The sequence below is a fragment of the Danio rerio genome, chromosome 14 (genome assembly GCF_049306965.1).
Source record: "Danio rerio strain Tuebingen ecotype United States chromosome 14, GRCz12tu, whole genome shotgun sequence".
Taxonomy (NCBI): domain Eukaryota; kingdom Metazoa; phylum Chordata; class Actinopteri; order Cypriniformes; family Danionidae; genus Danio; species Danio rerio.
The window spans coordinates 31,950,876-32,022,964 of NC_133189.1; the positions used below are offsets into that span (position 1 = coordinate 31,950,876).

Genomic DNA, 72,089 nt, shown 5'->3' on the forward strand with positions numbered 1-72,089 from the left:
TATGTATGTACATTAGAATTACACATAGATTCAAATATTTATAAAACTATAATTCCATATGTTCATGCATGGCCATATATCAGCTTTCTGTATTTGATTTAAAAAATCAAAGCTCATTGGAATTATGTTCCCAGGGATACATTTTTGATAACTGAGAAATATGTACCGGGGTCTACGTCTTGCAGTTTTTATTTTCACAAATCCACTAGAGCAGGGATTCTCAACCTGTGGGCTGCGGCCCACTAGTGGGCCTCAGCAATCCTGCAGGTGGGCTGCGAGATAGCTTAAAATTAACTTTATTATTGTACTATTATTATTTGATTTCATGACTAAATGTTTTATATACAAATGATTGATGTACTGACATTTCCTATTTTCTGTTATTGATTACTTCGGTTTCCAAAAGAGCCTAACTGTAAAATACAAACTTAACCGTGGCTGCACTTCCAACCACTGCACGTCACTACATGCTCAGCTGTATTAAACAAACCATCATGCAAATTTAAAGGTAACAGTGATTAGAGTTATAACCAGTTTGCGCATACCTAACGTCTGCGACTTGTATCAGAGTCGCACATCTCTGTTGATTCACGAACTATGCGTGCTCTCTTTGTGTAAACTTTTTAGAATTTCAGTATACTGTCGTTGTCCAATATATATGTTTTATAATGCAAGTGTGAGTGTTTTAGATGGTTTTAGATGCCTCATATGCAAACCCAAGTATATTTAGCATAAGCATAGCAATTAAGCATCTTAAACATGGACAAACAAAGATCCCATTTTGGTTGCTTATAAGGGTCAGCTTAAAGTTACATTTAAAGGCTTAACAAGGTTAATTAGGTTAATTAGGCAGGTTAGGGCAATTATTGTAGGCAAGTTATTGTATAATGTATATGTTGTCCAGAGGAAAAAATATTATCAGACATGCTGTGAAAATTTCCTTGCCCTGTTAAACATAATTTGAGAAAAATTTATAAAAGAAGAAAAAAATCAAATGGGGGCTTAAAATTCTGACTTTAACTGTATATATACATGCTAATAAACAAAGATTTCAAATAAGCATTTTGCCTAGACAGTTTGAAAAAAATGTCAGACGTGGGAATCCCTGCACTAGAGGCCACCATGTACAGTTTTGGCAATCTCAAATTAGTTACTGTAGCATGTTTTCTTATATGTGTCATTTCTTGTAAATCCACCAGAGGTCACTGTGTACATTTTTGCAAATCTTAACGTCCTTCTCGTATACGTCCACGATTGGCTTGACATTGTGCTTAATATATAAGCTTGATATAGACTGACCCACCCACCACCTTCCCTAAACCCACCCAATAGTGTGTTAAAGGGCTATAAAAACTTCCCTCTTTCGGTTCAAGTTTACCTCTGAATATTTTTTAAAAAATGCTCGGAGATGGGAGTGGAGCGCTACAGCAGACGGAGGAGCAGTGTAAAAAGAGGGGAGTGAAGAACTGTCATTTGGCTTACAAAATGAGATCCAAACCGTGAGAAATCCCATGATTTTATAGTTTATAAAGTTAAAATGCAAAAAAAAATAAAATAAACAGTAAGTGATTTAATGTCCTGCTACATTTGTTATTCATAATTTAATATACATGTAATCATAATTTGTTATATCATTATAAAGATAATTGTGTTTATATAAACACTATAAATAAGGAGGACTTCCCTCCTCCTCAATCCTGGGTCAGAATGCAGACACAGTGAAGCAGTGCAGCAGGTGTCTTGCCCTATCTATTCCAACCATTAACCATGCTAGTAATCTGGAGGATTTTAAACATGGCTGAACACGGCAGCACAGATATAGGTGATATGTCTGAATGGTTACAATCTCAACTGATAAAAGACAAAGTTCGCCATTCTCCAATTCTCGCACAGCTCTTCCGATAAAAATGCTTGCTGCAAAACAACAGCTTTGCTGTATCGACCCTGACAGAATTGTGTGGAAAACCATGCAACAAACCCAGTGGATCATGGAAACAAACACATACTATCCATGCCGTGCGCAGATGCGGTATCACCTAGTCATTGGGTTTCACAGGTTGACAGGTGTGCCTTGCCTTCTGAAAGCAATGGTCTCACAAATAATTAAGTAGAGTCTTCTCATAGAATAAGAAAACTCAGTTATGAATAAAAATGAGAAACTGATGCGTCATCACTCCACTTGCACATTGGCGCTATGTGACAAATTTTCATCCCACCCCAAAAATTATTTTAAACCTGGACGATGAAATTAGCTGACAGAAGCTCAAAATTATCCAGTTTCCCCACAATTAAAGTGGACAGGTGCTAACTTTGTCGTAAATGATGCTTAACATACACAAATCTGTTAAAAAATAAAAATAAAAAATAAAAAAATCCTGTGTGTTCAGTGTTTTGAACTTTGAAACTAGAAGAGAAAATGCTTTGTGGCTACATGCTTCTACCATGACATCATAGTTTTTAACTAAAATTCCAGTTTTCTTCGCTACGTGTCCCAAGGCTTACATCGTTTGTGATGAGCTACCAAGCAAACCACTGGAAAAGCAGTGTAAGGGGTAAGCACCACCCTGTAGTGTCCATTTTACACACATAATGCAGCCATATGTAACCACAAGCACATATTTCTCGGTTCTCAAAAATGTATCCCTGTGCACATTATTTCCAATGAGCCTGTGTTGGATTTGAAGCATTTGAAATATAATCTTATACAGTGTGATAATATTCTTCAAAACAATTACTGTCCATGTATTTAACACAACCCTTAGATTTGTCCATATTTTACTCATATTTGTGTTGAAACAACCCAGCATTCTCATTGAATTTCCTAAACTGTTGAAATTCGGAGAAAAAAAATAGATTAATTCAGAATCATCAGGCACAAATAGCATTTATCCACCCTGATTTTAGGAGGAAATGTTATTATTTTACATTTTGTCAGTTTAATGGCTAATTCATATGAGTTCAGTCAGTTTTAAAAAGGAGGTGTGGTGCTAAACCCAGCGGTAATTGGGGTATGACCAAATCACAGTAAATTGTACAAATACGATTGATGAACTCATAGGTATTAGCCTCTAAATAAAAAAAAGTTAGGAATTGCCTTGCATTTATCTTATTATTCTACACTTGTCCACTGAAATTATTGTATAATTGCTTGTATAAAATGCAGATCAGACAAGACATATAGGATAGAGAAATAAATAGCAATTGACCCAAACTGGAAATCAAATTTCAAGCTTAGTAAGATTATGAATAATTTTTGAACATGTAATCATAGCTATAAATATATATTTTACTTATCTTTTTTATTCAGCATGTTTAATCTATCATCTTTACAATGTTCTATATGGAAATACTCTTGTAAATTGAATCTCAAAATCAATCTCCATCTTAACAGCATATCTTCAAGTCATTAATCTACAGTTTAAGTGATTTGTAGCTCTTAATGAGTAAGCCATTTCCAATTATCCTTGAGGTGATACTTATGCAAAAGTTGCACACTTCATATCAGACAAGCCTCCAAGTTTTCTCTCTGAGGCAAAGCTAATGGCATGTTGCTGTTGTTTAGAAAGACAATTATCAGTGCTGTGAGACGATATAATAAAATAATGTGAATTATATTTCCTCCCTTGCTATTTTTTCTTACACATCTGCAATTCACAGTCCCTCCTCGAAAACAAAATTGCCATTTTATCTTTTTAGTAGCCTTTTAGAGTTGTGAATGATGTTATTGCTGGCTATCCAACGTTAGTTCTCAATTAATGAATTATTCACTGAGCTGAATTTGCTCTCTGTTGCATCATTAAAATATATTAATAAGAAATAAAATTCCCTGAAGTGGAAATAATGCACATAAATGTTTAAGAGAATTCAGCACTTGTTGAAGTGCCTTTTTTCATTCACAAAGGGTTTTGCTGTGTCTTACTCTGAGATTCATCTCTAAAATATTTAAATAATGGAAGGAATACAGCCTTTCTTTCAAATTGTCAAACCATGTTCCTGTCAAGAGCTTGAGAACTTTGGACAATGTGCTTACTGACAGGACTGACATTTTTATTCTCTGTTGGATGACAGAAACCTATTGTTACTGACTCTTTCAAATAGTTCATTTACATCACCCTTGTCAATGAGATGTGTCTAGGATTTCTCTTTGTCTGGGGAGGGTATCACTTTTGTTTGTGCAGCATGTAATCAACAGAGACCTTCGGGGACTGTCACGCTGACATGGTTCACATACATTAGTTTTGATACACAGACATTTTAATGAACCTCTTGTATGCCAAAATATTGGCCTACACAGCAGCACCGCAAACTTTTAATCCACGCTTGACTTCTGAATGTCTTGAAGTATACAGTTTTGAAAAGTATAATTTATTATCATGAAAGACAATAACCTTTCAGGCTAAACTCTGTTAGTGAAAAAATATGTTTTCTTGGTTTATAAATGACAAAACTGTTTATAGTGAGAAAAGTCACTCTGAGTTAGAACTGAAAAAGGCACCAAAATAGTTTTTTTTTTTGCAAATGCCTTGGTTTGGTCTTTATTAAATGCATTGAAATCCAATACTGTATATTATGAAGCAAAATCTCACAATGCATGGTTCATAGACAACTGAATTTCTGGTAACACTTTATTTTACCGTTCTGTTTGGTATTTAGTCTACTTATCATAGTCATTAAATATACTGGGAAATAACTATTACCTTGGTAATAACGATCTTGAAGACCAGGCCTGAGACTAAAATACAAAGCACACAGCATTGCAATAACATACATTCATTTATTTTCCTTCAGCTAAGTCCCTTATTTTTCAGAGATCGCCACAGCAAAATTAACCACCAACTATTCCAGCATATCTTTTACGTTGTGGATGCCCTGCCAGCTACAACCCAGTACTTGGAAACACCCATACACTCTTGCATTCACACACAAACTCACACACTACGACCAATTTAGTTGATCCATTTAACCTGCTGCATGTGTTTAGACTGTAAGGGAAACCAGAGTAGCCAGACGAAATGCACGCCAACACAGGAGAACATGCAAACTCAAACACAAAGAAATGCCAACTGGCCCAGCAGACTTGAACCAGCGACCTTCTTGCTGTGAGGTGACAGTGGTAACAACTCAGCCACAGTGCCGCCCCCATTGCAAAAACAATGAACTACTTAATGCAGTTATGTTAGAATACAGCTGTTACTAATTTATAAAGGTACACAATTTAACTACATTTGATAAATAGTTCCTTACAAAATCCATCATAAACAAACAAATCATGTAACTATATGTGCAACTCTAAACTGCAACATGGGCGTCATTCTTCAGAGCCTTCCCATAGTTACCGTAGCAATGTTAATTCTGCTTTTTGATCTTTCTTGATCCTGACATTTTGTGCCAGATGTTTTTGCTACGGGAGAATTATAAGCTGATGTTTCATTCCTGCTTGTTATTACCACGGCTTTATAAAATATAATTGTCTGCTTTATAAATGCATGAAAAACAATATTGTGCATGTTGAAATATGAATGAATTGGACTGAATACAATAATTTAATCAATACTGAATGAGTTTAAATCATTAGCCAGAATCAACAGAATGGAACACTGCAAACTCTTTTTTGGTATTTTAGTTTTGGTTTTTAGCCCTTCCCCTTGGTGTCCCAATTCTCTTTAGCTTGAAGACGTAGGGCTAAGGGCTAGATAGCCCTTGAAATTGAGATTTTTTTTCAGTACCACACTGGAAACCAAGGGGTATGAAAATTTCCTAGAATACACCATATACAACGACAGCATGGCTGAACAAGTCAGGAGATGCACAAATTAGTATTTGTCATTATTACCAATTTTTTCAACAAACAAGCATATGTTTTCATATATTTATGAACACATTTGTGTTTTACTATCATGCTTTAAATAAAGAAAAAGAAAAAAAGAAAAAAAAAACTAAATTTTGCTATCTATAATCCCTAATAATAACTCTTGTTAGTAGTCCCACAATATTCTGTCACTCGATGACACTCGAATGCCCTGTCAGAAAAGTATTGTGGCTGGGAATTACCTTTTTACAGTGTCTGGTATAATGTTAATGCTTTTTTGTGTGTTTGGTAGATGAACATGGCCACAGTGTAAATGCACAGTACAGTTACGATCTTATTGCAACATTAAGCAAGAGATTGCAATGACATATGATGACGTGTGCAGGTGCTGTAGTGTTGTCCCATTTCTTTCTTTCTTTCTTTCTTTCTTTCTTTCTTTCTTTCTTTCTTTCTTTCTTTCTTTCTTTCTTTCTTTCTTTCATTTATTCATTCATTCATTCCTTTTCTTTTCTTTTATTCCCTTTATTGATCCCGGGTTGCCACAGCGAAATCAACCGCTTACTCATCCAGCACGTTTTTACGCAGCGGATGCCCTTCCAGCCGCAACCCATCTCTGGAAAACATCCATCCACACAGTCATTCACACACACACTCATACACTACGGACAATTTAGCCTACCCAATTTACCTGTACCGCATGTCTTTGGACTGTGAGGGAAACCGGAGCACCCGGAGAAAACCCATGCGAACGCAGGTAGAAGATGCAGACTCCATACAGAAACGCCGAGGCTCGAACCAGTGACCTTCTTGCTGTGGGGCAACAGCACTACCTACTGCGCCACTGCGTCGCCCTGTCCCATTTCTTAGGGGTAAAATTTGAAGCCCCTCCCCTTCACACTCTGTTTCAAGGGGTACAAGAAATAGAATTGGGATTGGGCTAAAATCTACTATCAATATTTACTAAAGAACAGAAAAAAACAAATGTAATAAAAGACTTCTGCACAGGCATTTGTAGGAGTTTCCCCATCAGATGCACCGATTACAGAGCCTCATTATATTTGAACATTAGACATCTGACAGGCATGCATACCATGTTTATATTGTATCTGTCAGTGTAACCAATGCTATCTCACGGCATTTCGTAACTTTTTGATTTCGTACGATTTATTTGTACAATTTAGTATTTAGTACGATTTGCTCATCACCCAATGATGTTGAGGTCAGGAGTGGGGTTGGGTGCCATGCCTCCTTTTTAAAATCGTACATTTTCATACGACTGAAATGACAAATTCGTATGAATTAGCCTCTTAACTTACAAAACCTAAAATAATTACATTTCCTCGTGAGATCAGGCTGGTCTAACAGATGCTGTTAAGATGTCGTTTGGACGTGTCTTGTGCAGTGGAGTACAAATAATCTGGTTGTACCTTTATTGTTTAATTTGGGGATGTCATTTGTAATTTTGTGTGAACTTTCATTGCACTTTGATCGGATTGCATGTCTCATGTTAATTTGCCCGATTTAGTAAATCTGGCCTAATTCTAAAGCATTTTCACACTTTACTTGAAAAATCTCAAACCTAGTTTGGTCTGTCTAAAGTTCGCAAGAGTGGAAATAAGGTGAAAAAGATAGTTTGAGTAGGGGTAATGGAAAACCTTTTATTTAGCGCATACATTTTTAAAGTCATAGATTTCAACTGCACCCTTCGCCACAAGTCTGCTTGAAAGCTACTACCTCAATAATGCTTTTTTTTCCCCAGAGATTACTTATTTATTTGTGGAGAAGGTGCAAGAAGCAGTCTTAGAGAAGCCAGGTTACATTTACATGGCCATAGGTAAGATACAACAAAAAGTAATGGCTCTGTTAAGGAAAGTTTTCAAATGCATAAGGCAGAGGCTGTCTAAATAATGATTATATCTTAGGAATTCCACTCTCCGTCTCGCTAAAGATATATGACATTAGACATTATACTTTTATAACACCTAGGCTGTGCTGTTCACTTTAGTCCTGGGTTTCCCCTTGACTGTGCAATTAGAGAAAAGGGGAATTGTGTTCAAGCCATCAAGTGTCATGAAAGTAGCCATTACCAGACGCCACAACTGCTTTATTGAGCAAGATGCTTACCTTGGTGTTGCCTGTTATTAAATTTCAATCGCCCCCTATGGTGCATTAACATGCTCTCTAATGCTACTCAGCTTCCAGAATGCATCTGGAAACTCTGATCTATTTTCCAGTCCTTTTTGACATGTTAACTGTGCTGGTGCTTTTATACTGTTTGTGGTTTTATGCCAGAACACTTAATTTTGGCTATTTTATGTTCTGTATGTGATGGAACTAGATCAAAGTAGCTATTTTAAATAAATGATCCCATTAAAGGTGATGTCACTTTTAACAAAATGTAGTAAAAGCTTATGTCAATACAAGCTCAAAATACCCCACAGGTTATTTTGTATAGTATTCGCAAGTTAAAAAATAAAAATTATAAAAAAAATTATATAAATAAAAAAAATAAATAAAACTATAATTAAAGCTTTGTGTGTAGTTTTAATTGCAAATAATTTACTGCTTACTGGTATTTCAGAAGAAATGCCAAGTTAGGGAGTGTTTAATTTAAATTTGTTTTTATTTGAAAAACAAAACATTTTTGGCTGTAATTGTGAATGGAAATGCTTTTTTTTCAATGTAAACATGCGCTTGACAGATGTGTGTGACCTTTACGCTCACATCTCATGTCTTTTGAAGTGTCATGCTCATGTACAAGGTGTTTTAGGCCCTGTCTGCACTGTAATAATTGCTGGGTTTCACATAATTGATTTGTATTGAGATAATGAAGAAATTAAGTTAATTTATTACTTTTTACAAATTTAAGTGGATTGAACATAAAACAATTAAGTTACCCCCCACCACCCCCACCAAAAATCAATAATTGTGTTGTTTCAGCTTTTTTAAATAAGTAGTTCGAGCAAACGGCAAACATATATTTTTAGTGTACATGCATGGTTATTGGGCAACATCGTGGCGCAGTGGGTAGCACTTTCAACTCACAGCAAGAAGGTTGCTGGTTCGAGCCTCAGCTCTGTGTGCAGTTTGCATGTTCTCCCCGTGTTCACGTGGGTTTCCTTTGGGTCCTCCAGTTTCCCCCACAAGTGCAAAGACATGTGGTATAAGTGAACTGGATAAGCTAAATTATCCATAGTGTATGTGTGAGTGAGTGTGCATGGATGTTGCAGCTGGAAGGGCATCCACTGCATAAAACATATGCTGTATAAGTTGGTGGTTCATTCTGCTGTGGCGACTTCATAATTAAAAGGACTAAGCCAAAAAGAAAATTAATGGGTATTTTCGAAACTGCACTTTTTGTACAAGGTTTCACTGTTTGTTTACACAAAAACAAGTGTCAAGTGAGTAAAACCGAAACTTTCTGAAAACTCTGGGCAAGGTGAATTTTTTATTTTATTTTTTTCGAAAAACACTGGGTACAGTGTGGCAAATTATTCTGCCTCTGTTCTCATGTTTGAATTGAATTATATGCAATTTACTCAAAAAAAAAAAAAAAAACTTAATACATATGTATTTGTTATTTGAACGTGTGAATCTGAAACCTTGGGAAATATTGTTCTGTAATGGTTTGTGTCTTTTCTTTAAGAAAACGCTGAAATGAATGAATCCAAATTTAAAGTCTTCTCAACGGAATTCTTTACTTTAAAGGGCACCTAGGTTACCCCTTTTTTCAGATTTAATAAAAGTCTTTTGCGTCTCTAGAATGTGTATATAAAGTTTCAGATCAAAATACCCATCAGATTTTTCATTATACCTTTTACAAGATGCTGTTTTATACTGATTTCCAGCAGGGGGTGGTTTTGTCGTACTGTGCCTTTAAGCCGAGTTCTGCCCGCCCACTGTTTCTACATGCCTCCTCCCTCAGCTGCGTCAGACTTAAAGGAAGAAGGTCTCACGTAGCGTTTGTGAGATACTACAGTAAGAACTAACCTTTACTAATCAGTATTGTGAAATTGCATTGATGAGTCACACACAATATCGTTACAAAGTTAACGCGCGCGCGCTCACACACACACACACACACACACACACAGATACACACGCAGGCAGGCAGGCAGGCAGGCAGGCAGGCAGACAGACAGAGCGCGCTTAGCTTAGTTAAGGCTAACCTCAAGTACTGTGTGGATATCTGTTATGCTAATGTACAAAATAAACCTGATTTAACTTCCACAAACCGGGATTGAAGCGTCTTCTTTTATAATTGTTCTGACACGCGGCTGTGCTGATGAAGTAAAGCTGAAGTAAAACGCTGTAATTAATTACACACATACTCTGTTTTAAAACATTTTAAACATGTGAAACTTACTCCTAATCACATTTGATGATGATTGCTGATCCTAGCGAACAGAACAGAGCTTTTATTCCCGGTTGCTTTGCGTATGTCTGTCTGGTCTTGTTGACATATACACGTGACTACCGGAACATGTTAATGCGCGCAGCTGTCAATCAATTCGGTGGGCGGGGGGATCGTAATGGTATGATCGATTTGAAAACAGCTCCAATTGGCCGACCCTTTTTTTGTAGTTAAATTGAAAAAAAAGGACTGGGTGTGTTCATATCACCCCAGTATGACAGTCTATACACTATACCAACACACAGATCTGTCCAAACAGCTTGAAAAGTAGATTTTTTACCATAGGTGTCCTTTAATTGAACGAGCGCTTTTAAACATGCAGTTCAATAGTTATTATTAGTAAACTCAACACTGCGCTCGAAAATATGTCAACCTAGCATACAATTGTAAACTTAAAGTTACCAATTTGTAAGTTGGATTTTTTTACAGTGTATCCTAAGGTTCACATTATCTTATATGTATTATATCCTTATACTGCACCTGCAACTTCTCTACAATGGGTGCTTATTGTTCCCAAGCCTTCTGATACCTTTTGGATTGCATCTCTGCTGAGCTTGGTATCTCCCAAAGTTTGTTAACTAGAACTACCCTAGACCAGCATCCTTCCACAACAGTGCTCCCTGCTTGATATTCTGGACACAATCTCATATTCATATTCTATTCCTCATTCTAAAATATTTTTTTATTCTCTTTTAGATCTACATTAAGCTGCCTTGACACAATCTATAGTACATTGTAAAAGTGCTTTAGAAATAAAGACGACTTGAATTGACTTGATTACAATGTTGTACATGCTTTGGATGCAAAATGAGTGTAACTAGGGGTATCAACCGAAAGAAAACAGCATTTTATTTTCTCGGTGTGTGTGTGTGTGTGTGTGTGTGTGTGTGTGTGTGTGTGTGTGTGTGTGTGTGTGTGTGTGTGTGTGTATGTGTGTGTGTGCACTTTATCGCTCACATTAGAGATTAAGACCTCAGAGGTAATTTGCTGTGATATATTCACCAATGCTTTCAAGACAAGAAATTGATTCAGCCTCTGAAAATGTATCACCTTGCAAATTACACGACTCTTTGGGCCATATTTATCAAATCAATTCTGTATACAACATCCCAAGCTCCCGTGGAATGTGTCACTTTGGTTCAAATCCATCCTGACACCATCTGGCCAAATGATCCTAATGTTAGGCAGGCATGAAACCGGACGTTGTTGGTTCCCTTCTCCATATTAATAATCCACTACAAGAAGCTTTTATTATCAAATCCACCAGAAAACAAATACAGTAAGCTTGATCAATTACCATCACTCTAAAACAACGTGCTACAGGGCAGCTAATAACCTCTTAAATTAGCAGAAGAAAATCATTTTAAACGTCTTGCTGCGATTTCAATATCGCTGCTCTAATTTTAAAAGGGAGGCAGTCCAATCAAGGTTAATATTTAATTATGATGAGTAAATATTAATGTCTGTGGGATGACAGCGTGGTAGAGGGGAAATAAGGAAAGAGTGATGGCCATTCTCTGTTGCACAGCTTTTACTAAGATAAGATCATCGTTAAAACTGAGTAATGCTGCTTTTCATGTTGCCATAGGCTTGGAAAGGAAGATTTTAACATTCTCTTTAGGCTCTTGCCAAAATTAGAATGCTGAATATGGAACTATTGATAAGTCATGCAGTTTTTAGAAGCAAAGCTAGACAGTCATTTCATTTTGCACTCAGTTCGGGTAGGGGGGCTGCAATATTTTGAGGTTTCAAATAAATCTTATAGTCCTATGATATGTACAAATGAAAAGTATGCTGAACTTTTAAAACACAATCTACTATTGTTGATTTTTTTTTTTTTTTGTTTATTTATAGTATTGTATTTTTTATTTACCGAACATTTAAAATGTCTGTATTACTTTAATTAAAAAAGTGCAAATCACCTTGCAAATTACATGACTCTTTGGGATAATTTATCCAATCAAATCCTTTATACAACATCCAGAGCTCCTTAAGAATGTGTCACTTTGGTTTAAATCCATCCTGACACCATCTGGCCAAATGATCCTAATGTTTGCTTAGCCAGAAATGAAACCGGACAAGTTTGGTACCATTCTCCTTGATAATAATCCACTAAAGGAAACTGTTGTTACCACAAATAATAATAATACAGTGAGCAAAAATGTGATTGTTTTTTTAAATGTAGCATTTTCAGACCCTTCCCTCACCCCCCACATTTGCAAATGTAGCACAAATGCTCCCAATATGTCAATGAACTATTTTTTCCACAATATTAGTAGACATGATTATTAGTAGACTGTTAAATTAGACTTAGCTAAAGTAAAGTTACAAAGTCTGTTGGGTGTCCATTATAATAAAATGTTAGCATATATTATGCAGACAATTTACTATTATTCTAATGGCAGCTAGTTGACTTGGTTACAGAACTATTTTCAGGTAGCAGGTTGCAAAACAGGCTTATTTGGAAACATACCCCCTATACATTTCTGGACATTGAAAATCATGTAGCCAGAGCTTTTTGTGGCTGTGTTTCGTCCTTAAAACTAACGCTATGGGGCTTCTGTTACTTTTAGTACAACCAGCTGACTTCTTATATCCATGTGGACAACTTTTCTGCTGGATCCAGTTTGCCCAGTGGCTCGCAGCAGTCGGCGGACTTGGCGGACTTGCGACGCAGAGAGGAGTTAACCGCGATGACAGGGTTAAAGTCCGAATAAAAAGAACAAGTAAATAACAGGGTGAGAACATGGAAAGATCTGAAAATGTGTTAAACATTAGGCGGCCGAGAGGGCTTTTCTTTTTCTGAATTGCTTTTAAAAACAGTCAGTTGCATTTTGGGACGGCGGTGGGCAGGTCAATTGGTGCTTTTGAAAACACTATCGGTTGGGTTTAGGGAAGTGGATTGGTGAGGGAATCAGTCGGTTGGTCAGTCAGTCAGTCAAATCCTCTGGTGGATTTACACGAGAACAGCAGGTGCGAATAGCACTTGCAAGAGACATTTAAGATCTAAAAAAACATAAACAGCGGCCTTGCAAAACAGTGGTGGATTTGCAAAAACAAAAACTGCACAAACCTGGGATGTATTTTGCTCTGTCCAGAAATGTATGCAGAGGTACGTATCAATAATGAGCCTGGATTGACAGAAAGCCAATATTAAAGAATTATCACAAACACTTAGGTGTGTGTATGATTTCTTGCTATTGCCATTGTTTTCTTTTACCGGAAAGAGTTTTTCTAAGGCCTTTCTTTTTTTTCTGGAAACAGGCCCCCCAGTAAACTTTGGCCTGATTCAAACGCTGAATATGTTAGTCCAAATTTATGCAAGCCACACTGAATACAAATATTGAGCAACTTTGCAGTGCGAATGCGAATTCCATAGACACAGCCCTCAAACCTGCATTTTCAGTATTTTTCCTTTTATAATCAAAACAAATTACCGTGTGAAGCTCTCTTTCCACCACTTAGGTGTGACATATAAAGTTGGTTAAAGGGAAGTCTCTGGTGAATTTCAAATTGAATGCAATATTCAGTGGAGAACATGCCTTGGAGGAGCCATGTTGTTATCGTAACAAGTCTGTCAGTGGTAGAGGGCTTGCGTGAAGAGATAAAAGGTCTATTGTGTGCGAAAACAACCTTTGTTTAGACTCGGGGATATTCCCCGACTTAACATTCAGCTGTCTACCTTTAAGCTATAACAAATATTGCAACAAGGAAAAGAGTCGGAGGGATGAATTAATCGAAGCCCTGCATTTCCACTGACCGTTGCACATGTGAGGAAAAAGAGAAGGCCGAGGCTGATTAAATTTGATAGCAGGTAAGCTCAAAGAATGTGTACACAAAGGCAAGCGAGAAAATTATCTGCAAGAAGCTTGTCGGCATAAAGAATTGTGTTAGCCCAACTGATTCTTCCCATTGTAATCTGAAAAATACAGGGACATCATAGCGGGGGGTTTACCTCACCCATGGAGGAACAGAGGTTCCAATCCTATTTTGGCCCTGTTTCGTTTCAATATTTGCATGGAGGCAGAGCAACTGTTCTTAAGATCACATTTCTCTGTCAGAGATAGAGAATTCTCTAGTCTCACGCTGTCACTGAACGGGGATTCAAATAAGCTCCTGCTCTCTCTTTGTGCAGATTAGATGTCAGTTAACTTCCAGTCCGCCCTTTGTGCTGTACTAAAACCCACGGGGGGCCACTGCTGCGTGATTTACAGGTAATAAAACCAGTCAGAGATGACAGCCAGAGACAGGCTGCTACCGCAGACTTGTATCAAATGAGAACAGTCAATACATCTCTGTGATAATATGAATTATTCTCTTTATGTGTCATAAAGGAGCTGCCTTCAGCTGTTTAATGCCTGCCAGGCGGGAAATGATGAACTTTGGGCATTTGATAGAAAATAGATATTAGAGAAACAAATATTTGGAGATGGGTCAGGATTTACAGTGTGTTTACTCAGTAGGGGGTCTAGAATAACTGCCAATCTGCAATGATTAATCTTTGTGTAATATTGGCTCCTTGTGTACTGAAAAAAATATGCTTTCAAAATAATTCAGACTTTTGACATATGCAGACAAATGATGCTGCTTCAAATTATCTTTTTTTTTTTGTCAGTTTTTTTTTCTTAGGAAAACTGTAGCATAGACCCATACACAAGCACACACACATATATGTCTATCTGATATATAGATACAGTGTGTGCACATTCAATACACGTTCTTCTTTCCATCAGATTACATTTGGCAGCTTCAGAGCAGGGTCATTTTTGCGGTTGTATGAAGTCACTTCACCTCGAGATCACACAGGCTGGCTGTGTCCAAAAACTGTAGCAGCTCGGAAGGGAAGAATGTAAATCCAGTGCTGGTGAAACATCCCATCTACTAAGATGCCTCTATATCTGGTAAATTTTTGAAAGCTGCATAGATGTATCGCTGTCTAGCGCAGAATAAAAATAGCATGTGCTAGAGCAGTTGAAAGGAGTTGATTTATTTATAAAAGTTCTTCTTTTTCTTCTATTTCTTCTTTCTATTTATGCCTCTATTTTTAATGAGAAATAAGCAGTCACTAAATATTTGATAAGTTGTTTCAAAAACTCATTAAACAATAGGGTATGGTGCATTTGAACTATGTGTAAAACCTTCAGGAGAAACTTTTATATGTTGAGCAAATTTTACACTGTCAGTCAGAGAAGGGGAGTTTGGCTCTTTTCAGTAGTTTGTGTAATACATACAGTTGGGTCCATAAATATTTGGAAATCTACACAATTCTACCAGTTTTGGCTCTATACGCCAACACAATGAATTAGAAATAAAACTAACAAGATGTGCTTAGATTGCAGACACTTTAATTTGAGGGTATTTGCATCCAAATCAGCTGAACACTGTTGGTATTACAAAAGTTTGTATATGTGCCTCCCACTTGTTAAGGGACCAAAAGTAATTGGACTATTGACTGCTGAGCTGTTCCATGGCCAGTTGTGTGTTATTCCCTCATTATCCCAATTACAACAAGCAGATAAAAGATCCAGAGTTCATTTCAAATGTGCAACTTGCATTTGGAATTGCATTTGTCAACTGTCAAGATCCAAAGAACTGTGTCAACAAAGCCTACACTTCCTCCCTCAACTGAAAAGGGCAAAGTCTCTCTCCACCCATCCTCACCACATTCTACAGGGGACCATTGAGAGTGTGCTGATCAGCTGCATCACTGTTTGACATGGGAGCTGCAGTGCTGCAGACCGCAAGACACTGCAGTGCACAGTGAACACAGCCGAAAAGATCATCGGTGCCCTTCTACCCTCCATTCAGGATATTTTCCATTCACAGTGGTCGAGCAAAGCTAAAAGTATAGTGAAAGACTCTCCCCATCCTTTCCATGACCTCTTCTAGCTACTGCCATCAGAAGAAGGTTTCGAAGTATTAAAGCCTGCTGGACTACACTGCTCAACAGCTTCTTCTTGCAGCCCCTTAATTTACCCCCCTTTGAAATCCTTCCCCATGCATTTCTGCGTACATCCCTTACAGGTGAGTGGGCTTAACCAACCACCTTTAGAAAAGATACCTTCTCTTCTCCTACACTATGCTCTTATCCACTATACACTTATAGACTCAACAGCATATGGTATGAATGTAGTCTCGTCCCAACTGGAACACTAAAGTTTTGTTTACTTAGCAGAATTTAAAACCAGATGATGTCTGACGGTCACCAAATTAGTGAAATACATGTCCAAACTACCAAATAATACTTGACATAAGTATAACCGCATTCACCATCGATAGGCGGTATAATCAGTCTCCTAAGAGAATACTGCTTTTACAATCCAAAAAAAATAAAGCGATCAAACATGGGTGTCCGAAAGCTACGCTTCTTTCACTACATGAGCAAAGCAGCGGCTGTTAAGTGCGTGAAGTATCCAACATTCTAAGCTTAATTTTACCGGTTAAATAAGTGCATCATCCGGGTATTTAAAGTGCACTTATTCTTTTTAGAGTTTTCAGTGTGGATGCACTACTATTATTATACTACTAGTTATGCTACAAAATGGCACAGAATAGTGTATAAGTATGGGATTTGGGACACATCTTATGTCTCTTGAAAACATTGTGCTTTTCAAATTGGGATTCATACAAGTAAGTGGGCTCTTCTCTTTTATGCACCTGACACTTTATTTAAACTCCATCTTACAAGGACTCAATAATGAAAACGGTGTTTACTATAAATATTCCACAATCATGTTGCAGTGCTTGCTTCAACCTTAAATAACTATTTTGCACAATAATCTTTTTTAATACATTACCTCTTTTGCACAATATCCAGTAGAACATTGTTCAGTCTCATGTACAAGTACTTGTATAGCCTGTCTTATATACAGTTGAAGTCAGAATGTTTAGCCCCGCTGAATTATTAGCTCCTCTGTTTATTTTTCCCCTGATTTCTATTTAATGGAGAGAAGATTTTTTTTTTTTACTAATTTCTAGCATAATAGTTTTAATAACTCATTTCTAATAACTGATTTATTTTATCTTGCCATGATGAAAGTAAATAATATTTTACTAAATATTATTCAAGACACTTCTATACAGCTTAAAGTGACATTTAAAGGCTTAACTAGACTTAATTAGGTTAACTTGGCAGGTTAGGCCAATTAGGCTAGTTATTGTATATTGATGGTTTGTTCTGTATACTATTGAGAAAAAATATAGCTTAAAGGGGCTACTAATTTTGACTATAAAAATTTCCAAAATATATATACATTATCAGACATACTGTGAAAATGCCCTTGCTCTGTTAAATATCATTAGGGTAGTAATAAAAAAAAAAAAAAAACATTAAGGGTTGGGGGTGGAGGCTAATAATTCTGATTTCACTTAAAGGGTGTTGAAGTTTTTATTATTATAATTTGGTCTCATTTATAGAAGCCCCAAAAACTGTGAAAACATGCTTTTACATTTTTCAGTCACTTGGAACATAATTCGGGTCTGAAGGGGTTAATGTTTAGAATGTAACTTTTGTGCAAGCATTGGTGTCTATTAAAATACTTACTTGGTTATTTGACTTTACTTCTAGGCTTTGCTCTATGGAGTATACAATAAATGCCACATTTACAGGAAGAAAATGTCTTTTGAACACTTACAGTTCCTACAGTATCTGTGAGCTGTATCTGCCGGTTTCACATCACACTCACTGAATATTTTCCAGCATTCCTGCTGGGTGTGATCAAATGTTTGCTCCATACTGATTTCTTCTTTTTTTTTTTTGCATGTTTGTCACACTTTAATGTTCAGATCATCAAACTATTTTAAATATTAGTCAAAGATAACTCAAGTAAACACTCCATGCAGCATTTAAATGAATGTTTTTATATTAATGAAAACAAAATACAAAACTACAGTACATAGGACTGTGAGAAAAATGTTTACCCCCTGTTAAAACATAACCTATCACACATTCAAAACATTCTTATTTCAAAACTACATGATTTGTTTACTTGTTATTTTTGATTAATATTCAAATTTGTTTGATGATCTAAAACATTAAAATATGACCAAAAATGAGACAAAAAAAATGTAATTATATTTAGTTTAAGAAATGATTCACACGATTTACTACTGGCTTTTTGCCTACCCATTATTAAGATTTTAACTATTTATTGGCACTTATAAAGTATTATCTTATTTTATAGCCCTAATCATATACAATACTTAAACTCAACTACTTATGGCTCATTTCCACTGACTAGTACAGTACGGTACGGTACTGGTCACCTTTGTCAGGCTTGCTTTTCCACTGCTAAAAGGGTACAAATGGTATGCTTTTAGTGGGCGTAGTGTATGACAGAAAGTTTCAGTCAACGTCATTTTCGCTCGAAAATGTCTACAGTAAAGCTGTACGGGTCGTTTACATATCATATGAGAAGCACTTCTCACAAAACAGATGCTTTCAACACATAAATACTTATGTATAAATGTTTAGTACTAGCTTTTCTATGAACATGATTTGATTAGAACTGCTGATCAATATCAGTATGAAATAGCCTACTGTAACGTATGCAATTATATAAAATAAGTAAATAAATGCAACATATATGAACACATACAGCCCCTTGTCTCTGATATGTTACCAACTACAAAGTAACTACACACAGCAGACATTTAGTCCTTATAGGTTCAAAAACAACACAAGATGTAGAACACAGTCAGTGCAAACCTCTCATCTGTGTCTTTAATCTGCAGCAGCACGTGTAGCCTCTTGTTAGAAAAGTAATTTCATCATTCCGAGTTCATAACAGTCCAAAAGGTGATAATAATATTTAAACATGGCAGTTTGATCACGTTTGCTGAAAAAAATAATGTGCTCCTTTTTTCCAGCTTCTCCTTTGTTTTTTCACATGTCACTCTCACATTTGTCAGTTTCTGACAGGATCAGGTTTCAACAGCACGTCAATAATCAAGTGCACACTATTATCATCAGCTCAAGAAGTTATTTCAGAAATAGACACACGGCTCTTTATTACATGTATATATATTTATTTATGCTGTAATCTCTCGGCTGTGTATTTAAAACATGGCGGTTTCTTTGCTTTCATTCTGGCTAGTTGTGTGAGCGAATGACATATCTCTGTAAACCAATAGTGTTAAGGTGCGCGTCTAGCTTTGCCTTTTAGTACCCTTTCTCGTGTTTGGTACCCTTTTGAAAGGGTCTCGAAAAGGTGGTACGGTACGGTTCGGTTCTGTAGGAACCGTACCGTACTGTACCATTCAGTGGAAACGAGCAATTACTTAAGTAATTAAACCTGTACATATCATACTCATAGTCAATAGAAATTAAACTGAGAATGTATTTTTACATAAAAACACACTTTATCTTTAATTTAATAGTTATAAATTAATTATAACATTTATTTATCATTTACTTACCCTCAATTTGTTCCAAACCTGTTTAGACATTGATTGTTTCTTTTTTCTTGTTGGATGAAAACAAATACTTGAAAAAAAATTGGAAACCAGTAGCCATTAACATCCATATAGATTGACAGTAAATTATTAAATAATTTATATTTAGTAGACTATCAATTAGTCTATTAAAAATAGAAAAGGTCCTGAAACTGTAGTCTTGCCAATATATATGTCCAAATAAATGGCTGATCTATACCTTTTTAAAACATAAACAATCACACATTCAAAAACCCTTAGTTCAAAACTACTTGATTTGTTTACTTTTTTATAATTGATTATTGTTCAAAATTGTTTGATGATCTGAAACAATAAAATATGACCAAAATATGCAAATAATAATAATAATAATAATAATAATTATATATTTTAGTTTAAGTAATGATTTACACCATTTACTACTGGCTTATTTCCTACCTATGATTAAGATTTTAACTGTTTATTAGCACTTATAAAGTATTATCTTATTTTACATCTACATGGATTGATAGTTAATTATGACATCATTTATATTTTAGTAGACTATCAATGAGTCTACTAAAAGTAAAAAAGGTCATGAAACTGTAATCTTGCCATTGTATATGTCCAAATAAATGGCTGATCTATACAACATCATGATGAACCACTCTAAAATCCTGCAGTTCAATTAAAAGCATCAGTTGTTCCAAAAACACATCTAAAATAGACAGTGTTTTAATTGTGACCTGCCAGAAAATACTGCTTCTCAAATTCAGCACTGATCTTGAACGGTGTAACTAGCATAATATAAGTGGCATGAATGCATTTAGTACGAAGATCCACTTAACAACTGGCATCATCAAATTTTCCACTTCTGCATTCTTGCCAGACGATTAAACCAGGATCCTGTGGTGCCCTTCAAGCCGGGATCAAAATGCGTGGCTATTTTGTGGGCGCACATCTTGGGCTTTAATTGCGTATAACATGTCAGATCTTTCAGGGTCTGAGTTTGCATAATTACATTATTATGCTATATACTTACATGACCTTCAAGTGTATGACTGCTAACAGGGAGGGCCAAGACCTTCTAATCAAAGTCAACTTGAGTTTAGAGGAAATGCAAACTAACTGGTGTTGTATAAAATGGTTTGAGACGGCTGACCGTTCATTATGCAAACTAATGCAATCATATTCCTCCGCATCAGCCTTGTGTGTGTGTATTTAATACCTCTAGTATGAGATAGAGAGAATATGTGTTTTGTACAAGGAGAGCTACTGTATTTTATGGGATATCCTGCATAAAAACCTATCTATCCTTTACGTTATTCTGCAGGTCTGTGTTATTTTGGGATTTTGCAAACGCAATATTTGGAGTCGTAGCACACTGAATGTTCAGACTGGTGTGAATGCAATGCATGCATACATAAACAAATAGCACCATCTTCTGAATTTTGAAAACAGTTGCATCCTTGCTTCAGAGTGGGACCTCCCATTGCTTTTTTTGTGTTTGAGTCACAACATACTGCTGTGATATGTGAAACTGTAAGAGTTGCTTTATTTGCGACTGAATTTAATGATAGTTTTTGATCCTGTGATGAGTTATTTTCACAGCACTAAGCCTTAAATCTTTTCCCAAGTGCAGAACGGTGACAAAACGTGTTATTTTATGACAGTCAAAGTATTGGTTTCTAATATAGAATTGCGGTGTGGTTTGTTTGTTTCCTTGGGCTGTTTTATCCACACAAACACATTATAAAATATTGGCAGTGTTGACAGATAAGAGAAATTTCTTTTTAATTGAGTTGAAGACCCTATGAATGTTAGGCCATGGTTATCTAGCGCTTTCTGTGGCAACAGTTGATAGTATCAGTGTTTCTCTTTTAATCAAAAGTGCCACGGGCGAGTCATGATGGGCTTGACACACTTGAGCTGTCAAAATCTTTCTCCCTTGGTGTCACTCTGGTGTTTGTGGCGCGTCTGTGGGGAGGGACACAACCCGTTTCGCCAGCCACCTTCTCCCTCCCCTCGATCCAAAGGGGGATGAAACGTGTGTTGTTTCTGATAAACCACTGTGATCAATCTTACGGATGCACAGCGAATCAGCGGAGCGAGAGCCTTTGAAAATCAAGCCTTGTCCCGGTTGTGCCAGCCAATGATTATGTGGTCAGTGATGCCAAAGGCGAGACAGAACATCAAGGCATTGGAAGCTGCAGTCTGTCAGTTCTCTCTACTAATTAAACCTAAACAAGGCACTCAGTGAAATGGTAGAAATAATGCAGAGATTCTGACCATGATTAGCAAGTGTTTTTAGTAAGGTTCTTAACTAAAAAATGAAAACTATGCGATTGTTTGCTTACATTTTGACTTTACAACACAAACACTTTACCATAAGGTTCCATTAGTTAATTTTAGTTATATATTACTAATATGAGCAAACAGTGAAAAACACAACAGTGTTTATTAATCTTTGTTAACAATAAAAGTAAAGTTGTTCATTGCAACTCACTGTGCCTTAATAATGCATTAACAAATGCTGTACTAGTATTGCTCATTCTTAATTCAAGTTAGTAAATACATTACCTAATGAAACCTTATTGTAAAGTGTGACCATTATTATTTATAAAATATATTACTATTTTTGTTGTCACGATGGTGCAGTGAGTAGCTCCATTGCCTCACAGCAAGAAGATCAATGGTTTGAGCCCCAGTAGGGTCAGTTGGTGTTTCTGTGTAGAGATTGCATATTCTCATAATGTTTGTTTGTTTGTTTGTTTGTTTCAAAGACATGTGGTACAGGTGAATTGAATAAGGTAAGTTGGCCGAGGTGTATATGTGTGAATGCAAGACTGTATGTTTTCCAGTGTTGGGTTGTGGCTGAAAGGGCATCCGCTGCGTGAAACATATGCTGGATAAGTTGACGGTTCATTCTGAAGTGGCGACCCCTGATTAATAAAGGGACTAAGCCAAAAATAAAATTAGTGAAGATTACTATTCTTTTTATTTTCTTATATTGCACAGTTATTTATTTATCCCAATTGTTGAGTTAAACATATTTGGTGCTTTGGGTTATTTTTATCCTTTATTGGGTTATTTAAAATAACTCAACCAGTTTGGTTAAATATTTGGTGCTTTGTTGGGTTATTTAATTAATAACCCAACAAGTTGGATTAAAAACTTTGAATTTCGACAGTAGACTGATTTAACTGACACAGAACAGCTGTATTAATATGCGTACATAATGTTGTTTTTTGCATTGTAAAGTTTATTTAAACTCTAACACAATAATATTGTTTTTTTTTTTATTTACCTCTCCATGTCGTGTTTTTAAATCCGTTTCACCAGTACTTTTAATTATTGATAATACAAACGATAATACATAATACATGTTTTGGTAACATCAATAATACAAAGGCGATCTATATTAAACTGGTAAAAACCCTTAAGTGTAATTTGAACTTAAAATGTAATGAAAATAAAGCACTGCATGTTATTTATTTACACGGTCATAGTAGCAATAGTAAAAACAGAATGGAAAAAAATAACATTTAATCAAAATTATTATTTATCCCAATGCATTGTGTTAAAATAACCCATAGTTGGGAAGGTGCTATAATATATGGGGGTTTATATGTTGGGGTATTTTTAACTCAACTATTTTTACTGAGTACTATTGTATATCCTCACGCTTATGATTTGTGGATAATTGTTGTCTTTTTATTCTACCACAGCAGCAATGAAAGCTTTCAAACATTACAAAAAAAATAATAATAATTTACATAAGAAAAAGCTTTGCCTCCTGTGATATTCCACATATTCCGAGGTCGTATGACTATGTTTTTTTGTTAACTAATTAAATTAACTAACAATCAACATATTTGTATTAAAGCTAACACATTATTTTGATGGTCACCCATTATTCGTTCTGTTGATAAATAAACTTTACAACTACTGTACATGTCAAACTAACTAATTTACTAACAGTAAATCAACTAAATCCTAATACTTAAATCTCTGCTTGGTAACTGATAGCACTTTTCATGGTCCCCAACAGACATACAAAAGACCCAGGTTCATTCTGAAAACTCACCTCTGCATAAATTTCTGGAGAGTGCCAAATACATTGCAGGATCTGCTTTTTATGCAGTTCTTGATTTCACAAAGCCACTAGAGGCCACTGTGTATTCTTTTAAGATCTCAAATTTCTTTTGCGCGTGCCATTTGTGGCTGCTGTTCTTGCGTAAATCCACCAGAGGCTGCTGTCAACTAACTAGCTGAAAGACTGACCGATTGAATGACCCACCCTCCTCCTTCCCTAAAACAACCAACAGTGTTAAAAAGCAATCCAGAAAAAGTTAAGCCCTCTTCTGATTTTTACAATGTTTTCTGATTTTATCACATTCTTACCCTGTTATTTACTTTTTGGATTCTGTTTTTGTCATCTGGAATCTGAATCGTTCTTTGCCAGACTTGAACCTTGTTGTCGTGGTCAACTCCTCCCTCCATCTCAAGTCTGCCAATGTACATGGCGAGCTATTGAACAACTGGTAACAGCCGGCAAGCCATCCATTCAGTGGTAATCCTACAGCTGCTAAGCACAAAGACATGTATATAGGGCTACGTTTTCAAAATGAGCCTGTTGGACTGTAAAGTACATAACTTTTTATTAACATTGTACATGTCAACTAACTGGTTAAATAGTTAGTATATTGTGTCCTTTTTGCTGTGTTACTATGAATTGAACAACTGAGTAACATTGCTTAATTGCATATACTTACTATATGGTTAGGGTTAGAATTTCAGTTCATGTTTAGGTTTAGTTGTACTGTATGTAATTATGCATAATTGACTGTAGTTACTATAGCAACTGCATGTAACAAATACACCAGACCATGTGCTTAATAAGTTAATAACACTTAATTTTGATGCTCCATGAATAGACATTGTAACTTTGCAACTACATTATGTCCATAACTGTAACTACAGGTCAAATATTTGAATATTTTATGACAGTACAAGAAGGTCTGATAAGTGTAATAACTAACAATGAAATTAGTCAACAGCAAACATTCTTAAGTTACCGTTAGTATACAGGGTGTCACTTAACTTTGGTGTTCTTATTTAGACATAGTTGACAATAAGTTTAGGTTGGCTGACATCTTGCAATGTTATTTAACATCAGTGTCTGTACCAAGTTGCAGCGGGAAGGGCATTTGCTGCAAACGCCATTTTGCAACATATGCCAGAATAATTGGTGGTTCTTCATGCTGTGGCAACCCCTAATAAATCAGGAACTAAGCTAAAGTAGAGTGAGTGAGTAAGTGAGACTGTCTGTGCCCTCAAAGCTTTAGCATTTGCTATGCATTTTGTTAACAGGTTAACATCTTCCCCTCCGTTGAACTGTTAACTGTTGCAGCTCAATCAATGAATCTTTTACTTAAACTTGCAAACCCGTGAATCAATTCATGGACAAATTATTCAGACAATTACTTAATTAAACTAAATGTACTAAAATCAATAACGAGGTTTCATCGCAATAATGCAGATTGACATTGAAGACACCAGTGTGTCCTTATTCAAGCCAAATAATTATCTCATAAAACCGAAGCTGATTTACACTTGTGTTTCAACCGTCGCATGTCGTTCTGCTCATAAAAGTCATTTGCAACCCACAGATTATTTGCTGTGAGGCGGACCTTTTCATATTCAACGTTCGCAAGACACTGTTGTGGCTCTTGAATTCCACTCACTCATTCCCGGCAATAAAATATCAGTCAAATACTTTTCCACTTGAATGGACTAATTTCAGGTCCTTGAATGACTTTTCGTTGAGCTCCATTAAGTTTTACTGCGGACAACCTCAAGGAGTTTCTCGCATGCGGCTGTTGTAATGTCAGAGAAATCTACAGATATGGAGCATGTTTGAGAGAAACTTGTCTTTCAGATGTGAAAGCTCAGTCTAGCAGCAATCCCACAGGAATGTGTTTTTCATCTTAAAACACAGCTAACGAGGTCGATGAACACTTTATTTTGAGAGATATTGATTGTCTTTATTTAATGTATGGATCACCAATGTTGAGGGCAGATGGTAAACTTTATAGTTCTTCCAGGTCAATATTTGTGGGAAGTGGGAAAAATGAATGCCAAGTACTTTGCTTTTTTGTGTAGGTCTGATTTCTAAAGGCATATAAAACAACACAGGCTGGTTTGTGTTTTTTTTTTTTTTTGTATGTCGATAGGATGAAGGAATGCTTCATTTAAGGAAGAATTTAATCAATCCGATGACTTTAAATGGTTTAACAGTGATCAAGGCTAGCCATTTGTGTAACATGGCAAATAATTCAGTGTTTCAGGGAATAATCTATTAATTAACAAATTATTTTTTTACTGCTTATATTCCTCTTATACACTATCCACAGCATACTCCAAACGAACATTCAGATATCTGTTTTAATGTTTCGAAGTACAGTATAAAAGCATAGAAATAGCACTCAAATTGTTTTTTTCTTTCACAATCTGACATATTTTAGATATTCGGTAAGAATTAACTGTAGAATGGGACTTGTTTGGCTAACATTGAGTGGAATGGATCATGAACTTCTCACTTTAGAAATAAACATTGTCAAGAAATATTGCCACAACAAAAACAAATAAATAAAATAAGGAAGAAGCAGCAAAGATAAAACTGAAAACTACATCTAACAATGATTTATTATGTCCTTTGCTACTGACAAAAACAGTAACTATTTTAGACTGCACTTTCAGAGTTAATGCACAGCCTCAATATTATGATCCTTGCACATTTTTTTTCTTTCTCAACCTATTATGTTCACCAATATGTAAAAGTGGATATTTTAAAATATACAGGTGAGGTCTGCATAACACATTTCTAAACATAATAGTTTTAATAACTCATTTCTAATAACTGATCTCTTTTATCTTTGCCATGATGACAGTATATAATATTTGACTATATATTTTTCAAGACACTTCTATACAGCTTAAACTGACATTTAAATGCTTTTACATAGTATGTATTGTGTGTGTGTGTGTGTGTGTGTGTGCGTGTGTGTGTGTGCGCGCGGGAGTGCGTGTGTGTGTGTGTGTATATATTTATAGAATTATTAGCTCCCTTTGAATTTTTTTTTTAAATAAAAATAAATAATTTCATTAAAGAGCACAAAAGCAATATTAAGCATTTGTGTGAGCACTGATAATAAAAACAATTCTTCACATTTTTATATTGCTTCTCTGGACACTCAGAGCATGTTACACATTTTTGGGGGGAATCTCCTTATCCACCATTAGTGCAGCATCCACCTGGAAGCGATGGAAGCCATATTGCACACCACGAGCTGATTGGTGGAGTGGAGACAGAGTGATGAAGTTAATTGTGATATGGGGATGGTTAGGAGGCCATGATGGACAGAGACCAGTGGGCATATTTGGCCCCCTAAACACCTACCCTTTTTCAAAGGATATCCCGAGGTTTTAATAACAAAGAGTCAGAACCTCGCTTTAACCTCGCATCAAAAACTGAGCAGTATAGAGTCCCCATCAATATAATGGGGCATTAGGACTAAGACTGCAGGTTGAGTGCTCCTGCTGGTCTTACTAACACCACTTCCATCAGCAACCTAGCTTTCCCATGTGATCTCCCTTCCAGGTACTGACTGGGCGCAACCTTGCTTAGCTTCAGTGGGCGACCATGTAAGATTTATAAAGGGCTAGCTGCCGGCAAAGCTGAGAACAGTTAGTGATTACTGAACTCTCTATTGCATCTTCATCTGAATAATTTATAAATATAGTCTGATCAATACAAGTGTATTGAATCTTTAAGACTAGAAACCTTTGGTAATGGGTGGAATGACAAACTAAATTATTATTATGGATCGAAGAACCTTCACATTGTTCATTTTAGAGTCTAAATCATGCATCAGTTTTACACCTACAACATTTCTGGTCACCCAGATGGCAAACTCAATAAAACAGACTAGGATATTAATTTATTTATTTATTTATGTTTCAGAAACAGCAAATGAGTACATGTGTTCATGTCAGCATGTCATCGGCTGTCTCAGGATAGTCTTGTGACAGTGGCTTTGCTGTGCTCATGGGATGCTACCGGTCAGTGGCATGTCAAGGGAGGCTTTTTGCCAGCATGGTGACAAACCACACACTTAACAGTCCGAGTAAGGGAGCTTGGTGTGACATGGGTGGCAAATTGCCTTTCAACAACCCGGAGACGTCACCAGGGGTTGCTCGGTAAGATAGAAATGTCATGTTTCCTTCTATGTCCCGGTTCAAAAGATTTCCCGCTCGGGTCATCGGTCAATTGATTAAATAATGTTAATTAACACTGCTCTATCAGAGCTCTGAGCGGTTCAGGATGTTACTTGATAAAGCCGTGCTAGCTGCTTTAATTATAGCCATCTACCATAAAATCAATACAAGCGACTTGGCAGCACTAATGTTCAGCTATATTGATTTGAAATAACAATAAATTGAGGCCTGATTACGGGTAAAGATTTGCGAATGACATTGTTATATTATTTATGTAATCAGGGAAATTCCTTCATGAATGCCACTTCTGCATTATGCTGTAAATATTTTACATGGCCAAAAGTAAAACACAAATGAACACTTTGGTTTTTGTTATCGATTTTGAAATAAGTAGCTTTCTTTGAGATGCTTTGCAATATGTTTTCTTTAGAATTTAATTCAATAGGCGGAGAAAAAAAAACAAATTACATGCAAATAATTAAGAGATGATTCTAATAAAAAGTAAGTAAAGTAGATACTAATTTGTAGTTTTAGGATAATAATATAAAATAATAGACATTTAAGTCCTACATTGTTGTTTTGAGTATTTCATAGTGTTTCAAGTCTGTTAGCACTAAATATAGCTAAGATCAAACCAAATGTGTCCTAAAACATGTGCTGCCTGCAAATCTACCCTGGAAATAAAGCACTTAAAAAATATTTGACAACAATAAGCTTTTAGTAATCATCACCTTAATGCAGATGACTTTCCATGTGGTAAGAAATATATTTTCAGATACATATTTCACATTTATTTCAAAATACACAAACAACAGACAAAAGTATATATTTCCAAAAATATATAATTATGCAAATATACATAAAATAGGAAAATAAGAAAACACAATGACTTATTACATTGAAATTACATTAAAATCAAAGATGATACTTTTTTAGAATGCTATTCTTCACTAAGCCTAGATCATAAAAATTCTTTATTTGAATGTCACAGCATTGTCATTTAGAAACATTTTAATGAAAATATCAATATAAGGAAAATAATATTGCTATATGTGAAGTATTCATCGATAAATCTTTGAGAGGGGCTCCTCCCCTCTCCCATCAGCCAGTCAAATCATGCTGAAATCATTCATAGGTCAAACAACAAGGTCAATTATATACTTATGCTGAGTTCTGCATGATATTAGTCCCGATTTTGACTCACCGACAGGTTTTGAGAAATCGCAAATGCCTGAAATCACAGGCAAATTGATGCTTGTTCACGTGAGTAACGATCACACAGTGGGAACTATCAAAGACGAGATCTGAGAATGCCAATCCGATGAGTCACCAACACCTGTCAAATATTTGGCATGCTAAATATCTGGAGCTGTCGGCGATTCAAAATCATGTCATGTTGAAATGAGTTTTGACTGAAAATAACATCTGCGATTACCTACAGCCAATGAGAGAGCAGCATCCACTAGTATGGGTATCTGTAGGCCAGCGGGAGGTGGGGGAGAAGTTAAAAGTGCTCATTTTCAGTTTATCTGGACCCAAGAAATGAAGAAAGAATTAGTGAAAATTTGTCAGGAGCACCTGTGTCTGTTTGACATTTCTGAGTAATACCACAACCATATCGAAAAAGAAAAAAAAAATTGGAGAAATTGCTTATTAATTTTAAAGCCTATACGTTTTATAAGTACATAAGTATATTTTCTACCCTGCTAAAGGCTTCTTTCTCATTATGTAGTTAATACCAAAAGATATACCGCTTGACCTTGCGTTGTTTCATGTCACTTCTCACATGTTTGGTTGTGAGATGTAGTTTGCAGACTGAGACAGAGTTTTCGGCAATTCTTTTGATTGTAAAGTCATGCAGCGTGAAACCACCTATAACCGATCCATCTTGCAGTGCGACCACAGCACCAACGGAAGGCTACCTCAGAAAGTCATGCAGTGTGAAAACATCTGTAACATGACTACTTTGAAAATCGTGCAGTCTGAACTCGGCATTAGTTTTCTAGGTTGGAAAAAAATGTATCAGCAGCTTTGTGAATAGGTTTTAAAGACTCTTAAAGTCCCTTTAAGAAGAACTCACATGGTATGTTTTGTCAAAAGGGTTTTGACATTCAATCATCCATCCATTTACTGGTTTTGCGTTCTCACAAACCTTAAAGTGTCTTTCTTTTGTTCTAGTTTTTTCTGTATGACTTTGTAAATACGGCTTTTAAATAAAACATTCTTTCAGACTGGCAGGAATCCAACCCTTGAACTCTATGATAGCCAAATGAAAACTTGTTTATGAAATTGGTAAAATGTATGCATTAGATCCTATTAATCTTACATTCTTTGCTGCTCGTACTCTTTATATTTTCTATAAGCTTGCCTAAAAATGTTGAACAAAACACAAACATGGTGGACTAACATCTGATTCTAATTGATGCATCACAGCACCTTTGACATTCATTACTTGCATCACTGGACTCTTTAAGCTAAACATGAGTCATCATGGTTTATTCAGACAAACTGGCCTTCACTTAGCATCTATAGAACAGAACATTGTTGCTTTCTTTCACTTGAATTCTGAATTTGAAGCTGTCTGGACCAGCCTTGCCTTTAGCGTCAATTAATTCAATGCATTAGATTCACTCCCTGAAAATCCATTTAAGTTTCAGATCTCCAGATAAGAGAATATTGACTGAAGAGTATATTTTGTTGAACTTTCTCAATAATTGACCTTTTAAATTACTTTCTGTCTTCTGTTTCTTAAACAATACCTTGGTTAGTTAAAGGATGACTTTAAATGAGAACGTTAATATTACACTGTGTGTCTGTTAAAGGACAGTGCTATGAAAAATTGTTTGCTTCCAACCTATTTTTTTTGTTTTTTGCACGTTTGTCACACGTTTATGTTTCATATCATCAAAACAATCTAAAATAAACAGATCATGAAGTTTCTAAATTATGCATTTTTAATTAAGGAAAACTAATTCCAAAACTACCTAGCCCTGTGTGGAAAAAGGGCTTATCCTTAGACAACCAGGCCTGATTAATGCCACACGTTCACAATAAAGGAATCACTTTAATAGAACCTGGCTGACAAAGTCAAGTATACCAAAAGATCCTCAAAAGAAAGACATTATGCTGAGATCAAAAGAACAAATTTGAAAAGAAATGAGAAAGAAATAAATATAAATCTACCAGTCTAGAAAAGGATATAAAGCCATTTCTAAACCTTTAGGGCTGGAACGAACTACAGTAAGAGCCATTATCTACAAATAGCAAAAACATGGACCTTAAAATGGTGTTTAAACCTTTGGTGCTTTTATTGTAGCTAAAATAAAACAAATAAGACTTTCAGACAATCCGTGAAAATGTATTTTCTCTGTTAAACACTTGGTAAATATTTAAAAAAGGAAAAAAAATTCAAAGGGGGGCTAATATTTCTGACTTGAGCTATATATATATATATATATATATATATATATATATATATATATATATATATATATATATATATATATATATATATATATATATATATATTTGAGCAATATCACACAAGTAGCAGTGCGATATGGCTGCATATCGGCACTGGTGGGAGGCGTGCATTGGCACGAGGCCGCAGGCCAAGTGCCTTAGTGCCCCCACCAGTGCCGATATACAGCCATATCACACTGCTACTCGTGTGATATTGCGTTTATACAACAGTTTGACGACATAATTGTGTATATAAAAACAAAATCAAACATGGAGAGTCTCAAAAAGTAGTATGAGGAACTATTTTCTTCCGCATTGGATTCAAATCATAAGCTGACAGTTAAACGGCTGTTAAAACAGTTAAAAGCATCTTTTAAAATTTAGATCTGTAATGTCTGCTTTTTGCTGGCTGAATGTGTGCGGAGTAATACACAAAGGGTAAAGAGGCTGTAGGAGTTCTGATATTGCAGAATATCGCACGGCTTTCTGCCAATCAGATTTGAGAACCAGACAGAACTGTTGTGTGTATATATATATATATATATATATATATATATATATATATATATATATATATATATATATATATATATATATATATAGTAACTACATGTTGAATAGTTTGTTATTTGTTGTTAAATAACAAATTGTTATTTGTTTGTTATTTAGAAATACTCTTTAATTTCTATTATTAAGAAGCTTTTTGGTGTTTGTATTTTACTTACATTATGTATACATCACTTCAACAGATTGAACAGTGGAAATTAACCAAATATTTACAATACAAACAAGGAGAAGCCTCGACCTACACTTAACTATTATAATCAAATAAATCACTAAAGGTTCTTCAATTCAAATATTGGTTCCATAAAAAATTACATCCATAGAATGTTTTCATTTTTTACACAAGGTTCTTTATGGAATGTTTATATGGAATATTGAAATGTTCTTAAACCTAACAAAAAAGAACCATTATTATAAAGGAACACAAAATAATTCCTTAATGACAAGAGTTTACATTGGACGGAGAGTCTCATTCACTTTCAGAAATTCAAAAAACACAGCTTGGACATTCTGATAAACACCTCATGATGAGTTCCATATATAAAGAAGCCCTACAGATTATACTGTCAATTACTGACAATTATACTGTAAGTATAATGACAACTGTAATTTTGTGAACTGTCCCTTTAACAAAGCTTTAAAACTGATATGCAGTTATTGAGTCTTTTCTTCCCAGACCAAAAGAACCAGAATAATACAAAAGTGGAGGATGTAACCTGAATATTTGATTTGAACCTGTTCCTGACAGGCGCCTGCTTTGGTTGTAAATCCAATGATTAAATTACAAAGCACACTGGGCACTAATTGAAGTTTTATATGTACACAGTATCAATATTGATTTCAGATAGCAGATGTATTAATAGGAGGAAACCATCTCTAAAACTGAGGACTGTCGCCAGGTCCGGAAATCTGATATTATGACCGGTGCAAAGGAGTGTAAAACAAAGTATCCTAGCAAGGAGAGAATGTTACTCGAGCGGACAAAAAATCAATTTAGCAGAGACAACGCGGAACCCGGCTCCTTTATTTACATCTCAATTACTTTTTCATTTCGCCACTTGGGGCTCGGGGCCGTGGTGTGACAGAGAGGGCGAGACTTGGACCATTCACTTGGGGAGAGGGGGTGGTATTTTCTAGCCTTACTTTTTGTAAAAGATGAATTTGTTGGCTTTAATTTGTCAGGGAAAATGAAAGAGTGAGCTTTCGGGTTTAATCGTTCCTTTCCCAGAGGAAAGATTAGGGGGGTTCACAATTTCAAAGGCAGATTCAAAGGCACATCTGAACGGGTGGCATGTGCTACAGGATGTAGTTGCCACACTACGCTGTTCAGGCACAAATGATAAAATCCAGTTAATATTATGATTTATTGTCTATATCCCGATGTACTTCATTTTCAGCTTGTGTTTCAGAGTCTAGCAATTTTTTTTTTTTTTTGCATTTTCACAGATGAGTGGGCACATTAGGTAATGTGTGAAATCAATAGATTATTTTTAGACTAGGCATCATGCTGTTTTCTATACATTAACTGGAATGACAGCCTTAATGTGAAGAGACCGTTGGTAAAGAGCTAAATTTGTACATAGGCATCGTTTAAACATTAATATTGATTATTAGAGACACATTCAAACTTAATTATCAGCATAAATCATGAATCCAAATAGCAATGCCTGTTTTCGCTCTTCTGAACGAAATGATTTTTAAATAGGTGGTGTTAGTCTCATTTAACATATCAGGGCAATCACAGACTAATCTAAAATTATTTGCCTTGTTTCCTTTTCAAAAGTACATAAGAGAAGGATTTGTGACTCAGGATCAAATACTTCAGCATAATGTCATAGTGCAGAGGAAGCAGTGGATCTCATATTTCATGTTGTTTATCTCTATGCCTGTCTTGCATTATTTTTTGCATCAAACATCTTTGGGTTTATGGCTGTAGAGTTAGTTTGGTTGCACTTTACAGTAAGGTCACATTAGTTTTGGTTGCATCATATGCTCATTATGAAAACGTAGCCCTATATACATTTCTGGAGATTGCGAATTATGCAGCCAGATGTATGTATGACTACATTTAGTTTTTTTAAACAAACGCAATGAGGTGTTATTATGCCGTTCCTTTTTGTGTTTACCAGCTGACCGCTTACTTCCGTATGGATGGCTTTCATTCATACACTACAGACAATTTAGCCTACCCTACCTGTTCTGCATGTCTTTGGACTATGGGGGAAACCAGAGGACTTGGAGGAAACCCACGCGAACGCAGGGAGAACATGCAAAATGCTTTTTTTTTTTCAGTTCTATCATTTTTAAATAATAACCAAACAATATAAACACTCAACTATTTAATTATTTAAAATGTTTTATTATTATTGACATTATGCATTCTTGTTAGTCCAAATATATAAAAATTCTTAAATTAAAAATTTTCTAGACAAGCAAAACATATTACCTTGTTTTAGCAAATAATATGACAAAGTGAAGTGAGTTTTTTCCTTAAAACAAGCAAAATAATCTTCCAATGGGGAGAGCAAAATAATCTTGTTTTCCCTTTGACATAAGATTATTTTGTTTACTTCATTGGCAGAAAAACTCACTTAATATTGACTCAATATTTCTCAAAACAAGACAGTTTTTTTTTTTTTTTGCTTACCTTGAAAATGCTTTTTGCTTTAAAATTTTTTAGATATTTGGACTAAAAACAAGACAAAACATCAAAGTAAGAAAATCATTTTTTGGAGTGTAAGGATGTGTTATTGCACTAAATAACTGGACATTTTTTTGCAATTTATGTTTATTCATAACTTGATCAGTAGATTGATCATTACTGTGACACATAAAAAGAGAAACAACTTGTAATCAGGAAAAAAAAAATACTGCTGCAATAATTTACTTTCTGCAAAATTAAATTTGGACCTAACCACAGGTCACAGTGATGAAACCGCATGATATTTAGCAGCTTCACCAAGGGTTGCATGTAGAATATGCTGTTATAGCCTGGAAAGCAAATGTTGTCAGGGCTAAGATACAATGTTTCTTTTGTCTAGTTAACCAATGTTCCTAAACTGAACCTATAACTGTAGTTCTGAAAAAAGCAGCTGTTGATATCAGGTTTAAACTGACATGCATTTAGACAAGTGTTCTGTTAAGGTTTAATTTGCCTGCTTTGTTCCTATTTGCTTGTGTTCCCTAGATAGACACCTTGGTTGTTAATCCACTCACACCTGTTTCTGTTCTCCCTGATTACTCAGCTTGTATATAAGCCCTGTGCTTCCTCAGATCTTTGTATGGTAGGCTGTTGCTTGTATCTATGTTGTGTGTCAATGTCAATATAAAAATGTTGCATAATGGCATAACAAGCATAAAAATTGGGAGTTATTTTTCAAGTACATTCCGAAAAGTATTATACTTTATATTTTTTAAGCATTTCCAATGTCCCTTCTTTTTCCAAAAACGTAACTGTCAAAACATTTTTCTGATCACTGACAACACTTTAAAAGATGTATACATACAATCAAAGTTTTGAGTTTAACATTGTTCATGCTCTTTGTAGATTAACAGAACATGTAACCAGATCTGTTCTGTCTTTCCTCCTATCCACTAATTAAAAAGGAGGGGGGTGGCAGAGAGAAGGGAAGAGTCAGTAAAAGTCTTTGAGCCAGGGATCGAACTCGGGTCACTTTGAGAAACACGGTGCTGTATGTCAGTACGCTTAACCACTAGGCTATTGGTGCTGTAACTGTAAATGTAACTAAGCAGACAATATTGTAATAATAGGCAGGTGATGAGCCAGTAATTAACAGTGGAAATAGAGTGGAGGAACTATGACATAAATTTGTATGCAAAAACCCAGAAGCAAGTTAGCTTTTTAGCATTGGGATTTCAGTTAAATCCTTTAAATAAGGTTTGTGGCTAACACAAACACAAGATACTTTCACGTTTTCTTCTACGACATAAAACACATCAGTTACATCACACTCTTGATTTTTTACATCGGTTACGCTTCTTTAAAACGACTGTTGCTATCAAGTTGCTAAATGGGTCTACAGGCGGTGTCGGAGGGATTATACATCATCGAGCTAAGCTGGTCCGGAGCGCAGCTTGCATCTGTTGGGCATTTGGATTTGTGTGTGATTTTAGTATTTTCATGAATAGTATTTTATAGTTTTGTAGTATTTTTCTAATTGGGAATTCATATTGTGTGTAGATAATTCCCTTGTAAAGGCTGTCGAGACAGATTCATTTGATGATCATTTATTTTAATTAAACGATATTATGAAGAGACTGCCTACCTGTGCAGCCTGTCGCTTTCCTGCTCTCAGTAATGCAAACATGTGAATAAACGTATAAAAAATACATACATATAAACTAATTTTTAAATGATCAAGAGATTTTTCGTTGTTTTTTTCTTCATCTGAACACATTTAACTCTGTCATAAACAATATTTACACTCCTTAAAATGTATAGCATATGTGACTGTATGGGCTGCTTTTCGCTGTACTAAAAAGAATACTGAGTGTTGTTCTTGATCCATGATGCAACTTGCAGCAGGCATATAGACTTGTCCCTCACGCCTCATTTCTGTTGTCTATTACTAAGGTAAGCGGGCTGTGTGCACTTATTTAAATATGTCTAATGATAATCCTATGTAGGCACAACTATACAAGCAGTTTTGAAACATTTACAACAACCGTAAAGCAAAACAAAATGTATTTCCATGTAAAAAATAATCCAAAAGGCACGTAGGTCTATGTGTTTTTGCGTATATATTTATTTATAATATATAGCGTGGATTATAATAATAAACTAAGAGAGTAAATTGTTGTTTTGGACCTAATTTCCAAAAATAAGCTTAAAAAGTTGTCTGTAGCAGGTTGGTGCTGACGTGATATGCAAGCGCCCTGAAGGTAGTGTAGCCTAATGTTAGCTTTTCAGTTTTTGCGTTTACATTTAAGATCCAAAAGTGCTCGAAGTTGTATTTTCGTGTGATGATTATCTGGCTGGACAAAACAAGTGTAATGAACAGTGTAAGTGTAATGAACAGTGTTTGAAAACAGAGCTTATTATTTGCAATCTTCGAAAAGCCTATGGGAAAATTTTATCGATGGAACCAGTTTTATGCTAGCAGCCGATTAGCCTACAAGGTGACGCCATAGTTCCTCCACTATATTGGTACTTGAATTGAAACTTGAAATACCAAGTTTATTTGATCTGTTTGTGGTGGAGTTTATTTAAGCCTTTCTGAAATGATGAATCACACACAAATGCCGTTTGCAGCACACACACACACAAACATATTTGTGTTTACTGACACCATGCGGCCATAGTGATTATGGCGGTAAGAATGAATGACAGTAATTTTACTGTCTTTATTACAAACATTATAAAACTTATAAACACCACAAATAGTTGTAACAAATATTTTAATATTTAATTTGTAACAGTTAATTTGCAAAAAAAATTTAAAAAATTAAAAAATTCTGTGGACAATTGTCTATGCATTATTATAGAAACATGGTGCCTGTCAGGGCCAGAGTGGGACTCTTTTTCAGCTCTGGAGTTTCAAGCCTTAGAGCCCACCTCAGTTCACCACTGACTATATTAAAATAAGGTCATTTCCAGTTCAGTTTCTAATTACACTATCACGTCTTTTTTTGAGAAAACAGCTGTTTTAGAACTTCAAATGTTCAACAACCCTAACAGTATTATATGTCTTAACAATAAAAATGAAAAAAAATTTGTCACTCAGACAAGCTCCGAACCTGGGTTGGTGACATCATAATCTAACGTGCTAACCACTGTACCACAACAGCTGTACATTGAATGGCTTATCTAGTTATATCATCATTAACCTGCAGGCTGCATCTTGCTCACGAGGCTACGAGAAAATAGATAAAAAGAGCAGAGTTGCAGTAAAATAATGAATATGAAGGCTGTGGTCAAGTAAATAAATAAATTATTTTTAAAAAGTGTGACTGCTGAGAGCAACAGATTCTGGAGCTAGGAACACCGGCCCTCGCGGCCAAAAAACAGACCGGCCCACCGGGAATTCTCCCGGTCCTCCTGATTAGCCAATCCGGACCTGGTGCCTGTCAATCAATTTCGTGGGCAGGGAAACCATACTCTAATGTCACGTTGCGGTGGGCCTCAAAATCACTGGGATTTGGATCCTATTTTAACATCAACAATTAAAAAAAAAAAAAGAGACTTGTTGGGTTAATATCATTCCAATAAGACACACACTATACATACAGACAGTTCTGTCCAAACAGCTTACAAAAGTTGATTTTCATCATAGGTGCCCTTTAAAATGCATCAGCACATTTATGCTATAACACATCTACACAAACAAAGAATAATATCATAGTGTTTATCGACTTGTTCTCTGTTTAAATGAACGCCGGCACCTGTTATGGATCCCTTTTTTGTCTCCTACAAACAAGAGGCTTGAAAAATTGTTTTGATATTCGGTGTGACAAAGCCCCCTGTTTGCTAACGTTATACAACATGTTATTCAGCAGCACAAAATCAGCTCTAAAGCTGACTGTTACCTGAACGGAGCGCCGGTGGTCCTCTATCAAACTGCAGCAGTAAACTTTGATGCACATGAAAAATGCGGCTCTTAACGAGCATAGCATCGCTTGCAAACAGACAGCAAGAAAACATCAAGGAGAGTTCTATGAAAGCGTATGATTCTCGACTTGTGGCAAAACTGGTTCCAAACAGCATGAAACTGAGCTTAAAGGCAAACATGATGAGACACGGTTGGAATCCATCACAGGGACACGCAAATAGAGTTCGGCACTCATGCTCGCATACATATGTACGCTCACACACACAAACACCCACTCTAAATGAGCTCGCCTCGGGGTCCCTATGTGACACCCTGAACTTTTATTTGCATCAGCTTTGAAATGCATAACGTTCGGGTCAGAACAAGGAGAGTAAATCTATCTTAGCCGTAGCAGGACATAGCATTGATGGATGACCCGGATCGCTGAAGTGTACTGGCCTTCTGACAGCAGGCGATTAATAAACAGATTGCGCGATCCTTTCCGTTGTGTGCCATCACGAAAGTGGCACCTCTGTGTTGCATCCATGCCGTTGATAATAAATACTCATAAGCCTAATGATGCCTGATTACTGCAGCAATCTTTGCCTCATTAAGCTGATTAGCTGCAATGCTGTAACCCAGAGTATGTCTGTTTAATAACATCCAGCAAGGTAGACACCTCGCAGAGAGGGGAAATAAATAAATGCACCTTTAACCTTATAAAGCCGTCCCGCTGTCTTTCTTAACATGCAAATAATTAAAACATAAAAAATCACCCCGGCGACTGCCTGTAAAACCGGGCATCGTAGATGTTGAAATGCTGGTATTAAATGTTCAAGCTCTCCTTTAATATCAAGGACGTTCAATCACACAACCGGGTGCCTTTCGTGTCTGTTGATCCGGTAACGTTTCCTCTCTCTCTCTCTCTCTCTCTCTCTCTCTCTCTCTCTCTTCTTTCTTACTTTTTTTGGTAAATTTATGACCCCTGTGCTAGAAAAAATGTCCTTCAATGTCAAATGGGCCTTGTGTGTCTTCAAACAAATCAAGGGAGCAGGCAAAGTCACTGACCCCAATAATTTAGCACACTGCTTTGGACATTTCAAGACGCAGGAAAAACGCGCCGACTGGCCAAACAGAGCCCAGCCTCCCTTGCTTTATTACAGGTTTCTGACCCACATTGGAGCCTGCTGCTAAGGGGGAGCGTGAAGCGCGCAGGGGTTACGCCAATGACACCACCGTCTCCATTTGAAACAAAACACGCTTCAAAGACATTGAGTGAGTGTTTGTCCCGGAGGAAAATCCATGCACTTGGCAATACCTACGAATGAATAACAAATTCACCTTTGCCGATGACTGCTGGGGCCGTTTATGTGGATGTTTACATTTTCTAACCTGCGAACATCATTATTTCAAATTAATTCTCTTTTCAAAGAAATCTGGACACAAGTAAATTAATAAATAAGTGCTTCCAACTGCAGGCAGCAAGAAAAAAAATCTAATTAATATGTAAAAAATGTATGGCTATCATACTGAGAAAGGACTCTTTGTGGGTGGGTTGGTGTGTGTGTGTTTCCAGAATTTCAGGCCAGTTGTTAAACTCTGCCTCAGGGTTTCCTCTGTGTGCCCCTGAATATGCAATACATATTTAAATAGACCTTGGGTTGTTTTCAAACTGTAATTGTAATTCTAAGTGCATTTTATGGTTATACATCTGTCTGTCTGCTCATTTGCATCTTTGATAAAGTCTGTTTTTCTTCATTTATTTTCTTCAACTTAGTGGCTTTGGTTATATTAAAACATTAATTTAAATCTAAGTTCAGTTTTATCTCTGTTGGAATGTATAAGTGGAAGATAAAGATAGAAAAGGACATTGTACATTTAGGACTCTATCATACACCCGGCGCAATAAGGCGCAAGGCGTGTTTTCACGGCGTGTTGTTATTTTCAGATCAACGCAACCTTAATTTTCACTTTGTGGACCCATTGGGTTTTTCCGGCCTAGAAATGAGGTGTGTCAAGGTGCATTGATACCGCACTGCTATTTTGAGAAACTAAAATAGACTGTGCAATACACCAGCTTAGAGCAGGTTTAAAGTTCACCGCAGAACGCATCAGTTGTGACCTTGCTTACACATTGCTTAAAACAGGCAGGATGTAGAGCAATACGCAAATATCTTTACAAATGAAAAAGAATTAAAGAAATAAAATATTACAACATTTTTTTACTTTCTACATAAATATAAAAAAACACTGCCTTTATGCCTTCATCTCAGGTTTTTTTTTTTTGTTTGTTCAGAATAACTTGCTTTTGTATAATGTTATTAATATCAGCAGTAGTATTTATTATATGCATATTTATATTTGTTTTATTAAAAACAAGCTTAGATTTGTCTGGTTTTGGACCATATGGGGCATAGCATGTGTATTTGGATATAACTTGGATGTTTTTTGACCACACTTCGTTATTGTTGTTCACATTTTCGTTTGCTGGAAATTAGAACTGACTTTTGAAACAAATTTTTGCGCTTAACAAATGAAATTAAATATGTAGGCTAACTGATGTATGTGCCTACAACATGTTTCCTTATCCACGAAAGAGAGAAAGTGAAAGTAAAAGCAAAGACCAATTGAAGGATCATTCTCTCATCCACGCGCTGCAGATGGTCTGTTTAACTGTTTTCTCACTAGTAAAGTGTTCAGTTTTTCCACTTACAAAGTCCGCCATGTAAATAGCAAATGTGCCATGGTGCAACTTAAAACTGACTTAAAAAGACTGGTAGATGTGACTCTGATTGTTTTGTTTTTTTCTTAAAACACACCCAGAAAATTTTAACAGTATGTCTGATTCATTTTTTTCTTCTGAATAAAGTCTTATTTGTTTTATTTTGGCTGGAGTAAAAGCAGTTTTAAATTTGTAAGACAAACATTTTGAGGTCAACATTATTAGCCCCTTTAAACATTTTTTTTTTCAATAGTCCTGAACTGAACAAACCATTGTTGTACAATGACTTGCCTAATTACCTTAACCTCCCTACTTAACCTAATTAACCTATTTAAGCTTTTAAATGTCACTTTAAGCTGCATAGAAGTGTCTTGAAAAATATCTAATCAAATATTGCTTGCTGTCACTATGGCAAAGATAAAATAATCAGTTATCAGAAATAAGTTATTAGAACTATTATGTTTAAAATGTGTTGAAATGTCACTGTTAACCAGAAATTGGGAGAAAAAAAACATGGGGGATACTAATACATGGGGGGCTAGTAATTCAGACTTTAACTGTATATTAATTATATGCATTGTTTGTAAACCCAAGAGATGATCGAGTTTGAGAACCCAACAGATCATTATTTTCTGAAACTCGTACCAGCTCATCTCGCATGTGTTTAAAGTAATTTTTAATCTCCTTTTATCAACATTCCAATTTTCAGTTTGAGTTTAGCAGATGATCCTGACCATTTTCAAATAATTGACCTGCTGCAACTAGATTGGCTGATAAGTCAAGTTTGTGGTAAAAAAATATTAGTTTGGGTTAAACACTTGTCTTTCTTTACTGACATACAAACAATTATGAAATATATGGCATTGTTTGTTTGTCACACTGGTCAACCTCTGTAGTGTTTAGTTGTGCTATAGAAATAAACTGACATTGACATATAACGATTTCAGCTGAGTGAATGAATCAATGATTCCCTCATAAAGACAGCCACTTAAAAACAATTGAGTTTGAATGAATCAGTGTGAGCGATTGAGTAAATCAGTTGAGTGACAAGTCTTTAAATGAACTCACACCTACTTTTAGCTTCTCTTTGTGATCCCTTAGTTCCTTAAGTTATGGGTTGTTGACTATTCCTTGTGCAAAACTGAAACTGAGAAGGGAGTGGTCTTTAACCCTGATTAGGGTTGAAGCTAAAATCTGCAGAATCCCGGCCCTCCAGGAACAAGTTTCGTGACCCCTGCTATAGACCATTTCACTGTGGTGATTTCAATGGCCCTCAAACAATTCCTGCTTTTTGTCAAACTATTTCATAACTTCAAAAAGAAGGAATTTAATCATAACTCAACATTAAAACAGCAACCATAATTATTTATGCCTAATTTGCATGAGCACCATTTTGGATTCTCGGAAGCTATGGAAATGCAAATATGCAAACAGGAAATACGTTAATACCATTGTTATTGTTTACGTCTCTCAAAAATGGTCTATATTTGAATGTCTTTGCCCCTATATTATGGAATAGACTTACTCTTTATGTCAAAACTGCTGTATTAAAGCATAAGTTGTTCTCTCTGGCGTTCAATATATCTTAATGTTCAGTTATTTTGTCCTTTGTTTGTTTGTTTGTTTGTTTTATTTTATTGTTGTTGATATTGTCAATTTAAAATTATCACGGTTCACTGCTCAAGTCGTGAAGACAATCAGTTGCTTCATTCGTGAATTACTGTAGTTATAGTAGAATAATAATGATTCAGTACATATAAATGACATAACGTGAAACACCAACGTTTCCTTCTTCTTACAGGATATGAATCTCCTTTGAACAAAAGACCGCTGAAGAATATGTTAATCAGAACATAGCACAGACTCTTATTTAATACTCAGGTTGATCACACTTTATTTTAAGGTACATTTCTCACTAAACCATTATTAACTATGACATTTCCTTGATAAACTTTTAATTGGCTGCTTATTAATAGTTATTGAGGAAGTACTTGGGTTTAGGTATTAGGAAAGAACCTTCCATAACCTTCCATGCCCCCTCAAAACTAGTTTTCTAGTTTTCTTCCCTTCTGGTCACATTATGCCTCTGGGGTGGGGGTATTAGTGCGGGTCTGTCTTCATCCATTCATCTGTGTTCCTCAGTGTTGTTAGGCTTGTCCATCTTCCAACAATCCAATTGGTTCCCACAGGATGAAAAGGAACAGGATGATAGGACCATCCTATATTTCTTTCAGGACCTTTTCAATTAAATGTATATAATGATATGGGAAAAAGGACAATGTTACCTTCCGTTTCATGCTTACATTAAGTTTATGATTCAATGACTCATTCACTTTTGACGCTGTAAATGCACTGTTAGACATTTCAAAGGGTTTTTACAGTAACTTACTGGCAACACTGTTGCCAGTAAGTTACTGTATTTTAGATTTACAGTATACAACTGTAAATCCGTTTACAGCATGTTACCGTAGTGTCTGAAAATGGTTAACTACTGTAAAAACCTAAGTTAACAGTTAGCTACTGTAAACCTTTTAATTTTGTCCTAAATATTTTATAATATAATTTTATTAATATAATTTTAATACTATAGACCTAAAAAAGACACAATTACAAAATATTAACAAAATAAACACTCTTTATTTAAAACATTGGAGATGCTTAAAACAAGCTTAAAAATGTGTAAAAACATTACATTTTAATCATTCAAAATATTTTATTTTAAGAAAAAAAACATTGAAAATGACAAAGCACATTAACATACATGTACAAAACTAATTTAAGTGTCTGACCTGCATGTTGTTGAGAAAAAAAACCCAATTGTACTAAGTACTACTGACATTAAACCAGACACAATTACACAATATTCCATTCTTTAAAACATTAATAATGCTTTAAGCATTTAAGGAAAATGTGTGAAAATGACATTAAGCAATAAAATCAACACATTAAAAATAAATAAATCACACAAAGCACTAGAACATACATGTACAATAAAAATTTAAACTTCTGAATTGCATATTGTTGGAAAAATAAATATTTGTAACTATAAGCCCACTCAGAAACAACCCAACTTTAAAATATTACTAATTCTGGTGTAAAATGCTCAACAAGGTCTGAATTCACATGTTCAAATGCAATTCATCTTTATTTCTATTGCACTTTTACAATGTACATCTTTATTTCTATTGCACTTTTACAATGTAGATCAATAATGTCAAAGCAGCTTAACATAGAAGTTCTTGTAAATTGAAGCTGCTTCAGTCCAGTTTTCAGAATTGAAGCAGTAAATGTCACTGCTGAAAGTCCAAACACTGAAGAGCAAATCCACCAATCCACCAATCGTAGCCAAGCAATCCAGTGGCGACAGTGGCATGGAAGAAACTTCACCAACTGACGAAAGTGTAGAATAAAATCCCTTGAGAGATACCAGGCTCAGTTGGGCACGACCAGTTCTCCTCTAGCCAAACTTGTGCAAGGCCGCAGTCTAGGCACCGGAGGCTTGAAAGTTCACCAGTGGGTGGTCAGGCTGGCCCATTGGATCAATGTGGAAACTCACGTGTGTCTTTCAGGAATCACTCCTCCATGACCACCACAGCATCTGGTCAGGATTTGGCCCAGTCCAGGATTATGAAGAACTCTGGATAAGGACAAACAGACTAACATAAGCATAGAAGAAGCTTGTTTAAAAATAAATAAATCATATACTGGTTAATTATTTTGAAGCATGGCAGCTAGGTTGGGCTAGTTTTCAGCTGGTACTGAGCAACTGGCTCCTGCTCATAACCTGCTCACTACCATGTTTAAAAGATAACTAACCAGAATGTCCTGTTTATTTTTTTCCCTAACAAGGTTTTACAAAAACATTGTAGCATTTGTGATGGGTTGATTCACGGCAGGACAGATTAGACTATTTGTTTTATGTATTCCTAATAAACTAAAACTGACTGAATACTGATAAAACTATTGAGAGTGTCTCACCTAATCTAAGTTCTCAGTTAGCTGGTGAAAGAAGGATAACTCACTGTTGTTCATGGTTGTCATTCTCTTCACTACTTCTCCTGCCTTCTTCTGGCTCACTCTGGTTGTTGCTGTGCATTTTGTTTCATCCTCTGGAATTATTTATACAAAAATTTTTATTATTTTATTTATTACAAAATATTTAGGCAACATGAAATGGGAAAAAAGACATTAAATACATAGACAAATGCATGTATCCCAATACTAATTATTGTATTTTGAAATGTCTGACCCATGACAGACCTCAATCTGCTCAAAAATATTATAAACAAAGATGAAAAAAAAACCCTACTAAATGGTTTAATAAAAAAGGGAAAAAGATTTTTTATTTAGCTAGCAACTAAACATGTGACACATTTTGTATTAAAAGTAACGTTACTATATTGAGAAACAAATAGATGTACAGTACTTACTGTTGTATGAGGTCCAGTTTGCACAGGCAGGCTCCCAGTATTCTATATTGAGACCATAAAAAAGCCAAAAATACAGATAAGAATAACATGCTACAATCCACAACCTCCACACAACTTTTTTTATTTGTTTACCTTGGTTGCTTACTGGTCTTGCTTATTTTTTAAGCATAAGGCTGTGCTGATCAAGATGTTCCTCAGAAATGCTGTTTGTTTCTTCAGACAAAAACTGCTGCTGTGCCAGTGCCATATCTAAACAGAAAAAAATATAATGGTAACAATTATGTTAAACCAAATGTCAAGAGTTGTGATAAAAAAATAATTAGCAAACAATAAATAGCAAAAAGGTGGTTATTAGCATAATGCATAGAGGTAAAGTTGGTTTTATATTAGCAGATTCAGACTTCCCCCTTAATAATTTAATTTCATAAAAGTATTATTTGCAAACTCTAAATAGCGAAATCATTTTAGCAGCTAATGACTATCAAAGTACAACATGCTCACGGTCAAATAAACAGTGTTAATGTTGATTTCAAGTCATACTGGCATGCTAATTCTGATCGAATATTCAAAGTAACTTGGTAAACAGTATAGAGTCTTCTAAATGAACGAATGTGCGAATATAAAACCAACTTTACCTCTATGCATATTGTAGATTTACGTTAACGTTCTTATAGGTTACGTCGCGATGTTATTTTCTCAAGCTAACGTTATAAGTTACTCTAAACCAGAGAAAAATAAGTTCACAACATCAAATACATATAGTATAAATCAATATAAGTTAAACGTTGCACGTTAAAATGAGTTTGAGTCCAATTCAGTATAAACTTAGCTCAGTTTAGCTAACAGTTAACATTACCATTTTAAGATCGCTTCAGCCAATGTTGCCGAGCAAACAAATGCTAATAGAGGTGCTCAAATCAATGTCGAGTGTTGTCAGCACAGACAGACGCGCTTTTACCTGGATTATTTGATGGTCTTTCATTCATTATCTTCTGGGGGAAAACACTCTCTGCCGGACCGTTGTCTCGTGCTAAGTGTCCTCCAAAACTGTCTGCATACCTCTGGTTCCCTCCTAAACCAAAACCCGCTGCAACACCGGTTCCTATGTAAATAAATAAAAAGATATGACGAGAACAATGGCTAATAGTCATAAACAGTCTTATTTAAAGTAATAGCAGTGTTAATGTAATGAATTAAATAAAGGTAACATCTTAATAGATTATATATTTCTCAAATGGGCAAAATAACGCCAAGCCAGAGAAAATAATAATAGCCAACTTTATACTTTACTTTGTTCTATTCTCGTCCACAAAACATTCTGTAAAATGAAACAATGCCTCAGCTTACCAGAGTAAAGTTTGTTAAATCCAGTATGTTCTTCAGGCACACTAATAAATTGTCCTCCAGAATTGCTCCAGGGTCCTCAGGCAAAATGTGGTGCAGAGTAGTCGAATCGCCGCAAGGTGGCGTTGAAGCAGTTGTGGAAAATACAGTATAATACACGAATTTTTACAAATACAGTACATCGCTGTATATGTTGTGTGACGTCACACTAAATTATGCAACGGTAAATACAGTTATTTACCGTGAAAGGAATTTGCAGTATTACACTGGGTGAAATACAGTAAATAACTGTGTAATTTACAGAAATGTCTAACAGTGTGAATAGGAATATAGTTCAATGCCTTTTCTACCCTTAGTAAGTAACTTTCTTTACTATTTTTTGGGGTATGCTTTTTGCATTTATTCATTTGTTTGTCTCCATGACACCCTGTTGCCTTCTGCAGTGACTTGCGTGGTTGTTTGTGGTCTGTTCCTCTACTTCTTTTTCTTTTTTTGTTAATGCATAAAGATGATGTTGCTCTCTATTCATTAGAGTTTGGGGATCGGCACTGGACATGCATAATAGAAAAAAGCCACGAGTGTCAGAGTCGGCATTGATCCAAAGCCCCTTGACTGTGTTTCCCAATAGAGGCAGCACAACTTATTAGAGGAACACGCTGCCTGCCCGCTCCAGCTGCAGAAAGAGATTATACAGACAAAGCTGGCCAGCTGTTTATTGCATGCACTATCAGTGACTAATTGAGACCAGTAAACACAGATAGAGCCGCACCCCAGTAACACTTCATTTACTGTGTCCAAAATACATGACCAATGGAGAAGGTTAATTGCTGGGTTGGTTTGTGAGAGAGTGAGGCCTGATTAGACATAAATACATATTCAGCACCTCAAAGAGGAATAATTACTGCGACCCCTGGAGAGGCCTCTGGGCCAGATCAGTGGAATTATTTGATTCGTGTAAGCTTAGACGCTTCCAGTGAAATATCTGCAGATGAAAGTAGTGTCTCAAATTTGGATATCATTAGAGACTAGTGTTTTTACAAATCCAATCATTTGACAAGTTTCAAGATGGGGAAAAGTTTTTTTCTCTCAACATACAATCCAGTAAATTTCAAAAGGCAACTTATTAAAATGAACAAATAATATGCATCAGACCATGATGTTGAAAATTGCTGATCTGAAATGAATAAAATAAAACATAATAATCTGGTGGAATAAAAACACAGTACCCACAGATGAATGTGACACATTTTTTCATGGATGTGCTTCAGGTTACATTTTAGTGAAATTGTATAAAATTACATTTGAATGCAGTTTCTGGTAAAAAAAAAAAAAAAAAAATGTAACTGGATAGTAAGGCGTCTACAACTTTGGTTAAAAAAATCAAACAAAGAAGCATTTTCATGCAGTCCTTTGCACAACACCAAATAAATACCACAAACTAGTTTATGGTGTTCATAATGACCAAATGCATTTGTCTCAACTTTCTATCTGCATATAGACAACTTTCTGTTGTGATAAGTTAGCTCGGTACTTTGTGAAGTGTTAAATGTAAGGAAGAGCACTCTGGTTTAAGTCAGGTTAAGCATGGTTCCAGAAGACATAAAAATTAAGATAAACTACACAGTCGCAGTACACATTTTGCCTTGAAATTGTTTGCTTTTCATGGGTTAGTTTCAGGGTCTTCTAAAGAAGGTCATGTATCTGAAACACTCAATAAAATTTACCTTAAAGGGCACTTATTTTACCCCTTTTTCATGATTCAAGATACCCCTTTTTCCAAGTCTTTTGTGTCTCTAGAATGTGTTTTTAAAGTTTTAGCTCAAAACATTAGAAATATAAAGATTCACCTGACTCACGATTCGATAAGATTCACGATACTAATTTCACAATACAATTTAGTATTTAGATAATTTAGGTTTTAGAACCCTTTATTTTTATTTTTATTAAATGCTGCACATTTTCACTGGAGACTGAGATGGCTGGTGTGGAGAGGTAAGCCTTTCCTAAACCAGAGAGCAGTGTATGCAGAGGTAGCGAATAAGCCCTCTGATCCAGGGGACTGGCCACTTCCATTAAATAAATAAATAAATAAATAACTCACTATAAAATTACTAATTAGATAGTAGTATAGAGACAGGTGAACTTGATTATGATATGATATAGAATTATTAATATTACTTGTATAATTAATTATTATAAGTATCAATGCGATAAATGTAATTAGAGATCATCTTGAACATTTTTAAATATTCAGTAATAATAAGCAAATTATTCAAATATGCATAATTTGAATTGGGGAGGGTAAAAATAATCTAATACCTGGTTCTGTAACAAAAAAACTTTTTCTTTCAGTCTGAAAAACATCTTTACACTTTCGCTATATTAACACTGATGCACCTGTGATCTCAGTGTCACTCGTTGGAGCAAGTGGAGCTGCAAATCATTCGCTCCACGTGGTTTGGCCTATTAATAGTTTTTTGCATATAGACCTCAGTGACAGTAGTTTTTCACTGTGCTGACAGTTCTTGTCAATCATAATTGTTCTGTAAGTGAAAGTTTTTTTGTTTTTTTTTTTGCAGTATTTGCACATAGTTTGTGTTTTGTCTGGTACACTTCACCACTGTCATTTTACTCTGCCACCCCTCCTCTTGCTCACTGCTGATGTGCAGGTTGCTTCTTGGTTGCTTCTGTAAACACAGCACCCTCTTTGTTTAAAACATGTATTGCAATTCATTCAACATTTCTACTAATTTCAGTTGTCACATATTTTAATCAATTTTTAACCGGCTTGCGATGAATCGATACATCCATACAAAACACCCATCAGATTATTTATTTTACCTTTCAGAATATTGGAATTTTCTGCTCAGAACACAATGTAGCTATTTTTGTTGCCTGGGCCTTTATTGCAAATGAGCTAGTTCTCCCTGTCCACCATTCCCACGTGCCTGTTAACTCAGTCTCCAGCTGCGTCAGATAAACAGCACAGTGACAGACATGAAGCGAGCAGATCTCGCGTTACATTTGTGAAAACAAACAGCATGAACTTTCCCAATGAGTAGTTGATGTATTTGTTGTGGAGTTAAGTCAAGCCTTAACGATGAATCACACACAATGTCGTTACAAAGTTCATGCACACACACACAACACGTTTAACTTTGGACTGTTTTTGTGACAGGATACACGTTAAGTTCCACTCTTGTATGGATATCTGTTATCAAAATAAGGCTGTACAAAATAAGGCTGATTTAACGTCCACAAACCGGGATTGAAAAATCTTTTGTAATTGTACTGACATGCGGCTTCGGTGATGAATTACAGCGATTTTAATGTCTTTACTTTAGCATGCACTGTTTTAAAAAGGTTTTAAACATGTAAAATTCATTCTTGATTACATTTGATGATGGTTGACGATCACAGCGAGCTGAACAGATCTTTTAATCCCAGTTGCTTTGCGCACGTCCTGTCTTGTGGATATGATTATACGCATTACTACAGAGACATGTTAATATGCGGCTGAAAATCAATTCGGTGGGCAGGGAAGCCACACTCCTATGTCTTGTTGAGGTGGGTCTCAAAATGGGAATGATTTGGATCCTTATTGGATCCTTGGATACTTATTGTTTTTATATCATCCCAATCTGACTGAGGACACACCAACACACAGTTCTGTCCAAACAGCTTCCAAAGGATGATTTACATCATAGGTGTCCTTTAAACCTTGTATTTCAGATTCTGAAATATGTAGACAGTGCCCTCTACTGATTTTGGCATCTGAAACACGGAATAAAACATCTGAATCAATGTATTTTATGTTTTGCAAAAAGAAAAAAATGTAGGCATGTAGCATCCATTTCCAATGAGCCTGGGCTGGACTGAAAAAAATGGTTTCTGCAAAATTGTTGCAAACAATTTATATGGGCTGAATTTGAACAAACTAAATTTAGTAATGTTCAAGTTAATTCATTTGTTTAAATTTAGCCCAAATAAATAGTTTACAACAACTTCCCTTTAAAACTATTAAAAAATTATATACGATATATAAATATAATGCTCACTGCACCTGTCATTCACTTTTCACTATGTTTACAGATTATGTGTAGTGAAACCTTATCATTCAAACTCGAAATGCAACCCCTTATTTTTAATGCAGCTGACATACTGAAAAAGGTGAATATCTTTGGTGGCTATATTGCAGGTATTGATACATATTTGAACAGACATAGGCACATTTGGTGTTGATTTTAAGCATCATTGCTTTCAATAAGCCATTGATCCATTGGCAACTCTCTGGATCCCTGGAGTTTAGCAAAACAGATCAATGGCTCAGCTTGGAGGTTAATGCGATCAGCTTCATTGTTGCTGACCGGTCACTCGCCATGCATGTTAAGAGAGATATCTCATGGGTATCATATGTCTAAGAATATGTTCTTGTACTTACATTTATGCATTAAGCAGATGCTTTTATCCAAAGTGACTTACATTGCTTTTAGATTATCCATTTTATCTGTTCGCACATTCTCTGGGGATTGAACTGATGACCTTGGAGTTGCTAGCACCACGATTCACTACAGGAAAGCTGTTAAGGCAGTTCTTAAAGATGAATAAAAAAATGGAACAGCAAATGCTTGCCATCACCATGAAGGTGCTTCGTGTTTATATGCTACAAAAAAAGCTGCAAGCAGGATTCTGAATTAAACAAGCAACTCTGAAGTTCCTTGAAAACACGCTATAGTAACCTTTTTGAAAAATAAATCAAAGGAATATGAGTTTTCAAGAAGATAAAAGTTCTCTAAAAACAGGTCAACAATAATTGATGAAGATTTAAAAGTGTGTTTTAGAGAAGTTGGTGATATATAAGAGTGTGTGCATGCCAGCATGTATTTGTAAAATGAGCCCACTGAGGTGCTGGAGCCTGTTATGGGAGCCTGAGTAGACAATAACTGAATATTTAAAGCACTGATTAAAAAATCTATGATTTGGGAGAGGCATTCAGGAGAGTAAGTAACATATTATCAACTTAATGTATAATAATGACAATGTATGTAAACACTTTTAAGAAGTTGCATTTATGAGACATCTCTGGTGTGAAAGCAGTTGCTTACTTAGACCTTAGCCAGCGTGCTGAGAGCCAAACATAACAGGACCACCTGAAGGTAAACTTATCCAGGGATGGTCAGAAGAACGAGACACCTAGGGGTGAGGCAAGAAATCTGTATAAAGATTGTGATGAACACAGACACTATAGGAATTGTCCAAGAGAGACTTCAGATTGTTCTGATGTCTGCTCTGCACTTTTTCGGCTTTAATATGTCTATTTTTTGGTATTTAAAACCTCCTGTCTGATTTGTTGTTGATTAATGAAAAGGCCGGCAATTACAACATAATCATTTAAAAAATAAATAGCTAAATCTATTCATAATAATAAAAAGAAGAAAAAGAAGAAGAAGAAATAACAATTATATAATACAATAAATTTTAAATGAATTAAATTCAAATAAATTAATTATGATTTGATAATTGTCAATATTATATGTTCTTATGTAGTGCAGCATAGTTATTTTTTATGTGGTTTGTGTGTAATTAAGCATTTTCATTTTATTTTTTATTTAATTCACAAAAAAGGGACTATAATGTTTCCTCAAAGATCACGTAACTCTAAAAACTGGGACAATGGTTGCTGCAAAAAAAGATTAGACATTGTGGAATTAAAGTAATAGTTCATCCAAAAAAAGAAAAGTTGCTCTTTATTTACTTCTCGAGTGATTTCAAACCTCCTTCTGTTGAACAAAAATAAGACATTTTAAAGAAAGCTGAAATCTGCTGTAACCACTGACCTTAATGGTAGCAAAAACAAATGCTCTGGAAGTAGGTACAGTATATACTAGTTTTAACAGAAGAAATAAACTCATAAAGATTTAAGACAAGTTAAACTGAGGTAAAGAATGTTTCTTTTTGTGTGAACTTTCACTTGCATTACTTTTTACTGAAATCAGAAACTCTTATTTTGTGTATTGCAATATTATTTTATGAGTTTTCTCTTTAAAAATATATTTCAGCTATACAAAAAATTCAATATAAAAGACTTATTTCAGGAGCATTTAAAAGAAATGATCTTCACTTCACCTCCAATTTCCAGCTGAATCACTGGCGTCAGTGTTTGAATCCTGTCAGACAATGTTCTTCCTCTGGCACTGTGTTAACAAGGTTGCCATGTCTGTGTTTTGCCTTGCACAGCTGTAGTTACTCCTGCTGCCGACTGACACCTCAGTGCAAATCACAGGGCGTCAGATAATCGCCTCTGTCTGCTTCCTGGTCCCGTACCCAAAACACCTGCGCTTCTCACGCAGCCCAGATAAACCCCAGCAGCCCCTCTGTATATGACACTGTCACCGGCAGTCAAACTAATCTCCTTTCCAAGTTAAAAGAGAATTTAACTTTGTACCTGCTAGAGCTCCGGCGCAATTTAATGCGCAGTCCGATAACTAATGGGAGAAACTCTTTAAACTTCACAGCTTAGAATAAGCTTGTCAGCTTATCATATTATGCTTGTGAGCTTATAATATTAGCATTAAAATATTCTAAGGATTTCCGAAATAATTTTAAAGGAGAGAACAACCGTTTGACTTTACACGGTCGTGAATGAGCAGTTATGAGGCAAGAGGGTGATTTGACAACAATCAACTTGTCATTTCGCTGAACTGTTTAATGTGTCATGGTTATGCTGTGAATTATTCCAGATATGCAGCATTACTGTACTTGCGCAGAATTTCTATGCAAACCGTGAGCTGTGGAAAATGAATCATTCATATTCTGAAAAGATACAAATGCCGGTCGTCTAAGTTAAATGGTGATGATTATGATATTCACCCTTGGCCGGTGAACAGTTTTTTTCCACATTTAACACATTTTATGGCGAATGCTTCCAGTCATTTATACAACTTATGCAGTCATTTATCATTTCTAACAGGATTGCTATTATACAAATGTCATGACTGTGATTTGTTCTTCTTTTTCTCCTAGGCCTTCATCTTCATTATCATTTACTGATCGTCTTCATTTTGGTCATTTTTCTAGAATGCTCTTTCCAGAACCGGATCCCAATTTTACAACAGGGTAAGGTGTATTATTATTGATGTAAAAATGCTTGATTTCAAAAGACAATTAGTAAACATATTAATGAGACCAGAAATTCCAACTTGGTATGGTTCATGGATTAATATTAGCCATGCAGTATGCTTGAAGTCATTCATTTATTCTTTCATTCATTTTCTTTTTGGCTCAGTCCCTTTATTAATTAGGGGTTGCCACAGAGGAATGAACTGCCAACTTACTCAGCATATGTCTTACGCAGTGGATACCTTCACTGGGAAACATCCATTCAAACTCATTCACAATACAATACGGACAATTTTAGCTTACTCAAATCACTTACACAGCATGTCTTTGAACTGAGGGGAAACCAGAGCACTTGAAGGTAACCAGTGCAAACATGGGGAGAACATGCAAGCTCTAGACAGAAACACTAACTGGGCCAGCCAGGACTTGAACTAGTGACCTTTTTGCTGTGAGGTGGGAAAAAAAATTTGACAAGAAAATGCAGAAAAAAAAAAAAAAAAAAAAACACAATATGTAAATAAACAATTTTAATGAATTCGACGTTTGAGAGCAATCTACCAAGAACCTGTGACTATGTTTCTGTGTTTGTTCGTAATTTGATCCATTTTGTAAAACTTATATTTCTAATTCCAATTCAATATATCCAATAATTTTGCATTTACAATACCTGACAAAAGTGTTGTGGTCGAACCCAGTTGTAAGAGCAACAAATAATAACTTGACTTCTAGTTGATCAATTGAAAAAGTGGCAGAAGGTAGATTTTTCAGATGAATTATCTGTTGAGCTGCATCCAAATTATCAGAAATACTGCAGAAGACCTACTGGAACCTGCATGGGCCCAAGATTCTTACAGAATTCAGTCAAGTTGGATAAATAAAAATGGTTTGGGGTTACATTCAGTATGGGGGTGTGCGAGAGATCAGCAGAGTGGATGGCAACATTAACAGCCTGGGGTATCAAGACATATGTGCTGCCTATTACATTAAAAACCACAGGAGACAGCAAATTCTTTAGCCGGATAGCACCCCTTCTCATACTTCATCCACCACATCAAAGATCCTGAAAGCAAAGAAGGTCAAGATGCTCCAGGATTGGCCAGTCCAGTCACCTGACATGCTTATTATTAAGTGTAGTAAAATGAAGGAGGAGGCATTGAAGATAAATCCAAAAGTATCTTGATGAACTCTGGCAATCCAGCAAGAACATTCTTTGCTATTCCAGATGTCTTTAATAATAAGTTATTTACGTCATTGCAGTGGATGTATAGATGCAGTCCTACAGCCTCATGGAAGTCATACACAATATTTTCCACTGCACTATGACTGTATATTCTAAACTGTACATTATTTCTGTTACGTGACAAGAATTTTGTCTAAGCAAAGTCAGACAATAAGGTTCTGATTAAATTTTCAAAAATCAAGGCATGATCATATTTTATTTTGGTAAAATAAGCATAATCTAGAGGCATTTGCTTTTCATATAAGCTACTTTTGGTACTAAAAGATCATAAAGAAGTCAAGTTATTATTTGTTGGTCCTAAAACTTGGATATCCGACAAGACATTTGTCAGGTAGTGTATATTCTGTATACTGAATTTCATACAAAATAAAAAAAAAAAATTGCTCACTATTTATCCAGTGTACCATTAATAAATGTGTTTAAATCTAAAGTGCAATCAAGCAAGCTTTTCTCCTAAAACAATACAGAGTTTATATAATAAAATCTCCTCTAAATATATTCCTCCATTTTCAGACTGAAATTAATCAAACTTTATCACTTTGTCTTAGTCTATTGTGTACCAAATAAGGAATGCATGTTTATGCAAAATTTAAAGGCTATACTACAAAATAGTCTTATAATCCTTTTGTATTTTGTACTTGTACCATATTAGCAACCATTTAACTCACCTACCATCTCTCTCTCTTGATCTCTCTCTCTTACACAAAGTCCTGTCAAACATACTTTTTTCTTCCAAACAGACCTTGAGATCAGTTAACACCCACATAATTTAGGCATGAAACGACTGATCATTTTTGATAATTCCTACAATTTTCTCCAAATGCAGAGTGTTTCATTTTTAGAATGAAATGAATCAAAACATGTAAGGCTTGGGCTTTGCAGTCTATTGAGAACAGCTTCTAAAAAGAAGTCAATTTCACCTGTAGGTCTGTGCAGTGAAAGTGTGACATGACAATATGACAACAGGCATATGTTTTTCATTTTAAAAGAGCTTGTTAAATGTCAGCTCACCAGCGTGACTCACCTAAAGATCTCTTTTTTGTATCATTTTAAGCTGGTCCGAATGAATCAGATATTCCTTTCTTTTTTTCTTGTCTTTTAATAAAGTATATTATGATCTATATTTACTTTTACTTTTCGGCTTAGTCCCCTAATTAATCTGGGGTCGCCACAGAGGAATAAACTGCCAACTTATTCATCATATGTTTTATGCAGTGGATGACCTTTCAGCTGCAACCTATCACTGGGAAACATCCATACACACTAATTCATATGCAAACTACACACACTATGGACAATTTAGCTTACCCAATTCACCTATAGCACATGTGTTTGGACTGGGGGAAACCGGAGCACCCGGAGGAAACCCACGTGAACATGTGGAGAACATGCAAACTCCACACAGAAATGTCAACTTGTCCAGCCGAGGCTTTTTTTTTTTTTTTTTTGTCTAATTTACATTTACTGCTAATTAAGCATTTGTTTATTGAGGTCATAGGCGAACATAATATAATCAAACATAAAATATTTTGAAAAGCTTTTTCAAAGCTACAATTGCCACAATTAACAAACCATTAACTAAGACTTCAGCTCAGTAAGATACTAAATTGCTGGGCATATGGGTATTGATTGGGGATGTATAAGTTCATACTTTATAGTCAATATTAAAAAGTCAATATCTTAATCATGGGCACTTAATAAGCCGTCAGTTAATAAGTCAGCAGTTAATAAGCCAGTAGTTAATAGCTGGAATTTATACTTGAATAAAGGGGTAACCAATTTTTAGCAATTTATACAACAAATTTTATACAATGTATTATGATATAAAAGTCAGAATATTCTTGTTTCATTTTTTCCATCAACATATGGTTTACACTGAATGATCTTGTAACAATATTTCACATATTGACATTTTATTTTTACAATGTTATCTGAAGAATAGACACTTTATTTGGACTAATATGCTTTCTATATATATATAAATTTGATTATGTAAATTAAATTTGATACAGACAACAAAATTATAAATCACAACTTTAATATGTATATGCAAGTTTTGTATTGCATGTATTTTACAATGCTATCTGAAAAATAGACACTTTTTTGCACTTAATATGCTTTCAATTTTTATAAACACAAAACTTAGATGCATTACTATTATTCTTAAATTGTATTTATAATTTAAAATTATTTTTCCCTCAAACTGCCATCGAACATGGCTTTTCTCTTCAATAGATGTTGAATCTTGAATTGAAGTTTCACTATTCTTTATACTTAAACAGTCAGAATCTTAATAATAGGCAGTTAATGAGCTACTAATTAATAGAGGAAATTGATAATAAATGAAAGTGTAACCAGTGTTTTATAAATACAAATGTTATACAATGTGATATGATGTAAAGGTAAGAATAACTATCTCCATTTTTTATAAACATAGATTACACTGAATGATTATATAATATTTCAACCAATTTACCCAATTACACAATATTTATTTTCATTATTGACATTTTATTTTTACGATGCTGTCTGAAAAATAGACACTTTTTGTACAATATACTTTCACTAACTATCATTAACTAAGACTTTTAGACTCTGATATGATAAGACTCTACGACTCTACTGCATATTAATAGTTAGCTGGATTTAGGTATTGGAGGGATGTAGAATAAAATCATGTTTTATACTTAAACAGTCAAAATCTTTTTATAGGACGTTAATTAGACAGTAGTTAATGGTGGGAATTGTTACTTAAACTAAAGTGTTACCATTTTTATTAATAAAAATATAATAAAATGTATTATGATAAGTAAGGTCAGAGTAACTATCCTGTTTCATTTTTTTTTTTATATAAATGTATAGTTTACATTAAATGATTATATAACATTTCACCCAATTTACTCAATAACCAACTTTTTTTTTTCATTATTGACTTTTTTTTTTTGCTTTTAATATGCTTTCTAGCTACATACAATTAATTTTTTTAACTTAATTTGATGCAGACACCAAAATGATGCATCACATTTTTAACATTTAAATTCTTACAACTAAAATTCTTATTTTAAAAATATATTTATAGTTTAAAAGGATTTTTCCCCTCAAATTGCCATCGAACATGTCTTTTCTTTCCAAGAGACCTTGAGATCAGTCAGTAATTAATGATGTTCATGCCAAGAACCAGCATTAACCGAAGTGAACAATTTCAGGACTGACAGAGATTATGAAACAAAAATGATTATGGTCATTGTAATAGAACAATAATATCCTGCATACTAAAGTATTAATGTGCTAGATTAAAATAGGCCCATCCATTAGAGCACTGATTTTTCATTTAATCTTTATGGGAAGGAAATAAGATTCATAATCCTTTGATTTGCTAGGAAATGGGAAGCAGAGGAATATCTTTTAATAACCAGAGTCTCCTTGACAGGCAAATCATGCAGTGCGAAGAGCTGAGAACAGAGCGAAGCAGAGAGCAACCATTGTTACTGCATGGCAAATATTTGCAGACTGCTTTGACAGTAAAGACACAGAGACGCACATACAAAAACAGCATATTTATTTTGGGGAAATTGTGAGGAACTGGTTTTGAGTGTTCTACAAAGAACTAGGATAAAGTGAGCCTACTACAGTGGCATACAGTTTATTTCTCATTTATTGATTCCAGATGACAAAACAATTATATCAGATACTTGGTCTTTGAACTTCAAGGGATAGTTCGCCAATTCTGTCATCGTTTACTCAACCTTCGCTTGTTCCAAGTCTGAAGTTCTTCCATTTCTTTGGCATACTGTGAAAGTAGACAGTAATTTGAAAAACGTAGTTGGTATTCAATTTGTTGTTGGTTTGCATTGACTTCCATAGAATGTTTTCCCTTCCTATGGAAGCCAAGAAAATTTAATTTGGGGTTCCATTATTTTTAAACTATATTATTTTGTAAAAAAGAAAGAAAAGAAAAGAAACATTTGTAATATCTTATGGGTAAATAAAACTGAATCAATTGACATTTATATGAATACATTTTCTGCATTTAACATATTTAACAACATGTAATATTAATAATTTGGCTAACACAGAGAACACACATTATGTAAGATACACTATAACAAAGTTAAACCAGTACAAAAAAAACAAAACAAAAAAAAAAAAACACATTCCTTATTTCCTTGCACTTTTTCTTGTTTACTCAGCTTTTAAAAACATCAGCTGCACTGACCTAAAATGATTTGTCAGTAATACAAAAAACATTTAGTTGGATTAACATAAGATTATTAGTTTTCTGGAGAGGTGAACTACTCTGTAACTTTAAGTTGTGCCAACTGAACTTTTTTTTTTTTGTCTGCAACACTGGAATGCCTGAAGTTAGGTGGACTAAAAAAACGTAATCTTTGTTTTCTTTTGTTTTGTTTTTTCTTATGATCATAATAATGGTAAGCAAGACAAGGATCGAAACATGGCAGGACAAAGTGGGGAAATGCTTTAATGTTTTTTCAGTTCAATTTTTCAACTATGTTTGTTTGCTCTGATAATGTATTATTTTTTAATATACACAGGGTTTTTTTGTTTTTGTTCACCCAATTTCAGACATTTTCGGTCAGCGCAACTGATGTTTTCAAAAGTTTAGTGGTAAGTGCATTGACACATAGCAGTCCAGTGTTCACGGTGATCCGAGTTGGATTCAAGGTTCTATGCCGATCCTTCCCCTCTCCCCACACTTTTCTGTCTATACTCTACTGCCTTATCAATTAAAGGTGAAAAAAAAATGTTGAGCACATAAGAAAAAAAAAAAGTAAATAAAAAATATGTTTTTTGTTCACTCAACTACAGGCATTCCAGTTCTGCAGACAAAAAATATTCAGTTGGCAAAACTTAAAAGTTTTGTTACAGAGTTGTTCATCTCTCCAGAAAACTTATAACTAGACTAAATGTTGTTTTGTATTACTGACAAATAATTTTAGGCCAGTGCAGCAGTTATAAAAATTTGAGAGAGCAAGAAAAAGCTAAAGGAAAAAAGGATTGTTTTTTTTTTTTTTTTTTTTTGTACTGACTTAATTTTGTTTTACAGTGTATATTATTAATAATATAAGGTATATGTTAATATATTTTACTAAATATATTTTTGAAAACAAATAGTATTATTTTATTTTATTTTATTTTATTTTATTTTATTTTATTTTATTTTATTTTATTTTATTTTATTTTATTTTATTTTATTTTATTTTATTTTATTTTATTTTATTTTATTGTCTCTTCCAGCTCAACTGGACCCAAATGCTTTGAAAGTTAAAATTAACCTTTTAGGGGATTTTAAGATTTTAGGGGGGAAAATTGAAGACATATTAAAGTAAATGTGAAAAAAATCATAAGGAGGTACAGTGTCACATTTGAAAATGGCAATTTTTACCATGGGGCAGGAAAAAAAATATTAGTGGCCATGATAAAATTATGACTAGCATAATTTTACATTTTAGAAAATGTGTAGCCTATATTAAACTGTGTAAACCTCACAAAAAATAGGCACCTAATAAATGTGTGAGTGTATGCAGCATGTTTAAAAGTCCAGATTTGTGCATGTGTGCATGTGCCAGGCTAGTTTTTGATTATCTGTAGTGATTTTCACATATTGCTTAGCAGTCAGTCACTGTGAAGAATCCCAAGATAGTTCCTAGCGCGCCCTGGCATTTTCTAAATATCTGAAAGGCGAGGCAGATGTGAAATTGAGAATTGAATGTTTATTTAACGTCTCAGCACTCTATGTACTGGCAGAAAATTCACAGACACTGAAAGATATCTCATTAAATCAGTGTATGCCAAGATGGTCCTTGTGGGTGGTTGTGTGTTTGTGTGTGTGTTTGTGAATGCATTTTTCAGGTGTTTGTGTGAGTCGTAATGAACACCTATGTGTGTACGAACACACTGTGCATTAATGAAATGTCGACTCATTAAAAATAATAATAATAATAATAATAATAATAATAATAGCTATTCACTGCATACCTACATGCTAATAAATTAATTTGGAGGTCCTTTTTGCATCTATAAAGTATTAATTAATGACCTTGATACATCTGAATGCAATTTTTCCAAGAAAAGCATGGTTAACCTCAGAGTATTTGTGAAGTAAGCTTAAATTAATGAATGTTATTTGGGTGCTTTTCAGTCTGGGTTTTTCAGTTTATCATTGTATATTACAGTTTTAAAACTGTAGTATTGAAACACCAGTTTGACTGCACAGCATACCTTTGAGTGCTAGTTTCCACTGGTTGGAATGTTCAAATTCAATCTCCAGCATTCCACTCTCGCTCTTTTATTCAGCTTTACAAATTCTGCAGCTAATGCATATTTATTTTTGCCTTTGCACATGAAATATACTTGGTGGGGGAAATCATGTGTAACTTTAAACCTTGTAAAATACAACTTTTTTTTGCCCAAAGCTATGACATTTTACTTTACAAATCATTATGAGATTTTGTGAGGTGAGTTAAATGTAAATATATATATATATATATATATATATATATATATATATATATATACACACACACACACACACACACACACACACACATATATATAATGCAACTAAATCTAATTGTTAAAAATGTACATGAAAGTTGCCACCAATAGCCTAGTGGTTATTGTGTCGACACACAGCACTGCGGTGCTTGTGACAACCCGAGTTCAATTGCCGGCTCAAGGTCCTTTGCCAATCTTTCTCTCAGCTCCCATCACTTTTATCCGATAAATCTCCACTGTTCTGCTTCTTAAATGTAAAAATATGTTGATGTAAAATATGATGAAGATGCATCACCTATTTGCCATATAATAAAGTGAAAAAGTATGTTTGTTTCAATGATATGATGCATAAAATGTTATGACAGGCATCACGGAAATATGTCCTGTGAAATAACTTTTTCCTGTGACAGCACTCTGCTATTGTAAACATGCAGTTTCTTAAAGCACAGATACTGTATGGGTTTGACAAGCTAGTTTTAGAGTTATGGCATGTATTGGATTTAGACATATGACTGAAACACATATACATGAATCTATAAATGAAAGACTTTTTTTATTTATTTTATTATTATTTTATTATTATTTTATTTATTTATTTATTTATTTATTTATTCATGTCAAATTGAACTTTACGAAGTGATTAAAGTTCATTTTTAAGGTGTGTTTACACTTATTCTGTTTTAAGTTTGTTTGTTTTGTTTGGTCTGGACCAAAAAAAGCACATTTACACAATACCAGAAGCTACCATTTTAATAATACCACAATTTCAGAGTTTACAAAGATGTGATATTGTTTTGAAATATGCATAGAAACCTGCAATTTAAATCCTGTAAAACTTAAAACATTGTTTTTTTTTTTAAGTGTCTATAGAATGTTTCAGACTGGTTAACAAACCTAATGGGTCTTTTAAGTTTATTGAGAGGATTTCAGTTTAATTTTAGTATAAATGTATATGTTTTATGTTCTATGAAAACTCATTCAAGTAATTTTATGCTTAAATTAAGTCTAATAAACATCTAAATACAGACTAAACTAGACTAGTCATCAAATAGACAGATTAGACAGACTGTCTATTTGATAGTCTATTTTTGGATTATTGTTAGATTAAAAGTATTTAATTATGTTTAGACTTCTTTTAAACATACCCCCAAAAATAAATAAATAAATAAAATGCTTCTTTACTATTGTGGCAGGATCATAAAGGCTATAGAAAAGCATAAGGCAATGGATACAATAAAATTTTCAAGTCACTGAATATCCCAGAGTACAGTTGAATCAATAATTAAGAAATGAAAGCATAGCACAGAAATAAATCTATACTGACCTTTGTCAAAAATGACAGTGCATGAAGGAGACTATAGTGAAGGACGCCACCTGGAGACAACTGCGAAGAATTTCAATCTCAGAGACTGTTCATACACACCACTGCTGTCTGCCTTCTGCACCAGTTACATCTTTATGGGAGAGAAGCAATGAGAATCTACTGTGGAAAAATAATGTCAGCTGACATCTCGTCTACAGCTTCGCCAGAAGGTATGTGGGAGACCAACTGGAGGAAGATTCTCCAGAAACCTGCATGAGACCAAAATTGAGCTTTTTGGCCATCATAATAAATGGCAAACACTCCACATCATAAAAAAACAACATCCCCCATAGTGAATCATGGTGGTGGATGCTTTTCTGCGGCAAGCCCTGGAAGGCTTGTTAGGGTAAAGGGTAAATAAATGAATGCAGTAAAATACATGGAAATCCTGGAGGAAAACCTGATTTGTGCTCCTGCAAGACAATGACCCCAAGCAAAGAGAACAAAGCTACACAAGAAAGACTCAAAAACAAGTACTTAAATGTCCTGGAGAGAGAGAGTCCAGACCTCAATCCAAATGAGAATTTATAGGTGGATCTAACCTGACTGAGCTTAAGCAGAATTGCAAAGAAAATAAGATAAATACTGCCAATGTGCAGATGATGGAGACTTATCTGCACTATAGAGCCTTTTATCCAAAGGCAATGCATTTGAGCACATTTTATCAGTTTGTTACTTGGGAATCGAGTCATTGATCTTGGTCATTTTATACCAGCCAAGCTTAAGAAAGCTTGCACAGAATATACCAGTAAAAGTACAGGAGGATGTCATAAATAAAGACCTATAGGGACATTATAGGGACAAACATTTTGGTTTTTCTCCTTCAAAGTGGTATATAAATGTGTGGTAAAACATTATTTCTTAAGGTTTCCTTACACATACCATTTTCTGACTAGAGTAATAACACCACAAAGGCTCATTGGGAATATGTGCCCAGGTATGATGTCGCTGGTGTCATGATTCCAGCCATTCCATTAATTAATAAAGCTCAGTTTGGAAGTTTTTAATACCAAGAGACAGACTTTATTATGTAATAAATCCAAGATGTTCACAAGCAGACCTTCAGAACAACCTGACATGTTTCTAATCTGCCTTTATACAGTAGAGTCTTATGAGTGCGTCTAAGTGTTTTATTACACTTCTCATGTCATTCTTAGCCCTGTCTACTCTGCAGTGTAAGCAAATGTCTTCATACCAGAGTTGTCCCTCCATAGATGTAACTTCTTCTAAGTGTTTACATACATTGTCATGATGGTACATTAATTTGATAATATGACACTCATTCTCCTGAAAGCCTCTCACAGATATAGCAGGTTCATGTGTGTTCTACTTAAACATTCTATAAACTATATAAATTATATAAACATTCTATGTCTAGCTCCATATAGTGTTGACCTTACATATTCCTCTGCAGGGCGCTTATCATATGGGGTGTTCACACTGGATTGCATGAATAGATTGCGATATTCATGCATAATTAGCAACCCAAGCTCATTCTGAAAATGTAGCCCCGTGGACGTTCTGAAGCCGGTGATTTACGTGGTCGGAGGCGACGGCGACGACCTGGTTCAAGTCCGGGGAAGAGAAGGTTCTAGATATCAGGTAAGACAAACACAGAATCCAAAAAATAAGGCGAACGAGTTCATAACAGGGTGAGGATGTGCTGAAATCCGAAAATGCGGTCAAAATCAGGCAAGGGCTTTTCTTTTTCTGGACGGCTTTTGTAAATCATTGCTTGGGTTTAGGGCAGTGAGCAGGTCGGCGGGTCAATCAGTAAAACCAGTTGGGTTTAGGGGAGGAGGAGGAGGAACGTGGGTCGGCCGATTGGCCGGCCGCCCAGTCAATCATTCAGTCATTCAGTCAGTCGGACAGACGGTCGCTTTTCTGCAGCCTCCGATGGCTTCATGCAAGAACAGCGTGGGTGTGAACGGCACTCACGAGAAACATTCGAGATGCAAAAAATCGTGAACAGCGGCCTCTCAAAAACTGCACAAATAACAAAAACTGCACAAATAAGTACCTCCTGGGACATATTTCTTCAGAAACGTCTGTGGGCCTACGTTTCCAGAATGAGCCAGGCTTGATAATTAGACATGTGAACATTTTAAGTTTACTTGCTTAATTTGCGCATCATATTGACATTATTTGTGCCTGAAATTTGCTTCACTAGAAATTCAAATTCATGGCCGGCATCTGTTTGCATTTCAGTTTCATTGCAAATGGCTAACGTATATTTTATCAAGAGATTAGTTAAACTGTATGTGCTTTATGAAGGCTGAAAAATGGCATAGATTTGTTTGGTATTGTTGCTGGGTTATTAGATCCTTCAGAGGTTAATAAACTCTTCCAGAAGCTGTGCCTGTTTGCACTAATCTGCTGACCACTTAGCTCGATAAAGACAGCTTTTTTTGGCATGTGCAGATTGTTTGGTAGCTCGCCCCATACACTGTCAGACTGAGGACGTGAAGCTGACTAGTGCGGTAAAGGACAATTGCAAAAAACAGGTAAAATAAAACGTAAAAATAGCAGTGTAAAACTATTTATACTTAATATAATAAAGCGCACAGCTGTGATGGCTTTTCTCTTCTAGCTTGCTTTCGAAAACACTATCAGTTGGGTTAAAGGAATGGAGTTTGTGGGTCAGTCAACAGCAAGCTGATTCATGCACAACAAGTTGACTGGCTTTTTTCACAGATGTGCTTGAGGAGGACATTGGGATTGGCAGGAATGTACACATATTTCACAGTTCTTAAAAATGTAATCCTGGGTGGACACATATCTCCAGTAAGCTTGGGTTGTTATAACAATAGCATGATTACGACTAACTAACCATTAACCAATCATCAAGCCTACCCATATGGAAACTCTATTTATTCAAAAAACATTACTCTGTGTTAAATCTATTAGTTATAATTTTTTTTGTAAATTGCAACTCTCAATGTTATCCCCTTACTTTGTTGTGAATTCAATGTATGAAAAAGTGCATAATCATATTTTGTTTATAAAGGTGCCTTATCATTGACTAGGTTTACATGGACACCAATAATTAGATTTTAATGCGATTAAGACAATACTCTGTTTAAGAGTCTACCATGTAAACAGCAATTTTTGATTAATTTAGTCAGATTAAGGTCATGATCAAACTAAAGAAAAAATTGAATTAAGGTATGTGGAGTATGCCGATTGTAGTGCAGTGCAGACACGTAAACACCTTATTTAAATTATTTCCTTCATGTAGAGCTTTTTGCTGCATTTTGTGACAAGATACGGCTGTTAGACACCTGCATCATGAAATGCGGAGGTTTTTTGTCTTTCATTTTACCATGCGGTATGAATATCCATTGAAACAACAGTCTTCCAACAGTTCATAGTTGCATCCAATACCTCGTGTTTCACTGGGGGCATGCCCGAATAAAAGTGAAAGTGCCAAACCATAGTTAAAGTTGAGAAAATTAATTATGAAACACCCGAAATTACATGAAACATTCCGGAGGAAATGCAGTTAGTGTGGTTACGCATTGACATTAATCTAATTATGTGCTATTACATGTAAAATGGCATCATAAAAAGAACATTCAAAAAGCATCACATGTTAACACCTTAATATTATTATTGTCTTAATTAGATAAAAGCAAATAATTTGATTACTGATATTCATGTAAACGTATAGTCATTGTTGCAACAGAAAAGCATATGTTCATATTAATTTTGAAGCAACTATAACTCTGTAAAATGTTTCATTAATTGAGCATAGCAATTATATTCAGCTCTATAAAACTGGATAAAGCAGCCTTCCTTTAAATATTATTCAGTAAGTGGCCTTATTATAGTTTAGCATTGTTAAAATACTAGAATTCACAAATGATAGGTCCCATGAACTGCAAGAGCACCAGCAAATCTATGAACGGGCTTGCTTGTCACCCTCTGGAGAGTTATGCAATGACCTCATGGGTACTAATAACATAGCTCACTTTACACAACATTTCTTGCAGATATAATGAGTTTTGCACAATATGGGCAGGATCAGCTCTATCTCTCTCTGCCTCAAGAGTAATGTTGACCACATTCACCCTGCAAGACAGTTCTTTTGTTCTAATAGCCATTAGTTGACCAAGGTTCCTTGACAAGATCTACTGTACGTGGGCAGTATTAAGCATACAAGATGACAAGGAAGAATTAAAAAAATATGTATACTTTTTTAATAAAACCAAGCACCAAGTAAAAATATTTAGCGAGCATGTGTCTTTTAATTGCATGTTGGACTTTTATTTATGTCAGCTGCACAGAGAGAAGAGAATTAAATTAGCATAGACACAGTCTCAACGCCATTTCTGTCACCTTCTCGTACCTACTCTATCCTCTGCTAACTTCTTCGCCATTCACACTCACTGCCGAGGACTTCATGACCCACTTTTAAAAAACTCATTCCCCAACACCCCTGACATTCCCAACCATATGATCGTTTCACCCTTCTCTGTTACTAACCTCATTTGAGATTCGGATGGGAACGTACTCTAGCTTCTCATCAAATAATGTGCAACCACCCTTTCCTGGTTAATATCTAACCTGGATAATATGTCCTACCAAGTCATCTGGAAAGGCTCACACCCTTCAATGAAGTACTGCAGGAATCAGTGCTTGAACTCCTTCTCGTCTCTGTCGGCTACAGATAGCTCAAAACCATCAGTAAATCACAGAGTTCTTTTAACACCTCTATGCTGATGACTCTCAAAGGTACATCTCATTCCTCTTTTATTCCCCTCACAATCTCAGGGTATATCGTTGTATAAGCCTCTGCTTTATTGAAGCGTACGGCTAGTCATCACCACAAAATCATTCTTGACAATCTTCACTGAGCTTCATATGTTCTTAGGTAAGATCGTCCTTACTCTATTTTTCATTCGAAAGTCAGAAAGTAAATGACTCCTGCAGGTGTTGGTGTTTCAAGTTGTCCACAGCTTGTTGTAAACTCAAATGACAAATTCTATGAATTGTTAAAACTCCCTGAATTGGATGCTTTATGTGATTTACACATTAAAAACAAGACTATTCAAGGCCATCCTTTCAGTATTTTTTTGCAATCTTGTAAAAAAAGGACAGTCTCATCTTCTGTTTCATGCTGACTTTAAGTATTTTGAGATTGTAGTAAGCTTTGCTTTAACTATGCAATTTGTGGAATAGCATCGAGTGGGGGAAGCATGGTGGCCCAAGGGGTATTGCTTTTGCCTCACTGCAAGAAGGTCACTGGTTCGAGCCTCCGCTGAGTCAGGCATTACTGTGTGGAGTTTGCATGTTCTTTCCGTGTTCACATGGGTTTCCTCCTGGTGCTCCTGTTTTCCCCACAAGTCCAAAGATATGCGGTATAGGTGAATTGGGTAAGCTAAATTGTCCGTAGTGTATGTGTGTGAATGGAAGTGTATGGGTGTTTCCCAGTGATAGGTTGCAGCTGAATAGGCATTCGCTGCATAAAACATATGCTGGATAAGTTGGCGGTTCATTCCGCAGTGGTAACCCTAGATTAATAAAGGGACTAAGCCAAGAAGAAAATAACGAATGAATCGCCTGAGCGAGTGGATCTGAAAATCTCTTGGTGCTGAATTTTATGCTGAGCATATTGGTCTAATGGGTTAAGTATTTTTGTCTGTACAAATTACACTTTTCAATCTGTAGTAAATCTTTTTTAAAATGTTAAAAGACTTTTAACTATAGAACCCAACTGTTGCACCCCCCCCCCCCCCCCAGAAAAAAAAATTTAATTAATTAAAAATAAATAAATAAATAAATAAATAAATAACATGTGCAATTAGATTGTGGCAACATAACTGACACATTTGTGTCTACACATTTTTACTGTCAATACATCAACAAGCCAAAAAAAAAAAAAAAAAAAAAAAACTGCTGTGTTTGACTATTTTTCCAGTGTGACCTGATGGTACTGTGAGAAACATCAGCTCAAATAGAAAAATTGCAAGGTAAAGAGTAAAACTACATCAAAGAATATAATAATTGTGACAGTACATTAAAGTATTATGATGAAATAAGAAATATTAAGCATAATGAGTGTATTTTGTAAAAAAAAAAAAAAAAAAATACATCCAAATACTACAATAAGCTTGACAAATTCAAGTTACAAATGCCCTTTAATAACTATTATTGTACATTAATAGTAAAGTGGATAAGCACATGGTGAATTTTGTTCTTGTTTATAGCCTTATTGTTGTGCAGCATAAAAAAGCAGTTTATATTTTGATAGAGCTTGAAACATATATTCAAATTTATCCCCTCTCACTTCAAGCACAAATTATTTAAATCTTACAAATAATGTGGAATATTTTTTCCCCTTTTGTCTAATAAAATGTCGAAAATGGAGAGAGTATTAGCTGTTGTGTTTACAAAGCAGAAATTGAACATGGCCCCTTTAAGAAAATGCATTGCGCATGTGTTATGAGGAAATTGACGGTCACATGGAAACGTGTTTTTGTAACAGTGCTCTCCTTGTAAATATGAAACTCTCACATGATATAAGTCATTACTGTTACATAGCAAATATGCACATTTGTAACAGTTAGATTTGTCGTTTTATTAACGTAGGCCTACGAACATGTGATGGATGAAAACGAACTATGCACTCTGGATCAGGTAAGTCTGTTAATTTGACCTCATTTAAAGAATGTTTCAATATGTTGTCGAGTAAGAAAGACATTTACCACTGCTTAGTTTTAGCTTATTGTGTGGTGTTTAGGTTATTTTAGGTGATATAAAGCTTTCATTTGACAGTTATTATTTATTTTGTCATTTGAAAATTTATCTGTTCTAACGTTTAATTAATTATCTACAGTATATAACTATTATTTTAGGTGACACGGTGGCTCAGTGGTTAGCACTGTTGCCTCATAGCAAGTTGTCGCTGGTTCAAGTCCTGGCTGGGTTAGTTCTGTGTGGAGTTTGCATGTTTTCCCCGTGTTCACGTGGGTTTCCTCTGTATGCTCCGATTTCCTCAGTTCAAAGACATGCAGTGTAGGTGAATAAACTAAATTGGCCAGTGTATGAGTGTGTGTGGGCGTTTCGCAGTACTGGGTTGCAGCTGGAAGGGCAGTCGCTGTGTAAAACATATGCTGAGTAAGTTGTCGGTTCATTCCGCTGTGGCGATCCTTCATGAATAAAGGGACTAAGCCATAGGAAATTTAATGAACTATTTTTCAAGCAATCCATAATGTCAATAGGCATTACATTTCTTTCTCTCTCTCTCTCTCACTCTCTCTCTCTCTCACTCTCTCTCAGAAAAAAAATGTATAGAACCTACATAAGTGCTAAGCTTAATATTGTTTTAATTTAATTTTACATTATTTTTTGCAAGCATTTAATGATAGTACTGTTAGTTCTGGAGACATAAACAATATTATGTATTCAGCAAATAATATTTAGTATTTTTTTCACTTTTGCATGAACAACAATTTTAGTTGTATGCTTTACCTTAGAATGCCTTTTTCCCCTCAAGGTAATACAAAAGATCAAGTGAAACAATATCATGTTCACAAAGAATAGCTCAATAGTGTTTGAAAGAGCTTTAGGTCCTAGGCATGATGTAAGGTGCCTTCTGTATATTTACTGTACATCCACATAACGGGTTGCATAACACTCCACAAAGCAGAACATCTCTCTTATCGAGATGCTGCAGTCAGATGTGTATTAAAATTGAACTGACAGACAGGGGAGTGCAAAACCAGTGACATTTGGAACCTTTGATTTTGTGACAACGTAGTTTGCAGGCTTTTGACTGCTCCTTAGGGAAGAACCTCTGCCAATGCATTGCATTCAGCTCCACAAGCATTTCTCTGTGAGCTTGATTTGTTTATGTTGTAACTATATATCCTGCTAGGGCTGTCTTTTTATTTTAAATGTTGGATGCATTTATGCTCTATATATAATTCATTGTTGAATTAGCTGAATAGCTGAATTATTTTTGAATATGCTATTGTTATGCATATTCTTATTACAAATGTTGTCTACAGCGTTTCAATACTATTGTTGAAACAATGAGTATTACTCATTATTGATTTATAGATATTACTTTGATTGAAATAAAAACTACTACAACTAATTTTACTAAAGTTTTGTTTTTATGTAATTATAAAATTTAAATTCATGTGTTTGAATTAATGATCAAATAACTCTAAAATCTTCACTTGTTTACATCCAACATTTTGTTAAACAACTTTTGAACAAATTATTCAGTCACAAGTACATTTATATTGCTTGTCACCACCTATTGGTGTAACAATGTAATTTCATTTGGAGCGTCGAGTTGCTTTCAAATGACGATTTTGATTGGTACTGTAGAAATACGTCTTTATACTATTATGACCTCTAGAAATTAAGCCGTAACAGAAATAGATTTGGTTATTGTGAGTAAGAAAATATGAATGAAATGAATCAATTGTATAAAGAATATGTCGAACCAGAGAGATGTGGCGAAAGTGAAAGTTTTCATTGGTTGTTTTGGAAATCACTTCAGGGACCAGCAAGGCCAACATAATAAACAAAATATACATTTTGTTAATAGACATTTTTTTTTCTGAAGAAAGTCTTATTTGTTTTATTTCAGCTAGAATAAAAGAAGTTTGTCATTTTTAAAACACCAATTTAAGGACAAAATTATTAGCCTCTTTAGGCTATAATTTTTCTTGATAGTTTACAGAACAAACTATCGTTATACAATTACATGCCTAATTACCATAGCCTACATAGTTAACCTAATTGCCCTAGTTAAGCCTTTAAATGTCAATTTGTATAGAAGTGTCTTGAAAAATATGTAGTAAAATATTATTTACTATCATCATGGCAAAGATAAAGTAAATATTGAAAAT

General features: G+C 35.1%; 1 long non-coding RNA gene across 2 annotated transcripts; it reads right to left on the reverse strand.

The window, feature by feature from the left end:
• Window positions 1-43,828: 43,828 nt before the first annotated feature.
• Window positions 43,829-49,574, reverse strand: LOC137490494 (uncharacterized). Of its 2 annotated transcripts, XR_011010018.2 has the most exons (6): window positions 46,988-49,574; window positions 46,599-46,742; window positions 45,773-45,889; window positions 45,641-45,682; window positions 45,233-45,319; window positions 43,829-44,847 (listed from the first exon to the last, which is right to left on the reverse strand). It is a non-coding gene; the product is annotated as an uncharacterized lncRNA (long non-coding RNA). The 2 variants fall into 2 exon arrangements; XR_012389783.1 differs by lacking the exons at window positions 46,599-46,742; window positions 46,988-49,574 and having other exon boundaries at window positions 43,830-44,847; window positions 45,786-45,867.
• Window positions 49,575-72,089: the final 22,515 nt, after the last annotated feature.